The 60948-nt window shown below is 41.1% G+C and overlaps 1 protein-coding gene across 1 annotated transcript; it reads right to left on the bottom strand.

Moving 5' to 3' along the window:
• Positions 1 to 25415: 25415 nt before the first annotated feature.
• LOC106585079 (5-hydroxytryptamine receptor 7) lies at positions 25416 to 60478 on the bottom strand. The gene is made up of 2 exons (XM_014170866.2): positions 59397 to 60478; positions 25416 to 26830 (listed from the first exon to the last, which is right to left on the bottom strand). Exons 1-2 carry the CDS (start codon positions 59861 to 59863, stop codon positions 26092 to 26094), a joined length of 1206 nt encoding a protein of 401 aa, XP_014026341.1. The 5' UTR covers positions 59864 to 60478; the 3' UTR covers positions 25416 to 26091.
• Positions 60479 to 60948: the final 470 nt, after the last annotated feature.

Consider the following 60948-nt stretch of genomic DNA (forward strand, 5'->3'; position numbering starts at 1 on the left):
CAGCTGGCTGGCCAGCCAAGTAGGTCCGGCCAGATATGTTCAGTCGGCCGGACAGGATCGGTCGGCCCGCCAGATAGGAAGGTCTGGCCGGCCAGACATATAGGAATAATTTCACACTGCTATTGAAAAAGGACAATTCCACAGAGACATCAATACAGCAATTATAATCCTAATCCCTAAGAAAGGAAAAGACCTCACAAACTGTGCTAATTTTCTTCCAATCAGTTTATTCGGAACAGAAATGAAGATGTATGCCAAAGTTACAGCAATGCGCCTACAGAAAATTATTAACAAGCTTGTTGCAAAGCTGTCATCAAGGAAAAGTGTGGCTACTTTGAAGAATCACAAATTGTCATAAGGGTCGTTGAATGGAGACCCCCATTCTTTGTCTTTAATGAATACACTTTAACAACAAAACAACAAAATGACAAAACGACCAAATACAGTCCAATCAGGTACACTAGACTAAACGGAAACAACTACCCACAACTCCCAAAGGAAAACAGGCTGCTTAAGTATGGCTTCCAATCAGAGACAATGAAAGACACCTGCCTCTGATTGGAAACCATACCCGGCCAAAACATGGAAAACGAAACATAGAAATAGAATTCTAGCACAATCCCACCTAGAAACAGAAAACCCCAAAACCACCCAAAACAACCACCTGTCACGCCCTGACCACTCCACTATGGCAAATGACCTCTTACAATGGTCAGGACGTGACACAAATATAAAATACATTTTGATTTGTTTAACACTTTTTTGGTTACCTCATGATTCCATATGTGTTATTTCATAGTTTTGATGTCTTCACTATTATTCTACAATGTAGAAAATAGTAAAATAAAGAAAACCCTTGAATGAGTAGGTGTTTACAAACTTTTGACTGGTACTGTATGTGAATCCATATTCTATTATGCAGTATCTACTGGCACTACGTATTCTAATTCATTTACGATACAACAAGGATGTAAACAAGGTTGTCCTATCTCCTCTATGCTATTTGCTCTCTCTTGAACCGGCAAAAATGTGGCTTCCTCAGATATATAAATAAAACAAACTGAACAAGCGTGCAACTACCACCATGATCTCGGTGAAGAAACAAATCACCTACTTAGGCATTAACATATCACCCTCTACCCACACTATTTGCAGGAAGAACTACACTGAACACAAATATAAACACAACATGTAAAGTGTTGGTCCCATGTTTCATTGATGAAATAAAAAAAAAATCACAGAAATGTTCCATTTGCACAAAAAGCTTATTTCTCTCAAATTCTGTGCACAAATGTATCTACATCCCTGTTAGTGAACATTTTTCCTTTGCCAAGATAATCCATCCACCTGACAGGTGTGGCATATCAAGAAGCTGATTAATTTTATTTTTTAAATAAATAAAAAAACATCATGACCATTACACAAGTGCTGGGGACAATATAAGGCCACTCAAAATGTGCAGTTTTGTCACACAACACAATGCCACAGATGTCTCAAATTTTGAGGAAGCATGCAATTGTCATGCTGACTGCAGGAATGTCCACCAAAGCTGTTCCCAGAGAATTGAATGTTAATTTCTCTACCGTCGTGAGGGCGAGAGGTTTGCTGATGTCAACGTTGTGCCCCATGGTGGCAGTGGGGTTATGGTATGATAATGTTTCAGCATGATAATGCATGGCCCCATGTTGCAAGGATCTGCACACAATTCCTGGAACATGAAATTGTCCCAGTTCTTCCATACTCACCAGACATGTCACCAATTGAGCATATTTGGGATGCTCTAGATCGACGTGTAGGACAGCGTGTTCCAGTTCCCACCAATATCCATCAACTTCGCACAGCCACTGAAGACGAGTGGGACAACATTCCACCGGCCACAATCAACAGCCTGATACACTCTATGTGAAGGACGTGTCGCACTGCATGAGGCATGCTCACACCAGATACTGGCTGGTTTTCTGATCCATGCCCCTACTTTTTTGGGGGCGGTATTTGTGACCAACAGATGCATATCTGTATTCCCAGTCATGTAAAATCCATAGGTTAGGGCCTAATGAATGCATTTCCTTATATGAACTGTGACTCAGTAAAAAAAATCTAATCGTTGCATGTTGCGCTGATATTTTTGTTCAGTAGAAATTTAGAAAATAGTAAAATAGTAAGTAAATCAAATATTATTTTTTTAAAGGCCGAAACATCAATATTTAAAAGTATGAATTTTTAATTGTGAGAGAGCGTTGCCTGTTTTCCTGTCCAATGTTCAGTATATTTATGTTGTGACTTTACTTTCATTAATCTGAAGACTGTTATTTATCTAATCAACTAGCTATGTTTAATTATTACCCGATTAAATTATTGTAACAATTAACTCATTCGGATTGGGGGCACCACAAGAGTGGTTCTTTAAAGAGTTACCATCTCCCGAATTAAACTCCAAAGGTCTTTACTATAAAATCCATAAACAGTCAACTTATTCATCATAACCTCGAATCATATCATCATTCTGAACAGTCATAACCTTCTGCATCTGCAAAAACCCGGGCCTTACTTATGATTCAGTATTACACAAATTGGTTTAATTATTTATTTACTATCTAACTAAATGGTAACACAGGATAAACATACACACATAATACATTAAATACAGGACCCTAGCGGTCTGACACAATATGGCGACTTGTTACAAAAGAGATGGAGAGGGGGGGGCAGAGAGGGACAGAGACATTGTACTTTGGTACATTTAGAAACTACTCTCGCAGTAATCATATACTTTGCACACAAACCGCTGCCCTCTTTGAGTAAATAATCATGAATGTATTTACAATGGGGGAAAAAAGTATTTGATCCCCTGCTTATTTTGTATGTTTGCCCACTGACAAAGAAATGATCAGTCTATAATTTTAATGGTACGTTTATTTGAAAAGTGAGAGACAGAATAACAACTAAAATATTGAGAAAAACTCATGTCAAAAATGTTATAAATTGATTTGCATTTTAATGAGGGAAATAAGTATTTGACCCCCTCTCAATCAGAAAGATTTCTGGCTCCCAGGTGTCTTTTATACAGGTAACGAGCTGAGATTAGGAGCACACTCTTAAAGGGAGTGCTCCTAATCTCAGTTTGTTACCTGTATAAAAGACACCTGTCCACAGAAGCAATCAGTCAATCAGATTCCAAACTCTCCACCATGGCCAAGACCAAAGAGCTCTCCAAGGATGTCAGTGATAAGATTGTAGACCTCCACAAGGCTGGAATGGGCTACAAGACCATCGCCAAGCAGCTTGGTGAGAAGGTGACAACATTTGGTGTGATTATTCGCAAATGGAAAAAACACAAAAGAACTGTCAATATCCCTCGGCCTGGGGCTCCATGCAAGATCTCACCTCGTGGAGTTGCAATGATCATGAGAATGGTGAGGGTTCAGCCCAGAACTACACGGGAGGATCTTGTCAATGATCTCAAGGCAGCTGGGACCATAGTCACCAAGAAAACAATTGGTAACACACTACGCCGTGAAGGACTGAAATCCTGCAGCGCCCGCAAGGTCCCCCTGCTCAAGAATACATATACATGCCCGTCTGAAATTTGCCAATGAACATCTGAATGATTCAGAGGACAACTGGTGAAAGTGTTGTGGTCAGATGAGACCAAAATGGAGCTCTTTGACATCAACTCAACTCGCCGTGTTTGGAGGAGGAGGAATGCTGCCTATGACCCCAAGAACACCATCACCACCGTCAAACATGGAGGTGAAAACATTATGCTTTGGGGGTGTTTTTCTGTTAAGGGGACAGGACAACTTCACCGACGGGGCCATGTACTGTCAAATCTTGGGTGAGAACCTCCTTCCCTCAGCCAGGGCATTGAAAATGGGTCGTGGATGGGTATTCCAGCATGACAATGACCCAAAACACACGGCCAAGGCAACAAAGGAGTGGCTCAAGAAGAAGCACATTAAGGTCCTGGAGTGGCCTAGCCAGTCTCCAGATCTTAATCTCATAGAAAATCTGTGGAGGGAGCTGAAGGTTCGAGTTGCCAAACGTCAGCCTCGAAACCTTAATGACTTGGAGAAGATCTGCAAAGAGGAGTGGGACAAAATCCCTCCTGAGATGTGTGCAAACCTGGTGGCCAACTACAAGAAACATCTGACCTCTGTGATTACCAACAAGGGTTTTGCCACCAAGTACTAAGTCATGTTTTGCAGAGGGGTCAAATACTTATTTCCCTCATTAAAATACAAATCAATTTATAACATTTTTGACATGCGTTTTTTTTTTTTTGTTATTCTGTCTCTCACTGTTCAAATAAACCTACCATTAAAATTATTGACTGATCATTTCTTTGTAAGTGGGCAAACGTACAAAATCAGCAGGGGATCAAATTCTTTTTTCCCCCACTGTATGTGAAATGGTTCTTTGTGTATTTCTATCAGAACCAGGCCTTCTTGGAAAGGGTGTTGGGCCTTTTTGTGGCACGCTTGTAAGGCTCTGATTATCCAAAAGGGGTCCCCACCCGTCTCCTACTGTTGTTCTCTGCATTCGTCCGGTATCCAGTAACTCGTGTAGTCCTGAACAGAACTACAGAGTTCATTCTACTTCCATTAGCTCTGGAAGATCATTATTTGAAGATAGGCTAGCCAGCCGTATCGATGGTTCCCAATGGGGTGATGATAGTAGAATACAATGGTCTGAAGAGAGTAGTAGAATGGTCCCACTTAAATTCACTTTTTTAGATACTTTACTGAGGAAAGCTAATCAGCTGTACCAGTGATTGTACAGGAGGTGACTTTATTGTCTCTACCTCGTGTTGAGTTTCAGAGTTCGAACCACTTTGAACCTGAGCTGCATATCACGTTTTAGGGAAGACCCAGATGCAGACAGTGTCGAAATAACAAAAGTTTATTACCAGAACAGGGGCAGGCAAAATTACAGCTCAAGGGCAGGCAGGGGTCAGTAATCCAGATCAGAGTAAAAAGGTACAGAACAGCAGGCAGTCTCTGGGTTAGACAGAAACGGGGTCAGGCAGAAACAGGAGACAAAGGGCTGTGAGACATGGGTTTTATTTTAGACACATGAAAATTGGGATGTATACGGAGGGTACGGGGCAACAGAAGATGAACAGCAGAGGGGTTAATGACCTTGGAGTTGGGGAAAGGGCCAATAAACCGGGGGGAAAGTTTGCGGGACTCCACCCAGAGGGGCAGATCCTGGGTGGACAGCCATACCTTCTGCCCAAGACGATACCAGGGAGCCGGGGTCCGGTGGGGGTCAGCTTGTCGTCAATACCTGGAGATGGTCTTGAGAAGAGCCGACCAGGCTCTCTTCCAGGTACAACGACAGCGGTGGACAAACATCTGGGCCGAAGGTATGCCAACCTCTTCCTCTTGTTCAGGGAAGAAAGGGGGCTGATAGCCCAAGGAACACTCAAAGGGCGAGAGACTCATGGCAGAGTAAGGAAGGGTGTTGCGGGCGTATTCGACCCACACTAGTTGCTGGCTCCAGGTGGTGGAGTTGGCAGAGACCAGGCAGTCATTTACAAGTCTTGGTTGACTAGCTCCGACTGGACGTACAGCCCCCACTCCGACATCCGAAGCATCGGCCTCCACCACGAACTGGCGGGACGAGTCAGTATGAACCAAGATGGGAGCTGTAGTGAAACGGTGGTTGAGATCCCAGAACACCTGGTAAGCAGCTGGGGTCCACATGAACGGAACCTTGGGAGAGGTGAGTGCAGACGGGGGGGAAGCCAGGGTGCTGTAACCCTGGATGAAGCGGCAATTAAAGTTGCAGAATCCCAGGAAATATTACAGCTGCACCCTGGACGTAGGCTAGGGCAAATCCACCACCGCTCTCACCTTCCCGGGATCCATCTGTAAACTCCCTGCAGCGATGATGTAACCCAGGAAGGGATGGTGGAGCGATGGAATTCGCACTTCTCCGCTTTCACAAAAAGCTTGTTCTCCAGGAGGTGTTGGAGAACCTGTCGGACGTGGAGCATGTGTTCATGGGCGGAGCAGGAGAAGACGAGGATGACGTTGAGGTAGACGAAGATGCACCGTTTCAACGTGTCACGGAGACATCATTAACCAGAGCTTGGAACACAGCAGGGGTGTTGGTAAGGCCAAATGGCATGACCAGATACTCGTAGTGACCACTGGCCGTGTTGAAGACAGTCTTCCACTCGTCCCCTTCCCATATCCACACCAGGTGGTAGGTGTTCCGTAGGTCCAGCTTGGAGATCACAGTGGCCCCCTGAAGCAGCTCGAAGGCCGAGGAGGTGAGTGGTAGCGGTTCTTCACCATGATGTCATTGAGATAGGTAGTCGATGAAACGGGCAGTTTGGTTCTTCTTCTCTACAAAGAAGAACCCTGCACCGGCGGGGGAGGCAGAATGACGGATGAACCCTGCCGCTAGGGTCCTCAATGTAGGTCTCCATAGCCTTGGTCTCCGGACCCGACAGAGAGTACCGTCTTCCCTTGGGTGGAGTGGTGCCTGTTATAGGGTCGGTGCGGCAGAAGCAAAGTGGCCCGGGCCTTACTGAACACCCTCCGGAGGTCCTGGTAATCCGCGGAAATGACAGAGAGGTCCGGGGCAACTTCCGAGCCCCCAGGAAGACGTCCCTGGGCAGGCTGCACTGACTTCGGGCAATGAGCGTGGCAGAACGGACTCCAACCCATGATGGCACCAGCAGATCAGTCAATAAGGGGATTGTGCCACTGGCGCCAAGAAAAACCCCAATACCACGGGAACCTGAGGAGACTTAATGAGCAGGAATTGGATCTTCTCGCTGTGGTTCCCTTACGTCTCGCTAGCGGGACAACTTCCGGTGAAACTGGAGGGCGCACAATTCAAATAAATAATCAGAACAATTATGGATATTAAACATTTAGGTACATATAAGTGTCTTATATCGGTTGAAAGCTTAAATTATTGTTAATCTAACTGCACTGTCTGATTTACAGTAGCTATTACAGTGAAACATGCCAAGCAATTGTTTGCTGGTAGGCTTGACGGACAAAATGAACTGGCAACAGACTCACAGAGAACACAGGTATAAATACACTGGGGATAATGGGGAAGATGGGCGACACCTGGAGGGGGGGTAGAGACAAGCACAAGGACAGGTGAAACAGATCAGGGTGTGACACTGCAGCTCCACGTCTCTCTGGTCTAATATGTTAATTCTTATCCTATAATTTTATACAGTTCATTCAAAAGGGTGGTTCCATCAGGCTGACACACTCTCTGACCTCACTCGGGGGCGTGGCTTGTCGCTTGTACAAAGTTATGTAAAACTGTTATCTCTTATGGCTCCTAAAATCATGTCCCTCTCTTAACAAAAACACTTTCATAATTTTTCATATTTCATGCACAATGCATAGGATGGACACTTCACAAAGAGTATGTATACTTTTCAAGTTACAGTATTTCCTTTATAACATTTTTAAAGAACATCACAAAATAACAACCGAATCGTCACCAGTGTTCACCAGATCGCCTCTGACCATTCCCCATTTCTATGTTAGAAATATTGTTCCAGTATCCGCTTTAGAACATGTTAGATTTTTGGTGGGAAATGGTCTGTTGAAACAACAGCACAATCCTTGAGTGAATTTGGAGGGAAATGCTGAATTCTCTGTCCTTGATTTACATCAGGGCGTGAGCTGACAACCCCCCACCAGTTCCCTTCTCCCCCCCTCTGTGGGTGAGAGGGGGTCTGGTTGAAGTTATTTACTGCAAAGCTGATCTGACCTATTTGGATCATCACAGGACAGTCATGACTCTTAGAAACCTTTCAAAAGGTCAAAAAAATACATAAAAAGATGGTCCACTATGCCCACTTCTTTGCATGCTAGAATCTCAATTGTTAAAATATATTTCCTCCCTTGTATCAATGCTACCACTGCCTCCTCTTATAGACTACTTCTCTAAACTTCACTCTGTCATAAAAAAAGTTAATTTGGTGGAAAAGACCACAGACCACAGACCAAAGATTAAATATTAAATGTTAAACACTACAGAGAACAAATGCATTAGGTGGACTTTCAGTTCCAAATTTCTAAATTTATCACATCATTCCAAATGAATTTGCTGAAGACCTGGTTAAACCCAGAGGCTTCTGTTCCTTGGTGTGCTACAGAAGAGTCAATAGTTACCCCAATTATAATATTATTTTTTTCTGGATGTACTCCCCAAAAAATTGCACTATTGTTTGGACCCATTATAGCATACTCAGTATGTGTGGAAAGCCACAGAGAAGCATATGAGATCTCATCTTAAATGGCCTTCATACTCTCCAAAATGGTGTAATAAATCATTCTTAGCGTATAAGAAACCATTTAAATCAGATTCTTGGTCTAAAAAGGGTATTTATAGTTTCGAAAACATATTTAATGTGAATAGATTCCTCAGTTTTCAGGAAATCTGCCAGTGTTTTAATGTCCCATGTTCATAATTTTGCCTTTACCTTCAACTCCGCTATCCATGCGAGCCTATGGGGTCCCATGGCAAGCAGAACTACCAGTACTTCTAACAGACAGAAAAAAATAGTTGTTTCTGATATATATAGCCAATTAATTCTAGCAGCACAAAAACCATTAACTCTATTCACTGTATGGGAAAAAGATTGGGAGACAGTATGGAAAAACATATTTGGATCATCTGAAAACTCCAATCACCAATCAATTAATAAAAAAATGTGCCATAGAACCTATCTAACACCTCAAAAAAGACATCACATGGAAATTTGTCAATCGCCACTATCTGAATTCTGCACCAAAGGGGACTTTGGTACTTTTCAGTGTGTGTTGTGGAAATGCCCGGGGGGCGGTTAAATTCTAGGGGAAAGTCTACAATGCAATTTCTGTACTTATAGATCAAGTATTGCCATTAGATCCAATAGTGATGTTGCTTTGTGATGACTCTGTTTGGCACTTGTCAGAACACCAACAGAGAGTGTGGTTAGCAGGAACCACACCTGCTAAGAAAATGATTGTACAAAGGTGGATTCCACCTCATCCTCACATTTAAGAAAATCGTCCTTATGGAGCTCTCCACGGCCAGGATCCACAGAGCCAAGGCGTCCACTCTGGGCACATGGAAAAAAGCAGCATGGGACACTTCTGAACTCTTAACCAACAGGCCTTTACATCGATGAATGCATATCAATAATTTGCAACTATTTCTTAGGCTATATGATGTATTGTTCAGTATATTTACTATGTACTATTTATTTATTAGTTTTTATCTCATGATTGATTTTACATGTTATCAAATTGCCAGCGGGGTGAGGGGGACCTTTAAAAACACATTTATAAATCTATTGTATGAATCCTATGAATTGAAATAATAAAAACTTGATGTAAAAAAGACGAGGTAGTCATTAAAAAATCATGTTAAGCACTATTATTGCACACAGAGTGAGTCCATGCAACAGATTATGTGACTTGTTAAGCAAATGTTTACACCTGAATTTATTTAGGCTTGCCATAACAAAGCGGTTGAGTATTTATTCACTGAAAACATGCCAGCTTTTAATTTTGCATTAATTTGTAAACATTTCTAAAAACATTATTCCATTTTGACATTATGGGGTATTGTGTGTAGGCCAATGACACAAAATGTAATTTAAATTCAGGCTGTAACACAGCAAAATGTGGAAAAATCCAAGGAATGTGAATACTTTCTGAAGGCACTGTATAATATATCATACAGTACATATATTTTCACCAGTGGTGGATGGAGACTAGACTGTGTGAGTCTGTTTTAGCACATAGGCTAGTTCTGTGCGTGAAGTGTGAGGAGTGGACAGCTCACACTACCCCCAACACCCATGAAGTGTATGGCATGTTGTTTGTTTATCTCCAGTTCAGAGGAAACTGGGTTGGGTCATTGATTAGAAACATAGGGCAGCGACGAGAGTAACACTTCAAAATCTTTTGTGCTCAAAAAATGTGCCAAACTGGAAGGATTTACATTTTTAGATTTCACTGGAGAGAAGTGTGAAAAGTGTGGCTAGTTCCACGTCATTCATCCAAAGGTGTTAACCTCGTGATTCAGCATCACTTCAACATTTTAGTCCACATCAGTGCCAGTGACAGCCCGTTCGAACAAGAGTTCCAAAAGCACACTTGACCTCACATGCATTCCCAATAGCAGATAAAAATGGACTGGTAAATTCCCCTCTCAAACATTCATCAAGCAATAACAATGAGAGGCATAAACCATTTTGGCTCGTGCTACAGAAGGCTTTATCGGTCTGCTAATAAAGGACCAGTAATGGCCCAGTGCACTACTTTCATGAGAATTAATTGTTTTTTGGGGGGAGTGTTTATTCTGATTTTTCAGGGGTTGCTGCAGCACCCTCAGCACCTCGACTTCCCGCTGCTTTGGAATAGTTTACAATTGGGAAGCAGCCAAGTACTGAGGCTATAATCTGTATATAAATTATAAATCAATTTACACATACATGTTATTCAATCATTGCACCCACACTGCTCGCACGCCTCAGCGGGTGTCTGAGTGGCCAGGTGCAAAATAGAAATAGGTTCTATTTGTGACGCTCAACGTGTTGCAAGTCCAGCTTCTCCCATCTCCCCATTGGTTTTTAGGAGCATATACCCACGTGCCATCTCCTCATTGATGTTTAAGAGCATATACCCACGTGGGTGATTGAAAGATATACCGACGTCCACACTCCAGTCGGTTATAGAAATGCACTGTAAAGTTGGTTGACAACCGCCATATAAAGTCCAAAGAAGTAAAAAATAAGCCTGAGGAAGGAGGAGAGATGACGAGAAAGGAATTCGGTTAACTGTTTCATCTGTGGATTAATTGTCGGAGTAGAGGACCTTGTGCATTTCAGGTAAAATAACAACCCAATGTTTATATCCCAGGACAAATTAGCTAGCAACAGAAAGCTAGCTAAATTGCCATAAATGTTTCATGCTTTTCGACCTGTCCCCAAAAGAATATAATTGGTTCAGAGTTTGTTTTGATATTTTAACCTGCGTGTCCTGATTGTGTCTGGTATAGGGGTACAAAATCAACATGCATGCGATGGCGCACGCTCGCGTCTGGTTTGGTCAGCATGTAAGTCGTGGATTTTCTGTTCTAGTATTTATAGTTCTTTATGTGTCTTCTTTTTCATATATGCTTTTAAAGCTTCCCAGACAAGAGTTGGGCATACTTAATGACCTACCTTTATTTCCAAAAATATGTCTATCTGTGTGTTGCGACGAGAAGTAAACTCCTTATCACCTAGTAGCATTGTGTTCATACGCCATGTCTTTTTTATTGGAATAGGAGGTCTGAGCTTAAACGTGAAGGACCATGGGCTATGGTCCGTAATTATTCTAGGAATGTATTTACATTCAGAAACACAGTGAACTTTCGCCCCTGTCTGAGGTCTCGAGTGCTCTGGAGCAGGTTTTCATCAAGGATCTCTCTGTACTTTGCTCCATTCATTTTTCTCCCAATCCCTGCCTCTGAACAACATCCCCACAGCAGGGGATGGTGCCAGGTTTCATCCAGACGTGACGCTTGGCATTCAGGCCAAAGAGTTCAATCTTGGTTTCATCAGACCAGAAAATCTTGTTTTTCATGGTCTGTGAGTCCTTTAGGTGCCTTTTGGCAAACTCCAAGTGGGCCGTCATGTGCCTTTTACTGAGGAGTGGCTTCCATCTTGGCACTTTACCATAAAGGCCTGATTGGTGGAGTGCTGCAGAAATGGCTGTTCTTCTAGAATGTTCTCCCATGTCCACAGAGGAACTCTGGAGCTCTGACAGATTGACCATCCAGGTCTTGGTCACCTCCCTGACCAAGGCCCTTCTCCTCCGTTTGCTCAGTTTGGCCGGGCCGCCAGCTTTAGGAAGAGTCTTGGTGGTTCCAAACTTCTTCCATTTAAGAATGATGGAGGCCACAGTGTTCTTGGGGACCTTCAATGCTGCAGACGTTTTTTGGTACACATTCCCCAGAACTGTGCCTCGACACAATCCTGTCTCGGAGCTCTATGGACATTTCCTTCCACTTCATGGCTTGGTTTTTGCTCTGACATGCCCTGGCAACTGTGGGACCTTATCTAGACAGGTGTGTGCCTTTCCAAATCATGTCAAATTAATTGAATTTACCACAGGTGGACTCCAATCAAGTTGTAGAAACATCTCAAGGATGATCAATTTCGAGTCTCATTGGGTATGAATACTTACGTAAATAAGGTATTTCCAAAAACCTGTTTTTCGCTTTGTTATTATGGGGTATTGTATGTAGATTGATGAGGAAATGTTTTATTTAATAAATTTTAGAATAAGGCTGTAAAAAGGGAAGGGGGCTGAATACTTTCAGAGTGCACTGTAGACCCACCCACTTGGGAGCCAGGCCCATCCACTGGGGAGCCAGCCCCAGCCAATCAGAATTTGTTTTTCCCTGGACTACCTCATAGTCGCCATACCGGAAATCCAAAACTATCCTTTCATCATCTTAATGCATCATCATTACCTTGCTGATGCTCCGCTTGCCAGGGCCAGAGAGGGGGGTCCACTGTGCGGAATACAATAATGGATGGCTGAAGGTAGTTGAGCTGTTCATCCTGCACCCTGACACAGCTAGTGAATACAGGCTGAGTCCCAAAAGGTACACTATATCCTTTATAGTACACTACTTTTGACCCGATCCCATGCTCTGGTCAAAAGTAGCGTACTATAAAGGGAATTGGGTGCCATTTGGGAGTCAGCCACAGACTGTTCCAGGAGACGCTCTAGTGCTGCTACTGCTTCCCAGCCTCAGTATGGAACAGATGAACTGAAACACTCCACCCTTACATTTGCTGTTTGTCTGTCTGTTGGTGTGGGTTTCATTATTGCCCTCCAGGCATGAGTTTCTTAGGGAGAGGGAAAAGTGGAGTGGACGCTCCCATGAATATGTATGGGGACATTTCTGTGTCTTGTTTATCTGTTTTTTTATATTTCTCCCCTCATATTGTAACTTTCACCAAGGATTTTAGCCAGATGGCAATTCATGTGGTGCCATATTTCATACTGCATGCCATGCAAGCTGTGTGTTTGTAGTGTGTGAATGTGCTTCAGTTTTTTGTTGGTCACAAGTGAGAACTTCAATTTGGAGCTGAGATGCAAAATATCAAATATATTATCATAACTGCAGTGTCATTTCAAGAGTGAGTAATCTGGATTCATATCAGCAGTGGAGATCTCTGACACTAAATCTACATTTACTCTGACTCTGCTAACCGGACGCATGGAGACCAGGGACAGATATGGAGATTACTCTGTCCTGAATACATTTCTCCCCAAAAACATCTCACTGGGCACAGACGTCAGTTCAACGTCTAGTTTTGATTTACATTTGGTTTAGTTGTCAACTAATGTGAATTCAACGTGAAATCCACAAAACATTTCACCATGTCATTGGATTTAGGTTAAACGTTTGTTAAAAAAAAGATGAAATGCCCTTACGCTGATGACCTTTTGTAAATCTTTTTTCACGTTGATTCCTCTGTCTCCCATGTCTGAGACAGCCTCCTCCCTAATAACCTTGATGAAAATAACAACCACTGGCAGTGGCCAAGGAGATTTTCTGTCCTATCGGATGCTATCTAAGGAAAATGGATATGGACTCCTGCTGAACATTATACTGTTCCAATCCCCATTCTAAGCAAATGAGAAGAAATGGAAATTATGTAAATAAATGAATTAATGGATTACAAATTACCCACCCGAATGGACAAAGCTTTATTCATTACTATGTGGAGGAAGAAGGGGGGGTTTGAGATTCACTTCATTTAGTTGTTTACTGTTAACTCAGTGACGTAATCAGGCTGTATTTGGGTTTTTGTCAGCCCCGCTCCAAAGTGGACAGTAATGATGTCTAATCTGCATGTGGTAAATAAGGTAAAGGATGCTTCAATGTGCAGTGATGTTGGGCTTAGTGCCTGTGGACATTGTCAAATTAGTCGACCACAGATAGTCTATATAATAATATTGTTCATATTATCCAGAATATTGAGGCTCGACAGTAGAATTTCTCCATATTTTAATTACATAATCATCTGCTAAACAATTTAGATGTCAAGCTGTTTCTCTGTGTGTGCGTGTGTATGCTAGGTTGGGTAGGTTACTTTTTACTTTTTAAATGTAATCTGTTAATGTTACCTGTCTAAATCAGTAGTGTAGTTTTAGCATTACCCAAACTCAGTAACGTAATATTACTTTCAGTAACTTTTGGATTGCTTTCCCCTTAAGAGGCATTAGAAGAAGACAAAAAGGATCCATCAAACGCATTTGGCGTGTCATCATATTGATCTCTGAATTGTGGTCAGACTCACTCACGTGGAATAAACTTAAACTTTTGACTTTTTTCAATGTTAAATTTAATGTCATTGAGAAAACATAAAAGTGTCAATGTATTTTTTTCGCAAACATTCTATCTAATCATCTACTTTTCCAAAAGTATCTGTAATCTGATTACAATATTTTATTAATGGTAACATAAAATCCAATCAAATCAAATCAAATGTTATTTGTCACATGTGCGGAATAGACCGTACAGTGAAATGCTTACTTACAAGCCCTTAACCGAGAATGTAGTTTTAAGAAAGATAAGAGTCAAGAAAAATATTTACTAAATAAACTAAAGTCAAAAATAAAAGAGCAACAATAAAATAATAACGTGGCTATATACAGGGGTACTGATACTGAGTCAATGTGCGGGGGTAGGGGTTAGTACGAGGTAATAGGGGTAAAGTGACTATGCATAGATAATAGATAATAAACAGCAAGTAGGAGCAACGTAAAAAAAAGGGGGGGGGGGGTCAATGCAAATACTCAGGGTAGCCATTTGATTAGCTGTTCAGCAGTCTTATGGCTTGGGGGTAGAAGCTGTTAAGAAGCCTTTTGGACCTAGACAATTTTTAGGTCCTTCCTCTGACACCATCTGGTATGTGTGACTGTGCGTGCGTGTGTGTGCGTTGTGCTGTTGTTGCTTGACCACATAAACATTTCTAAGTAATTTTCATCCAAGGTGAGCCTTTAAAAACTAGTGTGCCGGAAGTTTGTAAAATAAATCAGATGTCAGGGTTTATGAGATATTTGTGTATGTGTGTGTGTGTGTGCATGTGTGTGACTGTGCGTGTGTGTATGTTGTGTTGTCGCGGCATGTTTTTATCTGTATGTAATTTTCAGCCAAGGTGAGCCGTTAAAAAGTACTGTGCCTGAAGTTTCTCAAATCAATCAGAAGTCAAGGTTTATGTGATTGAAAACTGTGTAGAAAAGCACACTGTCGAGAGGCAAAAAGGAAACTGGTTTGTCTTTTATCTTGGTGATTTTGTTCAGCGCCATTGATTTTGTATGACTGGGCTTTCAGAGCTGCAGCTCAGTGCGTCTGGGCTAGGTGTGTGATCTCTTTAATTGTATGGCTGGTCAATGCGAGGCGAGAAACTCATTTTCTACTGTGGAACCTTGAGCTTGGGTTTCTACCCCAATGTACACGTTACAGGCCAATATACTGCACGTTTATAACCGAATGTATGAAGGGTCTCTGTATTTTCTGTCAGGCAAACAAAATAGAGAGGAGGGGGTTCTGGCCATAGACATATAGGAGAAAAATGCCATATGTCTCTGCTTCTGGCTTTTGAGACTGACAATTATCATCTCTTCATCACCAATTTAACCTGCAGATTTTAAGTGGTCAGTTTGAATTGGAGATCGCTATGGCATGGCTACTGCAATAGAAACAAGGTTGTGGATTGGTCATGTTTTTATTTGTATCATCTCTGTCCATACCATCTCTGTCCATACCACAAAGTGAACATTTAATAATAAACTGTTTAACAAAATTAAATGACATTGGTGAGCGGTGAGCATTTCTGAGAACAAAAATTGAATTTCAAAGATTCCTTCCCTATCTCCCATCGTCTAGCAGTGGTCAGAGAAAATACTCACAGGAGAGTAATTCAAGGAAGAAAAGGTTGAAAGAGTATTACAAGAAGGCATATTTAGCATGACCTAAAGCAGTGACGGTTTTTGATGTGTGACTGAGTGATAGACTGTACACACAGGTGACTTAAGCTTTGTTCACACTGGCATTTGAAGTGACTCAAACACAATTTTATTGCATATCAGATTCAAACCTGTTAACTTTCCTGCATTCTGAACAGCCAAAAAGAACACAGAATCTGATATTTTAAGCCACATTTCAAATCTGATTCCTGGCTCTGAACGGTCAAATATTATTTATTTGTCCTCAAGTGGTTTTTAGACTGTCATTTGGCAGATTTTGTCGCTTACTGGCTACTCTGTTGACAGTTTTAACAAGATCATGTGGTAGCTAGCTAGCTTGTTAATTGTTTACAAACAAATTAGCTAAACAGCTACCTAGCTAGCTAGTTGACTGCTGTAGCTAGCCAAAAGGAAAAGTTGGATCATCTTATCCTTTAAGGCTTTAGTGTTCTTACACTATGATTTTGAATATTCAAAGCAACTGGGAAACATACATGGCAGGCATTGCTGTCACCTTAGCTTGCGACATAACTACTGAGTGATCAGCCTGCACCACTGCGCACACACCCGTCATTACTATGTCAACTTGCATAGCCATGCAAGCAAATGACGGCTGTCTGAACCAACACAAATACAATTTGGTCACTTGTAACTTGCTGTTTGGACGGTCAGAATCCTAAAACAGATTAGAAAAACAAAACTGGTTTGAGCATTAAGGCCTGCAGTGTGAACAAGGCTTAATAGACTTTGATGCATTGTGGGAGGCCCTGGTAGGAGGCTCAGGTCCGGGAGAGTCTGACAGACAGACAGACAGACAGACAGACAGACAGACAGACAGACAGACAGACAGACAGACAGACAGACAGACAGACAGACAGACAGACAGACAGACAGACAGACAGACAGACAGACAGACAGACAGACAGACAGACAGACAGACAGACAGACAGACAGACAGACAGACAGACAGAAAGGGTGTGAGCCAGGAAGAAAGAGTCTAGCAGCTCCTAAAGTCATGGATCAGAACCAATGTGCTCTGACTTGCTCTCTTGCAAGTCAGGGGTGACTGGCTGTGTGACAGCAAGAGAGCACCTGTACTATTCACATTTACATTTGAGTCATTTAGCAGACGCTCTTATCCAGAGCAACTACCAGGAGCAATTAGGGTTAAGTGCCTTGCTCGATGGCACATCGACAGATTTTTCACAGCCTGGCAACAAGGGCGCATCCAATTATTTGCATTTGTTTTTTGACACACAGCTGTTGATGTCGTTAAATATCAATTACATTTGTCAAAACTTTTGAATAACGTACAGAATTTGAAAGATATGGTAATTCTCTGGTGAGGAAAAATATTGAAAAAATGTGAGTGTTTGTTTTCATGTAGAATAAGCAATCAGAAGCCGATGTTAGCATAATTAGCATTCCCTGTTTAGAGTTAACATGGCAGGTAGCTAGCAGATTGCAAATTCGCCACCATTTCGGTGAGTAGCTATATTTCCATTAACTTGACCAGTGATTTTTTTGTTGTCATTTAGAACATTTACATAGAAAAGAGAGGTGATAATTGACTGCTACCAGTGCATTTCCATTTAACTGTCTTGTGTTGATAAATAACAGCTGTATGTAATAATGTCACCAACAACAAAAAACATTGTTGAATACCAACGAAGTGGTTGAAGTGTTTACATTATCCATTTAGGCAAATTGCATATTAATAAATTGGCAACAGCCTGTATACCCTCCCACCAATCTGTTTCATGTCTCAGGTAGATGGCAAGAGCCAGCATGGATAGAATGCAAGAATTTACTAATATTTGCCATATTGTAATAATTCTCAACGTATCACCACGGTCCGTGCCATAGTGAGATCTGAAATAATTTGATGGGGAAACTTGCATTCAGCCAACCACAAAAGTAATTTGAAGAAATTCAGGCATTCTTGAAAGTCAAGGCAATCCTTGTCCTGCAAAGAAGCATTATTTTTATAGTTGAAAAATAGATTTAGCAAGCCGTAGGCATTTATTATTAAATGTGGAGTGGAGCTTTATAGTTACATGAGGACATGACGTGTCCCACCTACCTTCAAAATTATTCCGCAATCATCATTTATTCGAAAAACACAGTTTCCATCATTTGTCTCAATAAAGAAAGTTAGACAAAATAGTAATCCACCCCTGTCGAACAGATAAAATGTTGTTGATCTTTAAAACATTTCTCCTATATCTACGGTTTCCATTACACATTGCAATACTTGTTTTTTTTACATTGCTTGTGTTTGACCACACTGTCAATGTTAAGCAAGCTAGCTAAAATCGTATTGGTTGAATAATTGTTTCTGAATTCAAAAGCACTTGAACACAATAATGTCGAACTTCCCAGTTTCATGATAAGAATATTCCTGGAAAATGTTGGTTAGGTGCAACATAAAACCAAAAAATGACAATGGTTTGAGTTACAGGAGTTACAGGACAACTGGTGTTGTCAAACCCTTACCCCATACACCCATACAGCGCTGTAAACCACAGAGTTTGAGCTCTGACATAATTTGTAGCATGTTACTCTACAGCCACTGGATTCCAATTTAGGTGCTTATAAGTGCCCAAATATGGCATTTTCAACCTGTATACGAGTACAAGACTAAAGGATTTTAACGATGGGTTTGCTTGTTTGTCAGTGGGCTGGAAGTAGAAAAACAGTCAAGTTCAATCAGGAACTTGGTCAAGTGGGCGGGTCTACATAAAGTGGATACGCTGTGATCGGTTGTGACTAGAGGAACTACAGCTAAGACAGGAAGTTACTTTTCGTAGCAGGTTAGGAGAGCATGTTAGCAAACCCTAACCCTTTTTCTAACCTTCACCTAAGTCTCCTAACCTGCCACGTTAATTATCCTAACCTGCTATTAAAAAGTAACTCGTATCTGTACTCCCTCTAGTCAGAACCACTCGGTTCTCTTCCCAATTCTGTCCCATCCCCATTAGTGACCAGATTGTTTAAATATGGTTTCAGTGAGTTGTGAATGTACAGTAGATACTGTATGTATGATCAAAGTTGGTGAGAAATCTGGATTAGAAATATGACAAATTATAATTGTAATGTTTTGTAATATTTTCAGAGGGAGAAAACAGCTACATGGTTTGTTACATCTGAATGTGCACTGAAATGTGCTTCATTACCTGACTTGTGTGTGAGGGTAAAGCTTATGACTCAACAATATCTTGTGCGGGTGGAAAATTAGACTTTTCATAATCATCAGACTAACAAAGAAACTCGCAGCACGATACCAGACATAAAAGAGAAAAGCAGGAGAAAAAACTTAAATTATAATTATTGTATGTACTGTAATGATGTGGCTGATCTTATAAAGGAAAAACTGTTTGGGTTCTTATCTGACCTCCACAAAGCGGTTGTCTCCCCCGCTGGTCTGGGGAGATCGAGTGGAGGTGAGGAGGAATGCCTGCTAGACTAGAACAGATAACAGAACAGCAGGACACTCACCTGGAATGAATATGAGATGGAAGCAGAGGATGAACAATAGTAGTATACAGGCTAACGGACCGTCTCATTCAATTCATTGTTCCCCGCTGATGGTACTAATAGTACTTTTTGGTTATCTTAAATGAAGAATGGTGATGTTTTTTGTTTGTTTTATTACATTCAAGCAAATGTACTCATTCATCCCTGTTTTTCTTTTGCTGAGCCCTGGCAAAAAAATAAATAATCTCTCATCATTCCCTGAAGCTCTGACGCTAAACAATGAGGCTTTCAACAGCATGATAGGAATGATTTTTGTACATTGTGAGAATATGCAAAAAAATTGATTTAATATGCAGCACCTTCCCACACAAGACTCTGGTTGATGTCACAGTACTGGATATATATATGTGTATATATATATATATATATATATATATATATATATACAGTTCGTAGGAGTGTAATCTTGGCATTGACCCTAATGAATATACTGTGTTAAAATGCAAGACGGTGAATCAAGACTCAGATATACTGTGATTTTGGTATGGGTCTGTATGGTGGGTAAGATCCACTTTATCTCAAAGGGGGAAGGGCTGCATCATGTAAGCTACAGTAGTTATTGCTTTGATGCCATGTTTATGTTTACAATCATGTTTTCCCTTTGCTACATGAATGAAAAGATATAGTCCTCCTGCTGTGTTCACTGACAGAAAGTAAACAACAATTACTGACTGTCAGTCATGCCGACACGATATCGCTTGTGGGTTTCAAATCTCATGCTTGTAGAAGTGGCACTGTTAATACCTGTATCTCGTGCAGCGGTCGGCCCAGAGGATATGTATGTCTGTGGGAGGAACTTGATATTTCAGGTCACACCAAATCAATTGGATTACTCAGTAATTGATGTGTTTACTGGTAGTCTTATTTATAGCTGAGGCTTGAACGAGGTTGGTAGGAGAGAGTGGTGCAAGCGGAACAAGGGGAACAAGGGTGCGTTTACACCCCATTTCTACGTATGTGAGAATGAGTGTGTATCAGTCCGCCTGTCTATGCATGTTTTGGCCTCCCGGCGTTATGGTTCACCTACCACTGCATTAGTACAGCAAGATGCCCACAGTACCTTTATTCACCCTAACAGAAGAGGTGACATAGACATTGAGTGAATTCAAGTACTTCTCAAGTGTGTGGTGCTACTCGTAATAACCCTGAAGGAGGCACAGTGATGCTGAAACGTTGGTCTTTTACCCAATAAATTACTGGGAGTTTATATCTATAGTGTGTGACTCCCTTTATTTTTATAGCTTACAGTTTATTCGCCGTTAGTCATCACCTCTACACTAAATAATCTTCTCTGGGTGTGCGCCAGCTCATGCTTTTTACTGGTACTGGTAATACCAACATACATTTGCATGTGCATGTGCTGCACACATCAAAAATAGTTACTACTGCTTTAGGACATGCATATCTTGTTGTAGTGCTCTTTCAACCTCGTCGCTAATCAATTGTTTTACAACTTTAGATATTTTTCCTTTGTTTAATCAAAGCATTCGCCTTAATTACCAGGTGGGATTAAAAATATCCGTGTGTGTGTGTGTGTGTGTGTGTGTGTGTGTGTGTGTGTGTTTCACCCTTCACCCCCTCACAGGCTGTCATTCTGTAGTTGGCAGTGGGAGCCTTTGGGCAGCATATGTGAAGGAGTCATCTGCTTCTCTCTGTTTCCCTTTGATGAACAGACATCACATGTGAACATTTTACCCCATCTTTGGTGACAGACATTGAAGCCAGCACAGGGACAGCGACAGGGACAGGAAGCTCGCTAGCAAAACTGTGTGCTGATATGCAGGGCGGGGGGCTTCCTGTTAAGGTTTGCTCTGCTCATACCTCAGAGTGTAACCCCTGTTGCCATGGCTGTAAGGAGATCAGACGCTGTCGGTTAGACAGGATGGGGCTTGCGGTCGGTCTTGTGTGTCTGACTGCCAGAATGTCAGCATGCTACAGGAAAAAAGCCTATTTTCTCTCTCTCTCGCTTTTTCTTTAGTTTGTTGTGCATGCTATTTTCTCTCCTCTCAGTCATGTACTTTATAGCTACTGTGTGAAGCAATGTCCTTGTTCCATTTGTTCCACAAATTTGTTCCAGTACCTACTACCTAAATGACTCTATATGACAGCTGCCACACTAGTTTTGAATAAAATATTTTGCTGGGAGCAGGATGGGAATTAAGGGGAGTTTTTGGGTCACTGTCCTCATTCACTCCTCCAGAGTTGCTCAAGTTTCAGGGAACCTTTTTTATAATTTTTTTTAGTTCATCTGAAAATCTATGAATATTTCAGAACAAGGCCTATACCATGCCTTAAGGTCTATGAAAGGTCTATCAATCTCGCCAGCTTTGTTGATATATACAGTGTATTCGGAAAGTATTCAGACCCCTTGACTTTTTCCACATTTTGTAATGTTACAGCCTTATTCTAAAATTGATTATATTGTTTTTTTCCCTCATCAATCTACACACAATACCCCATAATGACAAAGCAAAACAGGTTTATAAATGTTTGCACATTTATTAAAAATAAAACTCTGAAATATCACATTTACGTAAGTATTCAGACCTTTTACTCAGTACTTTGTTGAAGCGCCTTCGGCAGCGATTACAGCATCGAGTCTTCTTGGGTATGACGCTACAAGCTAGGCACACCTGGATTTGGGGTGTTTCTCCCATTCTTCTCTGCAGATCCTCTCAAGCTCTGTCAGGTTGGATGGGGAGCGTTGCTGCACAGCTATTTTCAGGTCTCTCAAGAGATGTTTGATCGGGTTCAAGTCCAGTCCCGAAGCCACTGCTTAGTGCCGTTGTCCTGCTGGTAGGTGAACTTTTGCCACAGACTGAGGTCCTGAGCTCTCTGGAGCAGGTTTTCATCAAGGATCTCTCTGTACTTTGCTCCGTTCATCTTTGCCTAGATCCTGACTAGTCTCCCAGTCTCTGCTGCTGAAAAACATCCCCACAGCATGATGCTGCCACCACCATGCTTCACCGTAGGGATGGTGCCAGGTTTTCTCCAGAATTGACACTTGGTATTCAGGCCAAAGAGTCCAATCTTGGTTTCATCAAACCAGAGAATATTGTTTCTCATGGTCTGAGAGTCTTTAGATGCCTTTTCGCAAACTCCAGGTGGGCAGTCATGTGCCTTTAACTGTGGTGTGCCTTTTACTGAGGAGTGGTCACCTCCCTGACCAAGGCCCTTCTCCGCCGATTGCTCAGTTTGGCCGGGCCGCCAGCTTTAGGAAGAGTATTGGTGGTTCCAAACTTCTTCCATCTAAGAATGATGGAGGCCACAGTGTTCTTTGGGACCTTCAACGCTGCAGACATTTTTTGGTACCCTTCCTCAGATCTGTGCCTCGACGCAATCCTGTCTCGGAGCTCTTTGGAAAATTCCTTCGACCTCATGGCTTGGTTTTTGCTCTGACATGCACTGTCAACTATAGACAGGTGTGTGCTTTTCCAAATCCTGTCCAATCAATTGAATTTACCACAGGTGGACTCCAATCAAGTTGTAGAAACATCTCAAGGATGATCAATGGAAACAGGATGCACCTGAGCTCAAATTCTAGTCCCATAGCAAAGGGTCTAAATATTTATGTAAATCAATTTGTTTTTAAGTGCAAACATATCTAAAAATCTGTTTTCGCATTGTCATTATGGGGTATTGTGTATAGATTGCTGAGGAATTGTTGTTATTTAGTCCATTTTAGAATAAGGCTGTAACGTAACAAAATGTGGAAAAAGTCAAGGGGTCTGAATATTTTCCGAAGGCACTGTATTTTGCACTATTTAGGTTTCACTCTTTGATGAGATGTTTTATGTGACAGTAAGTAGGTTTCCGTCCAATCAGCGACAGATTTTCATGCGAATATTCTAGAATCCGCATAAAGAACGTAGTCACATCTGCTCCTGCCGCACCCCCTCGTGGTCATCCGGTGTCTGCTTGACCTGCAGCCATTCTCCCAGTACACTCTCTCTCTTTCCCCCTCCCTTTCTGTTTGTGTGTGATTGTGTGTTTGGAGACAGGTGTGCTGGAGTCAGAGCAGATCCCTACCAGCTGCAACTCGTTCCAATATCAAGACCTCTACAAATACTCAGTTGTGCCACTTCCACTCTGCCAGATTGTAATCTCTGCTAAGTCAGTTTATGCTTCTAGCCATTATTATTATTCAAGATCCTGTTACCCTGATGTACCTGTTTCCCTGCTTGATGCTGTTTATCCTCTCACTGCAGTTTTGCCACGCTGACTCTGGCTCCTGTTCCACATCTCACCACCCTGCTACCCTATTCTGGACTCACCACACCACCACTCCCTTGGATTCTCCTCCGGACCTGTTTACCCTGTTCCAACCCAGCACACTCCAACCTCAGCCTCCACATCTGGTTTCCTACAACTCATCCAAGCTTCCCCGGATCTGCACTCCATATCTCCCTGTGTTACAATAAATACCTTGGTTCATTCATCTCTGTTTCCTCATCTGAGTCTGCTCTTGGGTTCCCCTGTGCTGCTCTGCATAACAAACAGCAGTTAAGCATCGCTCATCATGTCACCAGAATAAGACCCTCTATATTTATTGGAAAGCAGCCTCAAGCTCATCACCATGCACTTTCAACACCCTGAGAAGTTCACCATAATTGATTTAATCTGTAGCCTAATAAACTGCATTCGTAGTGGGAGGACCACATACCATCTCATCGCCTGACTCCAAATTGACTTCGATATGATGGTTATTATATATATATAGAGCTTTGCAGAGCTTTTAAATCTATGGGTATTAAATAGTTTATGACCACATACATGTCTGAGTGACTGGGGATATGTGCATTCTGGCAGAAACCCGTTTTTGATTTTTAAACCAAGTGCTGCTTTATTTACAAAGTGATGAAAGAAATATACTCTAATTTCTCCAGGTACATTTTGGAGAATAACGTTGGCAAAGCAGTTGTAGAAGGGCATGTCAATGAATGTCGTCGACACTAGACACTTAAATAACAAGGAATCATATGACAAAATATAGTGCAAGCCAGGAATATATCTGTTTGCAATAATAATTAACAAGTATTTTCCGAAAATCGAGGTAGAGAAAAAGCACACACTGCTTCAATTATACCATTTTTACACAGATTACAACAAAACAGAGTTGTTGTGAATAAACCAAGTTGATGCAGAGTTCATAAAAGTGTTGACCATATCCTGCTATGAAGGAGAGCAGAAGTAGCAACACCTGCTGCTTCAGGCATTAGCGATGAAGACTTTGATGGGTGGACTCATTCCTTGTTGGGAGAACCTCATTAGCACAATGAGTCCCTTTCCTTAATGGGTCATAGTTGAACAAATTGATAAGCTTTTGTTATAACACAATCAAATAAAGTAAAGTATGAACCACTGTGCTGCTGAGCTATGTCAAACTGACTATGCACTACATTCTGCTCTTCCATGGATAATGCATAGCATGTAAGACAGATGTGAGCTTCAAGCAGACTGAACAATGAATGCCAAATGAAATGGTGAGGGTTCGTGTGGATTTTGTAAATGGGCATTTCTCAGAGATGTATGTAGCAAGTTCCAGAACATTCTCCAACTCTAAACCATTAGGTCTACTTGTTGTACCACCTCTCTAACATCTTCCCCATTAAATCACATCCAATCACAGGCTTGTTATCCCTACCACCCTCAAGTGCTTTGTGGTAACATTACAAGATTAACTTTTGTTTGTTAGCCTTCATTCACATTTCAATTTATATTTCCAAAGGAATATATCATCTTGGCCATGTACTGTGTGTGTTTCCTCTGGGTCTTTGTGGGTGTCCATTGGGTTGACTTTGCAGAGATAGATGTGTTCAAAGCCATGTCTGAAAATAAACTGACTATGGATGCTTTCTGTTTTTCAGGATTTTTGTTGGTGAACATTAAACACTTGCCTGCCTCCAAACAATAATAGATTCACATGTACCTATACAGACCACTTTCAATTGTTCACCATCATCACCTACTAGACCACGGACAAGTTGAACTGGAAACAGTTACATAGATACAGATTCCGCGACCTTCACTGGTTTAAGTCAATAGCTAATGGCACCCCTTGCGCAAGCATTAATTTAGCAAATATCATTGTGCAGAAATCCATTTGCAGCCCATGCGTTTAATGACCTAGAATTATCGCCAGGGTCCGCATGTGATTTCCCAAGTCAATGCATCATCTTCCTGACATGAATATGAAGTCAGGACTGAATTGTAGCATATGCACAAAGCCAGTGTCAACTTGAATAGGCTGTCAAATACGGTCTATGGTTTTGTGTCCCAAAATAGAATGACTGAGTGAGTCAGACAGTCATAAGACCTAAGTGATGGCCTTGTCTCTGTGCCTCTACAGCGGGTTAGATAGGTATTAACAGTCTGTCTCTGTCTTTATCTACAGCCACAGGTCACAGGTCATCCCTCTGAGCCTCTATTATACAATCACAAAGAGTAGCAGCCAGTAGTCTTTACAATGAGGACAGGATTAGAAATTCCTTTGATGCTTCTGGGGACCCAAACTATCCTCCTCCTTGTCATTGTCCTCTTCCTTCTACACCTTAAGGGCCTCGTGCACACCTACGGCGGACAGGCGTCGGTTGATGTTGCGGTAGCGGCATCGCAGCAGATCCTTGTAGGTGGAGCGCAGGTCCCGGTTAAAGAAGGCGTAGATGAAGGGGTTCATGAGGGAGTTGGCGTAGCCCAGCCAGAGGAGGAACCTCTCCAGCCAGATGGGCACACAGCTGCACTCCACTCCGCAGATGAAGGGCCTGGCCGTGGACAGGATGAAGAAGGGCAGCCAGCAGATGGAGAACACGCCCACGATCACCCCCAGCGTGGTGGCCGCCTTCTGCTCCCTCTTGAAGATGGAGATGTTGCGGCGCTCGCGGGTCAGCAGACGGGACAGCACCGCACACTCCTCGGCCACGCCCTGCGGCTTCAGGCCCTGCATCCTCAGTGCCTCGCTTGCCACCGTCTCCAGCCGCTCGCGCCGGGTGAAGTCGGTGAAGCGGTGCTTGAGACCGCTCTTGCGGGCGGCCCTGAAAATCTTGTAGTACATGAAGAGCATAACGAGCATGGGGATGTAGAAAGCCACAGCCGTGGAGTAGATGGTGTAGCCAAAGTCCTGGCTGATGAGGCACACACCGCCCGCGTGGACATTCTTGGCCCAGCCGCAGAAGGGTGGCAGGGTGATGGAGGCGGACACCAGCCACACCCCCAGGATCATCTTGGCCATCAGCTGGCCATTCTGCCTGGCTGGGTATGTGAGGGGGCGGGTGATCCCCAGATACCTGAGAGAGAAGAAACACAAATAATTTAGCCAGATAAACTTTATTATCCCATTTAGAAATGCAAGCAGGCTACATACAATGCAAAACATAAAGACACTGGGGCAGCAGGATAAGGAGTAGTATACTCTGAAATTAGTACAATGAATCTCCTGCCTGTTTTTGCAATCGTTTGAGTCTCCTCTATCCTCTGCTTGTTTTACATAGTTTTGTCCCCTCTGAGAAAACACTACAGCACTGCTTGCTTATCATTACCTTGAGCAACAAAAGAGCAGCCTCCTGCCCTAAATACATCAAGGCTGCTCGTAGTCTTAGCCTTGTACAGTACATCAAAGAGTTTCTTATTAATTTCAAAGAAAAAAACACTCTCTTTAATGTGATGGTCAAGTGTAAGCTCCATCATCTTTTTAAGAGCCATTGACTCCTTACCCTTCTGTAAAGAGGCTTGAAGGAATCTACAGAACAACTGTTCCGGTCATAAGAGCAGCTCCTGGGGTACAATGTACTGACAACACTGTACTGACTTTAGGGAATTCAAATGTATAGTATAGTGTACTGTACTATACATAAGCAATAAGTTAACGCACGACAGGCTGTGCATTATCGGGGAATGGCTTAAAACAAATCCCATCGGATCACGGTTGTAAAAGGCTTCGGCCAGTGGAGTAAAGTACTTAAATAAAAATACTTTAAAGTACTACTTAAGTAGTTTTTTAGGGTATCTGTACTTTACTTTCCTATGTCTTTGATGACTTTTACTTTTACTTCACTACATTCCTGAAGAAATAATGTACTCTTTACTCCATACATTTTCCCTGACACCAAAAAGTACTCGTTACGTTTTGAATGCTTAGCAGGACAGGAAAAGTGTCTGATTTCATGCACTTAAAGATAAAATCCCTGGTCATCCCTACTGCATCTAATCTGGCAGACTCATTAAACACACATGCTTTGTTTGTAAATTATGTCTGAGTGTTGAAGTGTGCCCCTGGCTATCTGTAAATGTTAAAAACAAGAAGATCACAACGTCTGGTTTGCTTAATATAAGGAATTTGAAATTATTTATACTTTCACTTTTGATACTTAGGTATATTTTAGCAATTACATTTACTTTTGATACTTAAGTATATTAAAAAACAAATACTTTTTTACTTTTACTTAAGTAGGATTTTACTGGGTGACTTTCACTTTTACTTGAGTCTTTTTCCATTAAGGTATCTTTACTTTTACTCAGGCATGACAATTGGGTACTTTTTCCACCACTGGCTTTGGCAAATCATTATTTTTAAGACCATAACTTCTAAAATGTGATGTTTCGTGAACAATTATCCTTCGCACAAACCGGAGGGGTGCAATATCTGAGCGTTAGGTTACAGACCGGTTATCTACTCTCAATAGACAGCAGTGATTGACATTGACTGAGAATGTTTCCTAGAAGTCTTCCAAAAAAGAAGGAAAGAGACAGCAACACCCAATATGGTTGTGTGTGTCATAACTTGGTTACACAAAACAGTCATGCCACCACCACTCCACCACTCCACTCACTCCCCCACCTCAACTCTGACTAAAAAACATTGGTATTAAACTCTCTCCCTCTCTAAGTCAGTCCCAGTGCATGTACACAGCTGTGGTAAGACTGAATGGGTTTTTAATATATCCGGGGGTAGGCCATGTTAAATGGATACATGACGTAGGCCACAGTATAACAGGATAGATATACAGTTGAAGTAGGAAGTTTACATTCTCTTAGGTTGGAGTCATTAAAACTTGTTTTTCAACCACTCCACAAATTTCTTGTTAACAAAACTATAGTTTTGGCAAGTCGGTTAGGACATCTGCTTTGTGCATGACACAAGTAAGTTTTCCAACAATTGTTTACAGACAGATTTCACTTATAATTCCCTGTATCACAATTCCAGTGGGTCAGAAGTTTACATACACTAAGTTGACTGTGCCTTCAAACAGCTTGGAAAATTCCAGAAAATGATAGCTTTAGACGCTTCTGATAGGCTAATTGACATCATTTGAGTCAATTGGAGGTGTATCTGTGGATGTATTTCAAGGCCTACCTTCAAACGCCGTGCCTCTTTGCTTGACATCATGGGAAAATCAAAAGAAATCAGCCAAGACCTCAGAAAAAAAAGTTGTCGACCTCCACAAGTCTGGTTCATCCTTGGGAGCAATTTCCAAACACCTGAAGGTACCACGTTCATCTGTACAAACAATAGTATGCAAGTATAAAGACCATGAGACCATGCAGCCGTCATACCGCTCAGGAAGGAGATGCGTTCTGTCTCCTAGAGATGTACTTTGGTGCGAAAAGTGCAAATCAATCCCAGAACAACAGCAAAGGACCTTGTGAAGATGCTGGAGGAAACAGGTACAAAAGTATCTATATCCACAGTAAAACAAGTCCTATATCGATATAACCTGAAAGGCCGCTCAGCAAGGAAGAAGCCAGTTCTCCAAAACCGCCATAAAAAAGGCCAGACTACGGTTTGCAACTGCACATGGGAACAAAGATCATACTTTTTATAGAAATGTCCTCTGGGCTGATGAAACAAAAACAGAACTCTTTGGCCATAATGACCATCGTTATGTTTGGAGGAAAATGGGAGAGGCTTGCAAGCCGAAGAACACTATCCCAACTGTGAAGCACGGGGGTGCCAGCATCATGTTGTGGGGGTGCTTTGCTGCAGGAGGGACTGGTGCACTTCACAAAATAGATGGTATTATGAGGGAGGAAAGTTATGTGGATATATTGAAGCAACATCTCAAGACATCGGCCAGGAAGTAAAGCTTGGTCGCAAATGGGTCTTCCAAATGGACAATGACCCCAAGCATACTTCCAAAGTTGTGGCAAAATGGCTTAAGGACCACAAAGTCAAGGTATTGGAGTGGCCATCACAAAGCCCTGACCTCAATCCTGTAGAAAATTTGTGGGCAGAACTCAAAAAGCATGTGCGAGCAAGGAGGCCAACAAACCTGACTCAGTTACACCAGCTCTGTCAGGAGGAATGGACCAAAATTCACCCAACTTATTGTGGGAAGCTAGTGGGAGGCTGCCCAAAATGTTTGACCCAAGTTAAACAATTTAAAGGCAATGCTACTAAATACTAATTGAGTGTATGTAAACTTCTGACCCACTGGGAATGTGATGAAAGAAATAAAAGCTGAAATACATCATTCTCTCTACTATTATTCTGACATTTCACATTCTTAAAATAAAGTGGTGATCCTAGCTGACCTAAGACAGGGAATTTTTACTAGGATTAAATGTCAGGTATTGTGAAAAACTGAGTTTAAATGTGTTTGGCTAAGGTGTATGTAAACTTCAGACTTAAACTGTACTAGGTTATCCTCTGAGGAAATTCACACAAAAAAACATGATGGCTGCCACGGTAATGCCTCTCTCTGCGCCATAAATGTTTTATTAAACGAGACGAAAATCTGTGGGAAAAGTAGAACACATGAGTGATTCTGTATCAGTGCCTCCCTCATACTGCTTGGCCTTTCCATGATAATGGACGTTTTAGGAACCACTTGTAATTTGGACACTAATATCGCCATCTTTGCCCCTATAGAATTAGACTGATTTACATATGCTGGAATGCAAGTATTTTATACTTTTGTCAGTGAAACTCCTTGATATAGTGACTCATGAAACATATGTAGCAGACATGAGTCAGTCATGGTCACGTGATGAGGTAGCTCCGCCTGCGAACTTCAACACCTGTGTCTGCCTTCAGCCCAAGAGGGAATATCCTCTCGATCTAACAGTCTAAGATGTTGGTTGTTGCCGTGGGTGATCCGGGTTCATATCCCACGTGTAACACAATCTCAAGCTTTCTGTTTTAGGGAAAGGAAAGATACCTAGTCAGTTGTACAACCGAATGCCTTCAACTGAAATGTGTCTTCCACATTTAACCCAACCCCTCTGAATCAGAGAGGTGCGGGGGTCTGCCATAATCGACATCCATGTCTTCGGCACCCGGGGAACAGTGGGTTAACTGCCTTGCTCAGGGGCAGAACTACAGATTTTTATCTTCTCAGCTCAGGGATTCGATCCAGCAATCTTTCAGTTACTGGCCCAACGCTCTAACCACTTGGCTACCTGCTTTTACATGATCTGAATGTTTTTTTGTGAATCGAGATTTGCTATCCCAACAAGCATTTCCAGTGTCACCACAAAAAACACATGAGGGAAACAGTCCAGTCCAACATCAAGGTGATCATGAATGTGTCACCACAGATGTCTATTAGTTATTATCACGTCCCAAGAATACACAAAGTGGAAACAGGTGAATCACACTGGTTGCAACATATTCCCTTTACAGTGCACTACTTTTGAACATAGCCCTATGGGCCCTGATTACAAATAGTGCACTTTATAGGTAATAGGGTGCGATTCAGGATGCACCCCCTGATAGAATGTCAGCACTTATCACTGAGCCAGATAGAGACAGAAGAGGGACAGCGCTTATCAAATGAAGTTGAGCTCCTCTTTTTTTGTTGCTTTTTTTTGCAGATGGATTAGGGCCTATCCACAGTTGTTGTGTTCCTGAGCCCTAGGGGATTACAATGCCCTAGACAAACAGAGTGGATGAGCTAATGGAGAGTTCCATTACTTCTGCTAGGCTAGTGAAGCACAGTAAAGTGGAACTATTTTCTACACACATGCAGAATGGAAGGGCCTGGATGCACATCATGGTTGTAGTGGCTGTCACTCACCTCCAGGAGCCAGGAGCACCACTCAAGCCTTTTATGTCTGAGATAGGAAACATGGTGAAATATTTAACTGGGCTGGAGTGGCTCATTTGGAATGGCTTCCCTCTTAAAAAAGCAAGCACACTAAAAAAGGAATATAGTCGGGTGGATAGCTTTTAGGCCTACATAGAGTGTCTTTCTAAGAATAAGAGCAGAATTCTGTAACTTTCGAATAAATCGGGATTATCTTAAAGGGAGGATTTCAGTGTCAACAAAATAATTGGATTGAGTTTTTCAAATGGCGGTCTGCTTTAGTAAAAATATCAAACGTCATGTGCATCTGCAATAACCACGTCCTATATTTGTACAGATGAGAGAGCAGTGGATTTGAATGAAACACACATGTGCAGCCAGGGCTGATGCTAATCTGAAAAGAAGTCAATTTTTCTCAGAACGCAGGAACTGTCATGTTGCTGTTTTTCCTTCAACGTTCAGTACATTTGCTGCTTGCTTCATGGTTTGTTTGCTAAATATACAGAACATGTTAGTGCCATGGAAAAACTTGAATGCACAGAAAAACAGCAACTTCAGCACATCTTCATACTGAATAGCTCTGTATTAAAGTATGCTGCCGTTACTGTACAAGTCCTCCTACATCTCATTGACAACACTACCTTGTTGCAGATCTCAAGAGAAAGAGGTTGACTTCTAACAACTCTCACAAATGTGCCTGCATAATGACATCAGTGACCTAATAACTCCTATCTTAAGTTAGCAAAAAAAAGAAAGGCCTTTTTAATTGGGCTTTCTCCCATTAACCCCTGCCCCTCTAAGTATGTGTATGGACACTTGACTGACCCTGGCTGTCTAGCCCATCGCTGGCCAGGTCAAGGTTAAAATTAGTGAGCGGAGAGGTCAGTTAGGAGCAGTAAGTGCCCATATAAACTGGCCTTGTCTCTTACACACTGGCTGAGTCACCCCTGGATGGTTTTATCTATTTATTTTTTCAAATACTTTGAGAATTTGATTGAGACTGCAGATTGAGAGAATGATCAAGAGCCAGATGGGTGGTGTTGGGACCCTTCTGTGACGATTCCATTGGTTCCAATAGGCAATGTTCAATCAAGCACAGATTAAGTATTTTTAAATGAATAAATACTACACATGTGCTTTGGCTTCCATACCAATGTTCCCTACCCTGTGACACTATTGGATTCCTTGAAAAACTCCGTAATGGAAAATGTATATGAACATCCGTACTGTGCTCTGTCTGGCCCCACCCTTGACAACCCTGATTTCTAAACAGTGACTAGGTCCACATTTATTCTAGGGAGAGCACTGCATTGATGACAGCCTGTTTAACAATGGAGCTCATAATGGTAACCAGTGTAGAGCTGTGGTACAACTCACTCTTAACTATTTTTATGACCATGTGTGTTGACATTTTTTTACTTTTACCTTGCAGGTGCTGAAACATGGGAGAATCCCGCCTTAAGCATAATATCATCTGTAGACCTAATATTTGTCTGACCTGTGCCTCATCGACTCTTTCCACTTTACAAGTGGAGGATGTTTGAGCAGTAACCCTTGCCCCTGAAACCTCTTGAGCACATAATATTCTGAAATGTTAGATTTTCTCTCTTCTGTTATGTCTCTCTTGCTTACTTCCTCACACCAACCAGCCTGTTCAGTGGCTGGTACTGTGTATTGGTCAATAAAACGTTGATGTTTTATGGCCCAGTGGATCATTACAGGCCTCAGAAACCACCTGCACCACTGGAGTTTATAGAGTTTCCCACAGATAAAGATAATAGCTGGCTATTACTGTCAAAACGATAAATGGCTAATGGGCGCACTAATACAGTGCACAGCTGGTCTGTCACTTTATATATGAGAGCAGGTGTGTATGTCAAATTTAATTATAGTGTGTGTGTATAAGTTTGTGATTAGATAATAAGCTCTATCGTTTCCTCTGGATATTGCGGGTAATTATACCTAAAAAAAACTATTATAGAACCGAACTCATTTAGTGAGGGTCCTAAAAAAACGGTCACTCAAATATTCATGAATATGTCAACTCTTTTCTCATTATCATACAACGACACATCTATCGATGGAAGCTGAATATGTATGCTTTAACTAGTCCATCGGTTCAATCCAATCATGGTGGTCCATGCTTGCTTTACCCTTTATTCTGTGTAATCTACATCGTACTGTTAACTACGCAATACGCTACAGTTGAAGTCGGAAATTTACATAAACCTTAGCCAAATACATTTAAACTCAGTTTTTCACAATTCCTGACGTTTAATCCTAGTAAAAAATCCCTGTCTTAGGGCAGTTAGGATCACCACTTTATTTTAAGAATGTGTATATACTGTATATACAGTTCAAGTCGGAAGTTTACATACACTTAGGTTGGAGTCATTAAAACTCGTTTTTCAACCACTCCACAAATTTCAAACTATAGTTTTGGCAAGTTGGTTAGGACATCTACTTTGTGCATGACACAAGTAATTTCTCCAACAATTGTTTACAGACAGATTAATTCACTGTATCACAATTCCAGTGGGTCAGAGGTTTACATACACTAAGTTGACTGTTGCCTTCAAACAGCTTGGAAAATTCCAGAAAATGATGTCATGGCTTTAGAAGCTTCTGATAGGCTAATTGACATCATTTGAGTCAATTGGAGGTGTACCTGTGGATGAATTTCAAGGGCTACCTTCCAACTCAGTTCCTCTTTGCTTGACATCATGGGAAAATCAAAAGAAATCAGCCAAAAATTGTAGACCTCTACAAATCTGGTTCATCCTTGGGAGCAATTTCCAAACGCCTAAAGGTACCACGTTCATCTGTACAAACAACAGTACGCAAGTATAAACACCATGGGACCACGCTGCCGTCATAGGAAGGAGACGCGTTCTGTCTCCTAGAGTTGAACGTACTTTGGTGCGAAAAGTGCAAATCAATCCCAGAACAACAGCAAAGGACCTTTTGAAGATGCTGGAGGAAACAGGCACAAAAGTATCTATATCCACAGTAAAACGAGTCCTATATCGACATAACCTGAAAGCCCGCTCAACAAGGAAGAAGCCAATGCTCCAAAACTGTCCTAAAAAAGCCAGACTACGGTTTGCAACTGCACATGGGGACAAAGATTGTACTTTTTGGAGAAATGTCCTCTGGTCTGATGAAACAAAAATAGAACAGTTTGGCCATAGTGACCATCGTTATGTTTGGAGGAAAAAGGGGGATGCTTGCAAGCCGAAGAACACCATCCCAACCGTGAAGCACGGGGGTGGCAGCATCATGTTGTGGAGGTGCTTTTCTGCAGGAGGGACTGGTGCACTTCACAAAATAAATGGCATCATGAGGTAGGAAAATTATGTGGATATATTGAAGCAACATCTCAAGACATCAGTCAGGAAGTTGAAGCTTGGTCGCAAATGGGTCTTCCAAATGGACAATGAACCCAAGCATACTTCCAAAGTTGTGGCATAATGGCTTAAGGACAACAAAGTCAAGGTATTGGAGTGGCCATCACAAAGCACTGACCTCAATCCCATAGAAAATTTGTGGGCAGAACTGAAAAAGTGTGTGCGAGCAAGGAGGCCTACAAACCTGATTCAGTTACACCAGCTCTGTCAGGAGGAATGGGCCAAAATTCACCCAACTTATTGTGGGAAGCTTGTGGAAGGCAACCCAAAATGTTTGACCCAAGTTAAACAATTTAAAGGCAATGCTACCAAATACTATTTGAGTGTATGTAAACTTCTGACCCACTGGGAATGTGATGAAAGAAATAAAAGCTGAAATAAATAATTCTCTCTATTATTATTCTGACATTTCACATTCTTAAAATAAAGTGGTGATCCTAGCTGACCTAAAATAGGGAATTTTTACTAGGATTAAATGTCGGGAATTGTGAAAAACTTAGTTTAAATGTATTTGGTTAAGGTGTATGTAAACTTCCGACTTCAACTTTAGCTGTGTCAAATGGAACCTCTTAATGGAATGGGATCTGCATTGCAACCTCTAAGGGGGACCATAAACACTTTTACTAAGACCCTAACAGCACTTTGCAGGTCAACATCATAAAAATACAGTGAGAGAGAGAGAGAGAGAGAGAGAGAGAGAGAGAGAGAGAGAGAGAGAGAGAGAATTTAGATTTCCTTCAAAGAACTGTAAGACGGAGGCATCAGTTTTTCAAAACAGCCTGATCGTGCCATCAGCACAAGTGATAACATGTTTTATAGAACAGCAGAAAAGTCATCTTACAGTGTAAAGTTATGCTTTTCCCCCTCCTTCACACAGCATTCTAAATATCTGCTCAGACTCTGTACATGTCTCCCTCTCTGTACTTTTGACATTTATTGGAAATGTCTCGAGCTAGATAGCTAGGCTATAGTTGGAAAGATAAGAGACTTTGGTTATGTTACAGTATGTGAAAGCCTTCCCTGGAGTATATATCAATATGTCTACTGCCCTAAGTTCAGCAAACAGAGAGTGATAAGTGACTAAGACATATGGTTTTATCAATGTAGACCAACAATGTTTCCGTGTTTTTCATGGTGACATTCATGTTCCTACAAGGAAACAAACTTTTACTGGCAGAGGTAGACATTGGTAAGTCTTTGTTTTACTCAGAATAATCCACTTGCGTCACAGAAAAATATGTCACAGAAAGTCCATCTGCCGGTACTGTGTGTAGTTTTACCTTTGTTGCTGCAAACACCAAATATTACTGAAAGATTAGTGCAAAAAATAAATAAATATATATATATATATATATATATATATATATATATATTGTTTAACTATATCTCAATATTACCCATTACCAGGGATATTTTACAGTGAAAAACAATATTGTTTATCTCTTCAAACACATTTGGGGTAGCTTATGCTCATACCCTCTATCTTTTTCATTATCTTTACAAGTTGGGACAAGTTTTAATATTGCCAGGAATTGTTATCTCTATGCTTTATATTATCCTCGTAGATAAACGCCTGAAGTGTACCTTTTCAGGTGAGCAAACACAAAGTGTACTCTCACAATAGTAAACATAGATTGTGGCAGGCATCTATGGATAACATATAACAGATCTGCTTTCATACTACATATGTAAATATAAAGTAGCATTGATGGATTGTTTGAGGATTCCTAAAAAACATAGCTAGGTTATTCTACATTAAGTGAAAGGGTTTTTATTTCTAGAAATGTTTCCACTCTGTTATGGCCTATTGTAAACTACTAAGTGGGTGTCAAAGTACTGACAGTCTATTCCAGCATGAAATAAGTAGCCTATTTGTTAATTGAGAGAAGATTACCTTTGCTGCCCTTGCCTTTACTCATTTTAAAAGCTAAAAGAAAAACTGGTTGCATCTGTGATTCACAGGAAATTTACAACATCATAATGGTACTTTATGTCCTCTCCCTGAGTCAGTGGTGGTGATTAGGGAAGCAGGAAAATGTGGTCATTTTGCAGCAACATCATAATTCTAAATGATGAGTTTTGGAATTGAGAGTGAATACTCTCACCGAATATGTGGAAGTGTAATGTGTAGAGTAGATACATGTCCACACACACACACCGAATATTCACTGCCAATCATAATTTGTGTGGAAGACTGTTAACCAACATGATAAATCTACATGTCCACAGGGATGTACTTAAACAGTGCATGCGGACAGTATTCAGACCCCTTGACTTTTTCCACATTTTGTCACATTACAGCCATATTCTAAAATTGATTAAATAAATTAAAAAATCTCAGCAATCTACACACAATACCCCATAATGACAAAGCAAAAACTGGTTTTTAGACATTTTTGCAAATTTTAAAAACAGAAATACCTTATTTACATACGTATTCAGACCCATTGCTATGAGACTTGAAATTGAGCTCAGGTGCATCCTGTTACCATTGATCATCCTTGAGATGTTTCTACAACTTCATTGGAGTCCACCTGTGGTATATTCAATTGATTGGACATGATTTGGAAAGGCACACACCTGTCTATATAAGGTCTCACAGTTGACATTGCATGCCAGAGCAAACACCAAGCCATGAGGTCAAAGCAATTGTCCGTAGAGCTCCGAGACAGGATTGTGTCGAGGCACAGATCTGGGGAAGGGTACCAAAACATTTCACCAGCATTGAAGGTCCCCAAGAACACAGTGGCCTCCATCATTCTTAAATGGAAGAAGTTTGGAATCTGGCCAAACTGAACAATCGGGGGAGAAGGGCCTTGGTCAGGGAGGTGACCATGAACCCGATGGTCACTCTGACAGAGCTCTAGAGTTCCTCTGTGGAGATAGGAGAACCTTCCAGAAGGACAACAATCTCTGCAGCACACCACCAATCAGGCCTTTATGGTAGAGTGGCCAGACGGAAGCCACTCCTCAGTAAAAGGCACATGACAGCCCGCTTGGAGTTTGCCAAAAGGCACCTAAACTCTCAGACCATGAGAAACAAAATTCTCTGGTCTGATGATAGCAAGATTGAACTCTGAATGCCAAGCGCCATGCCTGGAGGGAACCTGGCACCATCGCTACGGTGAAGCATGGCGGTGGCAGCATCATGCTGTGGGGATGTTTTTTGCAGCAGGGACTGGGAGAATAGACAGGATTGAGGAGCAAAGTACAGAGAGATCCTTAATGAAAACCTGCTCCAGAGCGCTCGGGACCTCAGACTGGGGGCGACGTTTCACCTTCTAACAGGACAATGACCCGAAGCACAAAGCCAAGACAACGCAGGAGTGGCTTCGGGACAAGTCTCTGAATGTCCTTGAGTGGCCCAGCAAGAGCCCGGACTTGAACCCGATATACCATCTCTGGAGAGATCTGAAAATAGCTGTACAGCAACGCTCCCCTTCAACCTGACAGAGCTTGAGAAAGGGGAAAGGGGGATACCTAGTCAGTTGTACAACTGAATGCCTTCAACTGAAATGTGTCTTCCGCATTTAACCCAACCCCTCTGAATCAGAGAGGTGCGGGGTGCTGCCTTAATCGACATCCACGTCTTCGGCACCCGGGGAGCAGTGGGTTAACTGTCTTGCTCGGAGGCAGAACGACAGATTTTTACCTTGTCAGCTCAGAAATGTGATCCAGAAACCTTTAGGTTACTGGCCCAACGCTCAAACCATTATACTTTAAAAAAAATCAATTTTAGAATAAGGCTGTAACCTAACAAAATGTGGAAAAAGTCAAGGGGTCTGAATACTTTCCGAAGGCACTGTATCTGTGTCTCTCTAGTACCCTTGGCTGGAGAGCACTATACCAACGCCAAATCACAGAAACACACACACACACACACACACACACACACACACACACACACACACACACACACACACACACACACACACACACACACACACACACACACACACACACACACACACACACACAAACAAACGTGTCCTGGTACTGGATAAAGTTCATGATGCCTATGACCTTAACCCCCTGAGGTCGATGTCCACGCCCCCGCGGAAATGTAATTAGGATAATAAAAAAATCTCCATAAAAACCGTCAGTTTAAGATAGAGATATACGTTTTTTGCATTGGATGTGTCTTAAACCTCGTCTGCCTTTGTCGCACTTCCGCATTTGTGGTGAAAGGTGAAAGAGCTAGAGCGGTGTTTGTAACACCATGAGGCATCTCGAAAATTGATCTTCTCACAAAATCGTCTGTAGCGTAGGGCAAATTTTTTATCAAATATATTCTTTAAATATATTTTTTTAATACTTCAAGGGGTGCAAATCAAATAGCTAAATGATCCATGGTATGACCTTCTTAAAACAATTCCATATAGCTTAGTAGAACCCCCCTGTATGGAGGGGGATTCTGTATGGAGGAATGGTCTAAGATCCCTCCCAATGTGTTCCCCAACTCATAAAATATTGTAGAAAAAGGCTCAGTGCCCCATACCTTTTGAGAAAAATACGTATACATTTTTTTACAAAATCACTTTCTTTGAGCAATTGTATTCCAATAAAATAATAGAATTCGCCCCCCCCCAAAAAAAAATGTTGCATACAATATATCTCAGTATTTGAATTATTTGTTTTATATAGTAATTTTTGCTTATCTTTATTAAGGCTGTCAATAATTTCAGACTCGATTGTATATACAAATACCCAGAACACTATCTACTGTATATAATCTGTTCCATCAATGGGATACCCATGATCCTGCTCTGTGTAAAATGTTTTGCTTTTGTTCATCCCAGATGAATAATGCACCACAGCCAAACACGCAACATGATTTATGCCAAAGTCCCTTCGCCATAAGACCCAGTTGATCTTTTCCCCCCTGCCCGCTCACTCAGATTATATGTGGATGTCACTGCCAGGTTATATGCACAGCAAAGAAGCAGGTCTCGATCTCCTGGAGGCTTATCGCTTATCCATCCTGTCTGTCCCCACCGTGCAAAATGTGCACATTATTCACACTATCAGCCCAATGATCCCTCACTGTAATCGTTACATTAACACCTTGCCTGAGGAAGTTTCTTCTGGGAAGTTTTCCATGTCCCTGTTCCTTCACTGTGCCTACTCTCTCTACATATGAAGCTTACCTGGAAAGGTTTCAAGTTCTCTCTGATTAGTTTTTGTCTGACAGAGTAGCTACTGTAGCAAAGAAAAACAAGACAAAATAGGACCAAGAGGTGGGTCTGGTGAAAATCCATATCGGTCCAATGAACCAGTCTGTGCCTGTACTAAAATCAATATAAGGTATACAGTATATACTCTGTATGTGTGGAAAAATATCTAGTACACTTATTCCAATGCATTCACCCCACTTCAACAAAGAGTGTTTAGACTGGAGCTAAAGGTCGAAACCATCAAAGTTTTTAAAAACAAAACAAAGACTGTCTTATATTGAGGCCAGTGAGCAGAGGTGATATTAACTGTAAGGGAGATGACGTGAGGCAAATGTATTCAATTCCCTATGAGTCAGCTGGCCAGACAGCTTATTGGTGTTCTATGATAACTGAGACCCAAGTAAACGACCGAGGCAACTTCTGACCTCACAGAGTCAATATTGTAGAGGAGGGAATGTATTAAGTAGGAAGATGTATTAAGTAGGAGGACAAACGATGTAGTCTAGGCACCTGGGCTGCATTATTCTCCTTTCTGCTATCGTATTGACCAAGTCCCAAGAGAACTCTTCTCTCTCACAGATCGTTATGATGGATTGGTATTGTAGCTCTATAACAATGTGTTTTGGTAATTCATGGCTATGGGATTTAAACAGACAGTACTTTATTCCCAATGATGACATTATAGACTGTCACATTGTATAGACACCATTGACCGATTTTTTGTCTTTTCTATTTTTGTCAAATGCCCAACAAGGGGGAGGGCAGTTCTGAGGCACGACTATTATTGTGAATGAATGTTACCATGAATAATGCACCGAGCAAACTGAATTATTAATTCACGTTTTGACAAATTCCAGTACGTCGGACGAACTCCAACTTCCCATTGTTTAGAAAACACTGTTTGCAGCCTGCTATGCACAACTTCCCACTGGGAAAGGTGTATAGAGAGGACTGAATATGTCACTGCTATACACCGATGTACTTGATGAAAAAGCACTGATGAAAAAAACATATTAAAGGATTACATGAGAAGTAGCATGCCTCTCCAAGTACACATTAACTTAGATCTGACCGTACTACTGTAGCTTTAGAGAAGATCCTCTCTCCTCAGCCATGTTTCTCCTCTCCTACATATTTCAGAGCAGGCAGGGCACTGCGTCTGTGGAGAGGTGGAGGAAGGAGGGAGGGAGGATGCCACTGAGTGTGTATCCTCCTTGGTGTCACTCTGTATTACTTGCGCAACCGTCATCCAGGTCAACTCATCTGTGGTGTTGGCCGGGTGCTGCTGTGCTGTGGTGGGTGGATATTCATTCTGCACCAAATAACTACACAGACACCCATACATCCAGACCTCCCCTGGGTTGAACGTATTCACTGGTACACAAACAACGATCAAAGGTAGATGGGGGACTATACTGTATACTGTACTGGTATGATCAACGGTTCTACAGAATTGGCACTGGCTCACATGCAATAATTAAAGGCAGCAAAAGGGGGACTATATACAGTACATTCCACACAGGATTGTCAAGTCAGGCTATGGGCTTTACACAGGTGCTTACTGCCCCCGGTGTGAACTCTGTCAAAGCACCCATCTGGTTCTGGGTAAATTGGGCAGAATGTAAGGGCCAAAACAATCTGTCACAATGGAGGGGAATCACATCAGGACTTGACATTCATATAAATTTGCCAGTGTCACACCAGCCCAGTACCAAGTGAAAACTACTGGCCCAAATGAGAAAATGACTGGCCTGGGCCAAGATCACAGGAAAGCAAGTTATGCACCCAGAATTTCTATCGTGGGTGATTTCATGTTTCATTTGCCGTCTGGGCAAGTACCTTTATATTATGGTCAACCATAAAATCTGATATTTACACTGATTGTTTGGAAAACTAAAATTAAACCATCCCCAACTCAATGAGAACATACAGCCTTCACATATGAAACAGTTTCAAATGTAATGTTCCTCTCCAGAAATGAGCCCAATAACATATTGATGAAAAGCAATATCTTTAGGGCCTATACACATAGCCACGGGAAGAAAGGGTGCAGAGGGTGCTGCAGCACCCCTGATAAATTGTAATATATAAAAACATCATTTTTAATTGGTGAACTCATCTATTTTTTGTATGTATTACTCCTCTATTAGCAGAGAAAAATATTCCTCAGCACCCCTGACAGGACCCAAAACATCTTCCCGCTGCCATGCCTATACATGATCCATATTATCAGGCAGGTGAGCTAGTTTAGCAATAAGCATTATCACCTGTAGCCTGATGCAGCATTGTGACTACATGGCTGAAGCATGGGGTTGCTCCTCTGCATTGTTTACCACAATGGGCTAATCATTACTTAGATCACAGATTCTAAATATGATCTTGTTGCTTGTTTAATGTCCTAAAAAAAATTGCATTGGCATATATGCCTTCAATTTATGCATTGGAATGGCCAACGTGCCTGGTGGTTCGTTTTTTTATTGCCATGCCAGACACTAAAGAGTGTCTGAGAAATAAACCATACAGCACTGGAAAGTTGGGATGCCGCTCTTTTCAATAATCATCCTCAAAACTGCTGTCTTTTCCATAGATTGCATTTAGAAATGTTGTGCAGCGACTGGGCTTATTATCAAATCAAATTGTATTTGTCACATGTGCCGAATACAACAGGTGTAGTAGACCTTACCGTGAAATGCTTACATAGAACATTAGAACACATTTCATTCTGCACAACAATCAGCTGTGTGAGGAGTTGCTCATGCCTGCCACCCAACAGTTGACGTTCAGCTGATAAATAAACAACATAGTTCATTGACAACTTCGGGAATGAATCTGTTATATAGACTACATAATTGCATTATTACAATATTCATTGTTATTTCTTCCTGTAGGCTATTTAGCCAACAAGTGATTTGTGTAAATAATGTTCTTGTCTTGGAAAGCAAGCAGCTCCATAGTGTAGGCCTAATCCTACCTAAACCTTTCTTTGCTAATAATGACATCGATGTGTAGGATGTCTGATACGAAAAAAGACTGAAAAGCAGTTGGAGGACTTTTATTCTGTGATTGTGGAATGTGTGTGTCGATGTTCAATTCTGAATTGATGGGCTTCCCACCTCCACCAGTCTGGTGTGAGTATCCAAGACGTAGTCTACTAAGGCGGGGCTCACTCGAGACGAAAGGCTTTGACATTTTTGCCTCTGTTTGGAAACCAAATGCTGGTTAATAACAAGTGTGAAGCGTCAGACGTCAGGAAGATTGTGAAGGATTAAATACAAAAATTAGTTTGAGAAACAGACGCCTCACAAGTCCTCAACTGGCAGCTTCATTAAATAGTACCCACAGAACACCAGTCTCAACGCCAACAGTGAAGAGGCGACTCCGGGATGCTGGCCTTCTAGGCAGAGTTGCAAAGAAAAAGCCAAATCTCAGACAGGCCAATAAAAAGAAAAGATTATGATGGGCAAAGGAACACAGACACTGGACAGAGGAACTCTGCCTAGAAGGCCAGCATCCTGGAGTCGCCTCTTCACTGTTGAGGTTGAGACTGGTGTTTTGCGAACCCACAAATGCTGATGCACTCAGTACATAAAAATGTACTGAGTGCAAGACAGTGTTATTTCTTATTTGCATTTTTAAAGAGGATCTGTCTCTTTGCAATAACAAACTCTTCCATTCCCCAAGCACTATCTAGATATTGTCAACGGCTGGGTGACTCTAGACAGGGAATATCCTCCCTCTCCCCTCTGTTGCCAATGAATTATTCATATCTGGCTTTAAAAATAAAGAATATATATTACTCTTAGAGGGAGAACTAGAACTGGCCACAAGAGAAAGCACCTTTTTAAGAACTGGACAAGGGCAGGTCTAGTGCTTTCAAACTGGAGAAGGTAAGACTATTTCCATCTACGATGATGAATCATGAGTTTTTAATATGCAATAACAATGCTAAGGTTGGAGAATATCATATTTATGATCATATTTATTTGTATTTATTTTTTACTATTCACACTTTTCAGAGTAAGATTTGTCCAGTGGCCACTTAAAGTACGTGGTAAGAACGTGGCAGGAATATAGTTTGGCTCAGCCCAGTAGAAGCCAATTGAGAAGATCCTCATCCAGGAATGATAGTTGAGCTACAACTAATTGGCCTGTATGATTGTGGCAGGTAGCCTAGCGGTTAAGCACATTGGGCCAGTAATCCAAGGTTGCTGGTTCAAATCCCCCAGCTGACAAATTGAAAAATCTGCTGATGTGCCCTTGAGCAATGCACTTAACCCTAATTTCTCCTGTATAAGAGTGACAAAATATTATGCAGAAACCACCCATACAGAAAATCTATACCAAAGAAAAGCCATCTTCAATCATTGTGAATTGGGGCCTGCCTCTCCAGCGTGAAGTGTGCGTGTGTGTGAAGCTAGGGACCAACCAACATGATGGCTGGGGAAATGTCAGAGAAGCGCAGAGATTAGTTCCAGCAGAGTGGTCCATGTTTTTCTATGCATCCTTTATCCCTGTCTGAGCTGCTGACAGGATCATGCTAATCCAGAGGACCTCTAAGGCGGCGTCCCAAATAGCATCATATTCCATTTATAGTGCACTTTTGACCAGGGGACATATATTATTTGGGATGCAGCCTCAGTTCCAACAGAGACCAAAAACCACTGTGCTTGTATACGTGTTTGAGATTCACTAATCACTACATTGTGATTCATGCAGTTGGACTGTGAAGAATCACTGATCTACAAATCCCCACCTTGCATGCCAAATAAATTAACTTGATGTAATCAAGATTAGCAATTCTGCACCTTGCCTTGCTTAAACAGATCCCCTGGAACATGCTGACACTCTCTCTTTGATCCACAATCATGTGGTAGCTACATTCCTCTGCTGAGACCTACAGTAAGGAGATCTCAGGGACCATTGATAGGCGACGACATAAGACAGTCAAGTCAGTTGGGACCATATGGCCTATATCAGGGGTTCCCAAAACGTTTCACTCAGGCCCCGCTTCCAGCATTTGGGAACATCAAAGCCCCCCCACATTCAATGGCCACAAGCACTGTTCATGACACAAACTGTTCAACCCTCTCTTCATGGCGGAGAGAAAATAGGTATAAAGCTGTTTTCTTGTAATTCTATACATTTTGACATGTCTAATGTGTATTCATGTGATATTTGAACATTACTACAAAATCTATGGGCTAAAAAACCTAGCTAAAAACTGTTAGCTGACATGGGCTAGTTATCTGGACATTCTGACAAGTTATATTTTTTGAAATATATTATATTTTATTATTATTATTTTCCCCTAACCCTACCATCCCTCCCTTAATTTGAGTAAACTAATGGACAACAACACTTAGGCTTCTACATTGAGCTTATACATACTATATACAGTGCATTCGGAAAGTATTCAGAACCCTTGACATTTTCCACATTTTGTTACGTTACAGCCATATTCTAAAATTGATTAAATGAAAAATGTTCCTCAATCTACACACAATACCCTATAATAACACAATGAAAACATGTTTAGACATTTTTGCAAATTTCTAAAAATAAAAAAAAACAGAAATACCTTATTTACATAAGTATTTAGACCCTTTGCTATGAGACTGTAAATTGAGCTCAGGTGCATCCTATTTCCATTGATCATCCTTGAGATGTTTTTACAACTTGATTGGAGTCCACCTGTGTTCAATTAAATTGATTGGACATGATTTGGAAATGCACACACCTGTCTATATAAGATCCCACAGTTGACAATGCATGTCAAAGCAAAAACCAAGCCATGAGGTCGAAGGAATTGTCCATAGAGCTCTGAGACAGGATTGTGTCGAGGCACAGATCTGGGGAAGGGTACCAAAACATTTCTGCAGCATTGAAGGTCCCCAAGAACACAGTGGCTTCCATCATTCTTAAATGGAAGAATCTTGGAACCACCAAGACTCTACCTAGAGCTGGCCGCCCGGCCAAACCGAGCAATCGGGGGAGAAGGGCCTTGGTCAGGAAGGTGACCAAGAACCTGATGGTCACTTTGATAGAGCTCCAGATTTCCTCTGTGGAGATGAGAGAACCTTCCAGAAGGACAACCATCTCTGCAGCTCTGCACCAATCAGAAGCTACTCCTCAGTAAAAGGCACATGACAGCCCGCTTGGAGTTTACCAAAAGGCACCTAAAGGACTCTCAAACCATGAGAAACAAAATTCTCTGGCTGGTCTGATGATACCAAGATTGATCTCTTTGGCCTGAATGCTAAGCGTCACGTCTGGAGGAAACCTGGCACCATCCCTACGGTGAAGCATGGTGGTGGGAGCATCATGCTGTGGGATGTTTTTCAGCGGCAGGGACTGGGAGACTAATCAGGATCGAGGGAAAGATGAACGAAGCAAAGTACAGAGATCCTTGATGAAAACCTGCTCCAGAGCACTCAGGATCTCAGAATGGGGGTGAACGTATACTTTCCAACAGGACAACAAACCTAAGCACACAGCCAATACAAAGCAGGAGTGGCTTTGGGACAAGTCTCTGAATGTCCTTGAGTGGCCCAGCCAGAGCCCGGACTTGAACCCCATCGAACATCTCTGGAGAGACCTGAAAATAGCTGTGCAGCGACGCTCCCCATCCAACCTGACAGTTTAAGAGGATCTGCAGAGAAGAATGGGAGAAACTCCCCAAATACAGGTGTGCCAAGCTTGTAGCATCATACCCAAGAAGACTGGAGGCTGTAATCGCTGCCAAAGGTGCTTCAACAAAGTACTGAGTAAAGGGTCTGAATACTTATATAAATGTGATTCTTTTTTTTAAATCTATAAATATGCTAAAATTAAAAAAATATCTGTTTTTGCTTTGTCATTATGGGGTATTGTGTGATGAGGGGTAAAAAACGATTTAATCAATTTTAGAATAAGGCTGTAATGTAACAAAATGTGGAAAAAGTCAAATGGTCGGAATAGTTTCCGAATGCACTGTACATTTAACGGACACAGTTCTATTTTCCATATATTTTTCAACTGTGCTGTTATGTTTCACAAAAGTTCTGAACCTTTCTTTTCTTAAAGATTCTACAAATAATAAATTTAAAGAGAATAATTTTTGCTAAGAGTATTATTATATTATTGATCAATTGACTTTAACTAGCACCCAGCAGTGCTATTTGCAGATTTAGCTCCAAGAAAATGTTGCAATTCTTCAGCCATTCCTGAACCTGCGACCAAAAACAAACTACATACAATACCGAAACAAATTGTCTAATGATTCTGTCTCTTCGAAGAAAAATCTGCAGTGCTGGAATAGTTGTATCCCCTATATATATATCATTCTATTGGTTGCAAGAATTTTGTATAATAATTTAAATGGAAAAACAAAGTTTTGAATCTAGTGTTATGTGTATCAGTTCATGACTGAAACCTTTAGTGAGAGGTCTTATGCTTTAATATTTCATCCTTAATCCTTTCTGCCCTTAGAAATTTAATTTTAGAGGGCAAATTTAACTTGCTGTTCCGAATAAAATTTAATATTATTTGCCCATATAATTTAAAGTCACAAGCCCATTAGCAAAATAGCTAAACTGGGATATGACTAAAGAGTTAAATCAGGGTGATTTTTCCACAAACCATCAGTCCTATATATGATATCATTTACAAAGATTATACCTTTTTATCCAAAATGTTTATTTTTTTTAAATCAGTTAGTATATTTGAGTTTAACCATAATATTTTTTGTAATATTTGATTGGTCTTTTCTGGTGGATTAAACTGAAATTGCAACCAACTTCCTATGGCTTGTTTTAAAAATAGCGATATGTTGGAAATTATTTCATTTTCAAATAATCGAAAGTGAGAGGTTGTAATCTCAATAATGCGAAAATGGTCATTCTTGAACATGGGGTTAGACATGCTTACTTTTCTGCTGGAGAACCAGTTCGGATTTAAGTATAATTTTTGTATGACTGAAACCTTTAGTGTGAGGTTTTATGCTTTAATATTTAATAATTTCTGCACTTAGAAATTTCCTTTTGGAGGGCAAAATTTACTTGCTGTTCCAAATAAAATGGAACATTTTGTGCTCATTTAATTTAAAGTTGCTAGGTGTAGGCAAGGCCATAAGCAAATAGGTAAACTGGGATATGACTAAAGAGTTAAAATCAGGGTGATTTTTCCACAAATAGACAGGTATTTTCCTTTCCACTGTATGTATGTCCACTTCACCGTCAGACCATTTTATTGGTAAACTACACGGTAATGTAAAAGTTGTATTTTTTTAATCCAATATGTAATATAGTACACTTATCATTTGGTTGTAATCCAGAGAGGTTAGAAAACGTATCTAGTTTATCTATAAGGCTGTGGAGGGATCCAAATAGTGGTTTGAAAAGAACATGAATCATCCGCGTACAATGACACCTTTGTTGTTAAGCCCTAGACCTTGATATTATTGTTGGATCTAATTTTAATAGCTACAATTTCGATGGTTATAATAAATTGATATGCTAATAGTGGACAACCTTGCTTCACTCCTCTTGACAGTTTAATACTTTCAGAAGTAGCCATTATTTACTAATTTACACCTTGGGTTACTATACATAACTTTAATCCATTGTACAAGAGATTCTCCAAAATTGAAATATTCCAGGCATTTATATATAAATTCCAGTCGTACTTTATCAAAAGCCTTTTCAAAGTCAGCTATGAATACCAGGCCTGGTTTCCCAGATTTTTCATAGTGTTCTATTGTTTCCAGTACTTGTCATATATTATCTCCAATGTATCGTCCATGTAAAAAACCTCTCTGATTAGGAAGAATAATATCAAACAATAGCTTTTTAATTATATGCGCTATGCACTTTGCTAGAATTTCTGCATCACAACACTGAAGTGTAAGGGACCTCCATTTTTTAAATGGACTGTATCTTTATATTTACCACTTAGGTCTTGTTTCAGTAATAATGAAGTCAGACCTTCTTGTTGAGTATCTGAAACTCCTCTGAGTACATCAAAAAAGGTTTGGTATACCTCCACTGGTATGCCATCCAGCCCTGGAGTTTTCCCGGACTTAAAGGCTTTAATTGCATCAAGAAGTTCCTCCTCTGTAATTTGGCCTACACTTGAGTCTTTCTGTAGACCTGTTCATTTTACATTATTAATAGGAAAGAAAATCACATTAACTTTGGCAAGTGGAGATGGAGGAGACTGAAATGAAAACAAACGCTTTGCTTCCTCTTTCAAAACATTGTTTGATGAATCATGGGTAACACATTTCAGTAAATCATTTTGGGTAGCATTTGTATGTTGAAGATTTTTATAAATTGTGAATTTTTCCCCATATTCCTCCAGTTTGCTTTATTTTTACAATATTACGCTTGATCTTTATTGAATACGTTCCTCCATTTATTTTTGTTTAACATGTTTAAACAGTTTCGAACCACTGGCCTATATAGCCAGGACGCAGAGTGTTTGACTAAACAGAATAGACCTTTATAGGTGTAATATTCCCTGTGAGGTACAGGGACAGCTTTATCACGTGACCTTGCTGGGAATCTTGAAAGGCATGTCAAACACAGCATTATCAGGCCAACCATTTTTTACAACTGACAAGTTCAATCTGAATCTCTTTCATTCTATTTTCCACAGATATCAATTGTATAGGCCTATAACATATTTTTACAACTGCACAGTAGTTTTCTAAATGAGTGTGCTACACTGAAGAGAAAATAATTGTATGGCTTTCAAGGATATGACTGAAAAGTGTGCAGCAGAGGAGGATTGGCTCATAGTAATCGCTGGAATGGAATTAATGGAAGGGAGTCAAATGTGGTTTCCATACATTTGATGTGTTCGATCCCGTTCCATTTATACCATTCCAGCCATTTCAATGAGCCTGTCCTCCTATAGCTCCTCCCTCCAGCCTCCACTGGTGTGCAGATACAGTCAATACCTCTAAATATACAGTTTGACAATAATACTAAAATCCCAGAAGATTATCTCAAGATTACTTTATTTCTTTATAAAATTGCTTTATTGAGCTGGGGCGCTAAATCAGTTAAGACTTTATTGTTAATTTCCCATCCAAGAAGTAAATTGCAGCATGAGCCTAAGATCTGGAAAGGTCTTCCCTTGCTCAAGGATTGTTTTGTGCACACACGTCTTATTTGTCTCAAGTAGTTGACAGATCCAATTGTCCATCTTATCATTTTAGACATTCTTTGCCTCGCATAAGATATTTTTGTCCCTGGGTCCGGTGAGCATAAGCAATGGATGAGCTGTTCAGATCAGACCCTTAATTACAAGGACATTTTAAATCACACAATGGTCCCGGATAAACACCAGTCACGATCACGCTTACAGCAGTCACGATCACGCTATTTTTCGTTTAGGGAGGGACTGAGACAACCATAGAATTAGGAATTAGAATACTAGAATGGACATGAACCTTCTTATGATGGTCTAAAGGTCAGCCATTTTGGGCAGGGAGTTGGTCAAACATGGTTAGCCAGTGCTGTGATAAGATATTGTGTAAAATAATGAATGTATCTGCAATGTGTTTGTTAGCTAGCTAGCCAGCCAGTTTTAGAGGAATGATTCCATACATTTTTCAAACACAGACCGTTCCATTGACCAGATTGGCGCACATTCAACAAAGTGCTAACTCCCATTCGTATAAACTGGTTAGCATAGCTAGAATACAGAAATCGGTGGTGGCAGTCAACATAATTTTTAACTGTCATGCAGTTGATTGGTGACAATGACATTAGCATGTGTTGGGGTTGACTTCCATACAAGCCTTACACTCAGAGTTGTACCTCAACATAGTGTGAAATACACATTTAAACAATAGCCAAAACTTAGGCTAATTTTCTGGGGGCAATGAGGAGATTCAGTATCTTTCCCCCACAGCCATTTCCCCCACACATTTCCATGGCAATTCCGTTGCTTTGGTCGAGTTCAACTGACCTCTTTACAGCATCTACAGTATGCCAACAATCCATTCAAACAATGAAGTCAATTCACAGCTATACAATGGCTGAAATCAGCTGATGATAGGACTTAGACAAGTTGTAAATGCAACAAGTACTGATATTGTATCATATAAGGGAGTGAATGTTATAATAAGCATTACATGGAGAAAATCAAACCTTTCTGAAATGAAAATGGCTGGCCCTCCCTTCAGCAAAATATATTTTACCTAAACCCTCCATGAACACTTGAAAAAAAAACAAGTGAGCCTCCCCTACACCCAAAATAATAGTTGAAACAAAGTGGATAGCAGAGAACATGTAAAGTATAATGTTACCCTTACTTCTTAGACAGACCAGTATTACATATACAGTTTTAGAAACTGTTCTTTGACCTGTAAAAACGACATGGCAATGCAGGAACTTGCAAGGTTGTGGGTTCGCAGACCACGGTGGACAAGAGTAGGGGTGAAAATATCTCCTTTATAGCAAAAGCATTGCATAAATCTATTATCGTCTTTGCGTGTCCGAGAAAAAATTGCCTTTTATAAATATGTGAAGCAATTCTGTGTAATTTTACATATTAGCAGAATATTGTTTTTATACACCACAAACTACAGAAATTACAGGCTAAGAATGGACAGAGAGATAGGCCTATGTGTTGATCTAATCCTATTCGTAGAAATGCCAAATACGTGTCTTGTTTGCAACGAAACTGTGCCTGTTTGCAAATAATTCAATCTGAGACGTCATTAGGAATTGAAGCGGGGTAATTTCAAAAGTTATGCCTACCTTTCCACGTCAGACATAATAGGCCTACCGACACAGAAAATTGTAAGCTTTACCTGCTGGCTACTCGTCTTTCGTGGCTTAACCCAATGAGAGAAGGTCACAAGTGTTTCCCTAAAAGCTGTCTGGGTTTAAACATCTATTGTACAGAAAGTGAATAGCTTAATCAATTGATAGTGACAGAATTAGATTACTTCCCAAAGCAAAGTCAGCCTCTGAATGTCAAAGAAACTAAACAATGATATCCTCATTATACCACGGAGTCACGTCTTGTTCGGGTATTTTACAGCTTGTTTCTCGCATAAAGAATCACGGACCAAAGCGATGTTATAGATTACTTTATATATATTTATATATATTTATATGCACCATGAGCTGTCCATTTCCGATTGATTGTGCCGCGGCTGCTGCTTCAAGTTTCAGCACCACAATGTAAATTACTCGAATCTGGCTTATTGTGAGGTCAATAACTGTGATAAATACATAATGGGCAAGAAACATATTGTTTTTAATCAAATCTATTATAGTCGTGGCCAGCTATCAAAGTTGACCTCCGGTCCTCCTCATCTTCGCGCTCTCCTTCTCAAACTGAACAGAACATAGACTATAGGCTTATCCGCGCGCATAGACTAGGCCTAATCAAAATGTATTTTCGGAAGAAACCTTTGACTCTCCTCCTGAACTGCCACCGTAGCCCTACACAGAACAGCCATTGGTTAAGCTGCACACAAAAAAAGTTTTTGATCAGCAAGAGTTGGAATATCCATTGCAGTGTGTAATGCAGCCTAGTTTTATTTAAACCATCCCAGCAGCTATTTTAGAAATATAAATATGAACTTTGCTCTATTCTTCTCCGAGCATGCACTTCGTAGCCTATCGCGCATGGATCGTTTGATTGAGACCACATTAAATAGCCTATAGGCACACTTGATATTGCGCGCCCATCTGAGATTCAGAGATGAGGGGCAGCATCGAGCACACGTCAATGTATAGAGCCTAATAAGCAACTCATTCTAAAGAACTGAGAAATAATGACATTTCATCAACTACAAATTACATGATCCCCCTCTGGACTAGATTTATTTTAAACTAAACCCTCATATTGACTGAAATTGAAAAAGCATGACCCGCGTCCTTTTTTCCTCCAGGTAACCATTCTGAACATTTAGATTAATATGATCTCTATGGAGGCACAGATTATCTATGAAATTGACCAGATACTCAAGTAGCCGCTCTAACAATGAAAATAATGGAAGGCGATCGGGAGAAGGCAAGATCAGGTGGCACCATTCTAGCCAATGAAGACAGATCCGCGTGTGAACAACAGTCACAACTCCGATATAAAAGGTTGCATTCCAAACACTTAAAAGACAAACCCTCTCCCCTCAGTCCTCACATTAAGTGGACACTTCTGATGACGTTTCATGACGTCTGACGAGTTGACAATTTTTATTTTATTTTTACTTGCAGGGCAAGGAGCGAGGGGAGAATGAATTGGACCGCTCTTTCCCAGAAATGTGACACTCGTTCATCCCACGGTTGTGTTTTCAGTCATCATGGAACTGTTGTGTGTGCCTTATATGCGCTACAGTCAATTATGATTTCATTTTATATCTTGGCTAGAGGACAACGCATCCGCAGGCATCTAATGTTAGCCATCCTACTATATCTGGTAAATCTAAAATTACAACGGTTAAGTGTGATGTCAGGGAAAGTTATGTGCGCAAGTTAACGTTTCCAAAAGCTAACCAAACAAAAACATCATTACTTTTATGATTGTGTTATGTGTTTGAGCCGTCATCACAATTTCTAACTTGTTTACATTAGTTTTTACTTAAACTTGCATGTTGACTTCTCCATATTAATGTTGGTTTTTAGGTTTTGGCGGACTTTTCTTAGTGGATGTACAATTATGGGGAATTGAATTTTTCAGGCCCGGAGTGAACATAATTCTACACTCGCAAACCCGATCAAAAACGAGGACTGAGGGGCTTACATTGCCCACTTCCCTTTCTTTGTTAATCATTTCGACCAACGACAAAGATGGCCGCGGGGATTCCCCCAACAGAAAAAAAGCGAGGGTAAGTGGAGGAAGGTGTCTTTTATGAGTTTGAAACGCAGCCAAAGTGTTTTTTCTTAAAGATCCCGGGTTGTCACGTGCCCTATTTATCAGTACACTCGTAACAACCTAAGCATTACGACATTTCTATTAAATCACTTGGTAAATGAAAAAGAAACGCCACTTGATGGATAAGATTTTGGGCCCAGTTATCTCTCTCCCTTCGCCTCTTCCTCTCTGACTGGGGCCAATTGTGTTGGCCCTGGTCTGTCTGTCATCAAATAAGGAAGGCCAAATTTGCCAGCAATGCCCAATGAGGGGTGAGGTCATGTTGACTTTGCTCTCAGTGCTGCTGTCCTCAAACGCGATATATATATGCGAGAAAGGAGGGAATTGATGGCTGAATGGTTAGATGAATGGATCTTGCCCTTCCTGTGCAAATAAAACATTGGAGTCATTCTGTAAACAGGAAGACAGGGATATAAGATATAAGATATTTGTATTTTTTTTTACAATGACCTTTTATTTACCCGGAAAGTCAATGAAGAACAAATTCTTATTTACAACAACAACCTGTTGTTTTGAAAATGTAAACCCATAGAACCACCTGCATGAGGGACAGCAGAAGACTTTGTTGTGAGAGGATCCATGAGTGACGTGCTATAGAAAGGCAGATGAGTTCACTGGAGGGTGATAAACTACTGGCCATATACCGCAGTTTCTGTCTCTCTGAGCCATCAATGTCACTCACTGCACAATTCAGATATGTTCTCCAACCATCTTTTGCCATAGACATGAAATATTCACTTTCCACATTTTGTTGTGTTACAGCTTGAATTTAAATGGATTGAATTTAGCTTTTTTTGTCACTGGCCTACACACAATACCCCATGTCAAAGTGGAATTATGTTTTTCTACATTTTTACAAATTAATTTGCTTAACAAGTAACATAATAAGTTGCATAGACTCACTGTGTGCAGAAATAGTGTGGAACATGATTTTTGAATGATTACCTCATCTCTGTACCCCACACCTACAATTATCTGTAACGTCCCTCAGTCGAGCAGTGAATTTCAAACACAAAGACCAGGAAGGTTTCCACAAAGAAGGCCACCTATTGGTATGTAACCTTTATTTAACTAGGCAAGTCAGTTAAGAACAAATTCTTATTTATATTGATGGCCTACACCGTCCAAACCCAGACAACACTGGGCCAATTGTGCACCGCCCTATGGGACTCCCAATCATGGCCGGTAGTGATACAGCCTGGATTCAAACCAGGGTGTCTGTAGTGACGCCTCTATCACTGAGATGCAGTGCCTGAGACCACAGCGCCACTTGGGAGATGGATCAACCACATTGTAGTTACCCCACAATACTAACCTAATTGACAGAGTGAAATGAAGGAAGCCTGTACAGAATAAAAATATTCCAAAACATGCATCCTGTTTGCAACAAGGCACTAAAGTAATAATGCAAGAAATGTGGCAAAGCAATTCACATTTTGTCATAAATACAAAGTGTTATGTTTGGGGTAAATCCAATACAACACATTACTGAGTACCACTCTCCATATTTTCAAGCATAGTGTTTACTGCAACTGTAACTATAAATGTATTATTTTTTTAATTATTATTTAATTTATTAATTTTTTTACCACTTTTCTCCCCGATTTCGTGATATCCAATTGGTAGTTACAGTCTTGCCCCATCAATACAACTCCCGTATGGACTCAGGAGAGGCGAAGGTCGAGAGCCATGTGTCCTCCAAAACACAACCCTGCCAACACGCACTGCTTTTTGACACGCTACTTGCTTAACCTGTGACCCAGCCGGACCCAATGTGTTGGAGGAAACATCATACAACTGGCGACCGAAGTCAGCTTGCAGGCGCCTGGCCCACCACAAGGAGTCGCTAGAGCATCCCGGCCGGCCAAACCCTTCCCTAACCCGGACAACGCTGGGCCAATTGTGCTTCGCCTCTTGGGTCTCCCGGTCACACCCGGGTCTGTAGTGATGCCTCAAGCACTGCAATGCAGTGCCTTAGACCGCTGCACCACTCGGGAGAGCTATTAAAGTTATTATGTTATCATATAAAGTGTGCATTTTCAACATAGCATGCATATGTGATTGGAGATCTGTGGAGATCTTCACAATTGCTGTAATAATCTGCTCATTTACATTTACATTTAAGTCATTTAGCAGACGCTCTTATCCAGAGCGACTTACAAATTGGTGGATTCACCTTATGATATCCAGTGGAACAACCACTTTACGGGGGGGGGTTAGAAGTATTACTTTACCCTATCCTAGGTATTCCTTAAAGAGGTGGGGTTTCAGGTGTCTCCGGAAGGTGGTGATTGACTCCGCTGTCCTGGCGTCGTGAGGGAGCTTGTTCCACCATTGGGGTGCCAGAGCAGCGAACAGTTTTGACTGGGCTGAGCGGGAACTGTGCTTCCTCAGAGGTAGGGAGGCGAGCAGGCCAGAGGTGGATGAACGCAGTGCCCTTGTTTGGGTGTAGGGCCTGATCAGAGCCTGAAGGTACGGAGGTGCCGTTCCCCTCACAGCTCCGTAGGCAAGCACCATGGTCTTGTAGTGGATGCGAGCTTCAGAATCTCAAACGGCATTGAGCACTTGAACCATGTACTTTTATTGTAATCTCAACTGCAATCCAGGTAATTTGGTTATGCTATTAGATGAAGAACAGTGATTACACATTCATCTGTTGTATAAATAAACAAAATATCTGACATTGTATTCCCATTTTAACTTTTCGGTGCTTTTAAATTGTTAAAAGTGCAGTGATAGACATTTGGGTGACAACTAAACCAAAAATGTAACATTGTTTTTCCATTAGAATGTGGTTGTGCTTTTAGATGGATGAAAGCATAGTGATAACACATTGTAAATTCAACTAACTTTTGGCTTTTTTTTTTTCAGTCTGTGAATATGGTTGTAATCTCATTGATCAACATCTCAACCAAATATTACCCAATTATCCACTTTAAAATGATGTAGTGTGCCCGGTGGGATATGTCATCATATGTCATATGTATCCTCCATACCATTTGGGCATCAGGAAGGGATGGCCATAACAATACTAAAGATTAAGAAATGCTCATATCTCAGTGTTCCTGTTCCTCCTTTAATAGCATTAGCTCTTCCGGCATACAGAATCATTATGTTTTGTGATAGCACTGCTGGCACCATGAATAATTTATTTGTGTAATATATTGTACTAATAAGGCATTATGAGCAAGAAGGGAGAAGGATCATCTGACCATTGTAAGCGCTATTAGTCTTAATTGTGGCTTCTGAGTGAAGGGGAGCAAACCGATTTGATCACTTGAATTTATTTTATAGTGGATTATTATTGGGGAACAGTGGAGTGCTTCCAATCTGTCTCCTCTCTGAACAATCAACAGTACTATAAGGGCAATCTAGAACCAGTCAATCACAGTGAGCAATGATTCCCACTAGCAGGCTTCTCTTCTTTCCCTCCCCAGGCAGACAGTGATAGTTCTTAAAGAGGGGTGGGAAGGGAGGAGGAGGAGAAGAAGGAAAAGGAGGGGTTGAGAGGGGATGGGGAATAATTTATTATATAATATCATTATTTTCAATATTTTCAATGTAGATTTAATCAGGGAATCAGTCTTCATCGGGAGAAATATGTGTGGATGGATGCAAGAAAAGATACATTGAGGAAATAATGTGGTTTGTTTGCATTCATAATTTTGGCAAATGAAAAAGCATCACTGCTGTGTAAATCCCTGTGAGCATTGTGTGTACTCTGAGTATGCTTGCTGAACTGATGCCCATTTCGGTGCTTTTTATCTACATATTAATATCAGGGATCAGTGTAACTGGCAGAGAGCATGTGTTTATTTGCCCTTTGAAAGCAGTGGGGTTTGGCAATGGGTAGGTCCAGTTTGCTCAATTGAACAGTGAGTCACATCCCACTGGGCACAAACTGGTCGAATCAACGTTGTTTCAAAGTAATTTGTCAATATATTGCTGAGTGGAATCTACGTGAAAAATGTTTGTTTTGAGGGTGACATTTTAACCACAGGATTATGTCATCATGGTAACCAATTGACAACACAGACAAACCTTGTATAAAATATGTCGAATTTGTACCTTTTTAAACAATGTCGGATCTGGGCAAACCTCCTACTGGAGGTATCCATTTCGTCTCCCATCCAGGCTTTTAACCAAGCCCAGCCCTGCTTAGCTTTGATATTTGACACTGACAACTGCCAATGTGCTATTGTGAGAAGGTTTTTTAAGCGAGTTGGTGAATCAAGGTTGAAATCTCATTGATCAACGTCTAAACCAAATACTTCCCACATTTCCATATTGAAATGACGTGGAGCGCCAAGTGGGATATGACACGACATCAAACGTCGCATGAATTTGTATTAATTTTAAAATGCATTCATGTGAAATATAGGCCCATATTGCACTATGTTTAGGAGGACTATAATATAGCCCATATGTCGTATGTGGAGAATTAACACAAACACTGCATACAATTCATAGAATACACAATACATTAACCAGCATGTGTAATTAGGCTATGCATGATTGTATCCATGTTCTGGTGCAAGAGGATAACCAAATTTAAATGAGGCTTACTATACATTCATCGCAGTCTGCTTATTGATTTTTTTGGGGGAAGAGCACTTGACCGCACAGAAGACATCCCTCAGGAACCAAACACCTGAAATGCATTCGTTTTTCCAGTATTTTACTGAAACCCACTGGCGCGTAATCGTGTCATTGGCGCGACTCGCAAATTCATGAATTTTAAGCATTCATATTTTATTAATTACGTTGGAGTAGGGACAGATGCAATAACATTGACACATTGCAATTTACAACAGTAACCTAGCTCGCAACACGTTAGCTTGCACTAATGTCCCTAGACAGTAGCCTAACGTCACAAGAAAATCAAAGTAGTCACAGTGACACGTTCTTTGCAATGACCGAAATAAACTTTCACATTTTACATTGGGCATGTAAGAGCTACCCACTGGGCACACACTTGTTGAATTAACGTTGTTTACACGTCATTTCAAATAAATTACGTTAAACCAACGTGGAATAGACGTTATTAAATATAATTATGTGCCTTAGCCTGTGCACAGTGGGTAGCGACCAACCAAAGTCTAACGATCAACAACCCTTACAAATAGTTAGATCCAATCTCAAGGGGCTATGAATCCATAATTAGACTATAGCCTATTTATCAAAAAGTGTTAATGTTGGCTCATGTGTTTTATGCTGGACATCAACCTCAAGCAAACCAATTATCATCCCGCTAATGTGTGTCATTTGGCGCTATAAATGTTTTGACTAATGTCACCGAATAGCTCAGGTGAATAGCCTACATTAGATACATCCTTGTTGTACATTTGATTTCACTGGTAAGTTTAACTAACTCACCTGTCAACACTGATCACGCACAGGGTCATGATGGAGGCTGTGCAGCACATTACATCCATACCAATGAAGATGTTGCAAAACACCTCCCCAAAAAGCCACTTGCCCCCAGTTAGGTCTGTCACTATAACAAAGGGCATGACAACTATGGCCACGGAGAGGTCTGCCACAGCCAGCGACACAAGAAGATAGTTTGACGGTTGTCTTAATTTTTTCACCACGCAAACCGCTATGACAACCAATGTGTTTCCCATCACAGTGACCGCTGTGATGATTGCCAACATCACTCCGATTATTATCTTCTCTCCACTGCCGAAATCAAGTAGTGTCTCCCCGCACGTATCGTTCCACATGGCTGTTGGACCAGCTGTGACCAGGACGTTATAGAAAAGCTCCAGAGTGCCATTGATAACTTCGGAAACATCCTCTCTCTTATTGGAAGTGGGATCGACGCCCGAAGTATTGAACATTACGAAAACGTGATCCCGGCGGTGATGCAAGGGACACCTCGCCAGTGTACTCCAATTAAGCGCATTCTTGATCAGTAGGCTACGTCTGTGATCTTGGGTCCAGTAGTTTATTGTTTTCCTTTGTAACAAGACAGCCAGTAGTGAGAAACATAAGCCCAAACCTTAAAGCCATGCACAGTCAGAGCGTTTCACCTTCCCAAAAGAGTGATCCGCGCCTCTCCAAATGCGCAAGAAGAGGCGAAAAACAATGATGAATTGTATGGCCAGCATCGAGCTATCTTCAAAGAAATCTTCCCAGAAAAATCACTAAAACGTCATAAAAAACGTTGCATGTTATGCTATTTTTAGGTTGATTTCACAACGCGCTTGTTTCCCAGTGTGGTTTAGGGTAGGCTAATTCGCTGACAGATATACATGCTCCCACGAGCGGTTTAGATCCATCTGCGAACGCTCAAACACGAAAATGTGTTCACAAACATATAAGTCCATGCAAGGTAATTGAATCGTATCAAACATTTTATTACTCATGTACTTAAGGCTATAGGACTTGATGCATGCTATTATGATATATTGTTCGATTTTTTTTCAGCAGGGAAAAAGGATTTAATCAAAAAAGCAAACTGATCATATTTACATAATCTCTAATCTTAATTGAGGACAGTAGGTCTACACTGGTTCAAATTGAGGGCATCAATGTAGGGTACTAGTGGGTAATTAGCCCCATGGGGTAACTGCCCACTCTGTAATTCACTTTAAGACCACATGATGTCACCAAATTATTTTTTCCAAAACCTTCCGTGGCTACCACTGCTCTTGCTCAACAAAAAATGTCCTCTGTGCCATCACAACTTTTGTTGTCACTACAGATCCGGGTTCGATCCTGGGCTGTGTCGTAGCCGGCCGTGACCGGGAGACGCACGAGGCGATGCACAATTGGCCCAGCGTTGTCCGGTTTAGTGGAGGGTTTGGCCAGCCGGGATGTCCTTGACCCATCGGGCTCTTGCGACTCCTGTGGCGGGGCGGGTGCATGCACTCTGATATTCCAATTAATATGTTTTTTTTTTATTAATTAAAAACAACAATTG

This window comes from Salmo salar, chromosome ssa24 (genome assembly GCF_905237065.1).
Source record: "Salmo salar chromosome ssa24, Ssal_v3.1, whole genome shotgun sequence".
NCBI classification, from domain to species: Eukaryota; Metazoa; Chordata; class Actinopteri; order Salmoniformes; family Salmonidae; genus Salmo; species Salmo salar.

Bases quoted from the DNA above. Each gene is read 5' to 3' on its own strand.
- LOC106585079 (XM_014170866.2), bottom strand. From the start codon at position 59,863: ATGTTCAATACTTCGGGCGTCGATCCCACTTCCAATAAGAGAGAGGAT. The intron at 26,831-59,396 runs GTGAGTTAGTTA...CTTCTCTCTCAG, and splicing joins TGCGTGATCAGTGTTGACAG to GTATCTGGGGATCACCCGCC.